A 72,089-nucleotide genomic window follows, 5' to 3' on the forward strand; every position below is an offset into this window, starting at 1 on the left:
ACACAAACTCAAAATGATGATTTTTATGAGCCAAATCCAGATGTTGAATACATATATGAGGAACCCAGTTCTTCTAATACACATGTACACTTATATCTTATGCTCAATCTCACTTCTATAGCTCGAAATTATGAAAATTTTAGGTTTATTCTTCATGGTTCGGCGAACCAGGTTGAGGTTCGGCTTAAATCTATGAGCCGAACCAACCAATTGATGAATGGTTCGGCTCACTGAAACTGTTACAGCATTCGCCGAACATATATGTTCCAATTTCAACCCATTTGCTAGACACTAGTTCGGCTTATATGAAATTTTAATTTCAAGCCGAACCTACTCCTGAAAGTTCTGGAATAAACAATGTTAAAGGTTCGGCTTATATAATGAAAATCGTATGAGCCGAGCTTACAATTGAAAATTATTGGGTAAATATTTGTTACTGGTTCGGCACATACTTAGAATGTCGTATAAGCCGAGCTTACAGTTAAAATTTGTTGGATAAATAAAATTGTTGGATAAATATTTGTTACTGTTCCGACACATATTTAGAATGTCGTATAAGCCGAAACCTGTAGTGCTGGGTTCGGCTCGAAATTAAGTTATGTTTTGAGCCGATCTGTTCTTCACAAAAACTTCCTGTACGTGTATATGAACAGTTCGGCATGAAAGTTCAAGATATTTTAAGTCGAACTAGTCACAATTCGGCTGCGGAGGAGGAAGAAGAAGAAGAGGGGTTGAATAATGAAACTGATTTTGGTGTTATTTGATTTTAGTAATTTAAAAGATTTAAGGATATATAGGTAATTGAACTACTCATAGGGTACACCTTATAAGATCACCCAAGTTAGAACTAATATTTTGTATGCCTAATAAGATTCATGTATGCCCAAAATCATGATTCATCTTGGCAGTCTATGTTACAACTTCACCTGCAGGCATGAGCTAAATTTCCAATGAGTTGCTTTATCTAAATTTGACATATACATCGATTGTATATTTTTATTTTATTAATTTTATGAGCTAAAGCCTCAACGGCTTCTAAGTCTTGTATCGACGGTTGGCAGAAAACAAGCTGGAGATCGGGACCAAAACATAGAGGTAGGTGTGGTTCATCTTTGCCCCAGTGAGCAAGGAATGAACAATAATAACATTATAAGTTCTGAGAACGATGGTGAATTTGCAAACAATAAAAGAGGTTTTAGATTTCAAAATATTCGTTCGTGTCAATTACAACACATGAGAGTTTCAGATATATAACAATAACTATACACAAACAAAAGCCCAATATATATATATATATTCGGCATTTTTTGTTGAATTTTAAACATAAATGGATATTGTATCAGCAAATGTTTAACAAAACCTTGGATATAATATTAAAGTGTAAATTTGTGCACACCTCCAAAACCGGGGTGCACATTCCTCCCTTTTTTTATCGGAAGGAATAATGGAAAGAAACTGGATAGTGGTTTTAGTTTTTTCTTTTTAATCCTTATTTTCCATTTTTAACACAAATTTCCACTGATTTTATTTTTAATGACTCAAATTCTCTTTCTTTTTCTTATTTCGATGGGATCATTACTTTCTTCCCCAAACACTTTACCACCATGTTTGCTAAACAAAGAGAAGAAATAAACATTCTCCGTCATCAATTTTTTTTAATAGTAAATTTCTGTTAACACATGATTTAATTGTTGGTTTCGTTGGATTAATTTTTATCAATCACATTGACACCCATAGATTGGATCTGATGATGGATGTTGATTAATAATCATATATCGAACCTTGATTTAACATTCTGAAATTAGATACATACATATTAAAGTTAGGGGAAAACATTGCAATGGCTACTGATCAAAGATTTAAGCTTTGGGTCTTATTTTTATTCATTTTGAATGTTGATTAATTAACATTCAACCAGAATCTTCCTTACTGGCATGAAAGTTATCAACAACCAGAGAAAACGAAGGGCTCATGCTTTTCTCTTTATAAGCCAAGAGGGCTTGTGATTCAAAAGTGAACACACTGCACTGAAATAGTTGATTCAATGGAGAAAATAAGCAGGGGTCAAATGTTTTTTCAGAGTAAAAACTAGTAGTCTTACAATCCGCGGGAAAATAATATCTTTCAAAAAAAAAACAAATTCAATATCTAGTTTCCCCTAGTTATTCCTTCCAATCAGGAGGGGAGGAATGTGCACCCTGGTTTAAGAGGGGTGCACAAATTTGCACTTATAATATTGTATGCATTTTTTTTGATGCGAAAAATCAAATATTACGAAGATTAACTTACATTCATAGTTAGTTGATCTTCTTTTATAGTTTGACAAATATATCTGGAAAGTTGCTAGTGTAATCAAAAGAAGATCTACCTAACCTAGAGAAGTTTGCGATAACATGAGAAGCATTATTCGCTGATCTTTTACATAACTAACAGAAAACCAAGAAAAAGTATTCAGTAGATGTCTTATTTCATCTACAATCCACTGATTCATCCAGTGAACTGCAGGAATGTCCTGCTTGATAGAGCTAATTACATTAGGACAGTCTCCTTCAAAAGTAACTTATTGCAGTTGACACTGTCTAGCCCACAATATAGCTTCTTTCATGGCTAGACTTTCAACCTGCTCAGCATCTATTCCTCCATCGAAGAATCTCCCTCTAATGGGTTAGCATTGACTGATAGAGCTAGGAAAGTAAACCTAAAACTATTGTTAAATTAAACCTGCAAGTATACAGGGTCTAGAGTAGACAGTAAGCAAGCAAGGTAAGTCCACAGGGACAAGGTGGGTGTAATGCTAAGTTTCTTTAGTTTCCTAGCTGAAATCTACAAGTGACAGTGAATAAAAGCTAACTAAATAAGGATTTGGGGGAATACTAAGGTCTTGAATCCACCTTCAACACTAAGCTAAAGCATAATGGTTCCTATTGTTCTTGTCCCTTTGGTATCAGACAGGGATGACAAGTTCTAGCTTGCATTTGTTCCAGGGTTCATATTGATAGATTAAAGAGAATAACACCTAGAGTTCTCTAATCCTAACATTAGTTGGCTAATTAAAGTTCAACTCAATGTTGGTTTAAAGCCTAGATGCTTCTAATAACCTTAAGCATTAAATCTACAAGATACAATTACAACCATGAATTCAGTGGCTTAAGAATTTAAGGCTTCATCAACACCTAGCAAAAGAACTACAACATGATAGAGATGTTAAATATCATGTATGTTAACATTGATACTCAAACAAGAACATGATAAACAAATTGGGGAAGAACATGCACTGTTACAAAGTTGAAGAAATTGGAATTGAAACAAAATAAAAACTAAACCTAAAAACTACAGTGGGTGCACCGGCTAATCCGGTCATACCCAATTACACACCCAAATACCCAATTTATACTTACAATCCCTAAAAATCCCCAAATATCAGAAATTAGGGTTTCTGAAAAAGTGAAATCAAACTCACATAATACGCTGATATCCATTCAATCTTCTTCGACCCATGCTGCTACTGCTCCAATTGCTCCATATCCTGCTCTGATTGCTTCTCTATTGCAACTTATTTCATCAACTTCTAATCCTAGGGTTTCAGTGAGAGAAAGGATGGAGAAGTTGATGTAATGAGTGCTAGAGAGGTAGGGGAATGATGGGTATTGATTGAGAATAGCCATGATGGCTCGTAGAAGAGGCGTGGTGGTGGTTGAGGCGGAGGCAGTGGAGTTGGTGGCGGAGGAGATGTTGCAGAGAGGAGGGGAAGAAGGTGAGGTCGATGATAGTTTGATTAGGGGTTGTTTGGTTAGATGGGTATAGGGTTAGGTTTTTTAGTGTGAGGCGGATCATCGAGTTTGATGCTTAGAGCGAGGATAATACGTTGGATTCGAAGATGATGGATGAATCCAAAGGTTAAGATTAGAATTAGGTTCTATGGTGTGAGTCAGACGTATCGAAATATGATGAATATCGAAACAACTCCGTAGGATTTCTGAGATGGATCGAATCGGACGGCTACAGAAGAATGGGTTTGGGTTTAGAGCTTGGGTTTAGAATTTTGGGCTTGGAAATGCTAAGCCCAGATTCTTATTTAAGAACAATTCTTTCTTCTTTCAAGCCCACTTCTATTTTGGGTCTTCCATACCACATTCTTCACTTCTTTTCTGCCAGAGTTTCTGTCGTCTTTCTCCCGTGTCTTTGCTCTTTTCGCTCCGCAACTCATCCGGTCTTTATTTAGAACCTAAAAATACAAAATTAAACAGTATTAAGTATTTATCCTTGAGGAGAGTAAAATACAGAATTCATTACAAAAAGCGAATTAATGGTATGCAAAATGGGATAAGTGCCAATAAAATGATAAGAAATAATGCAATATTTGGCACCTATCGTTGACCTGTTGAATCACGAATTATAAGTCCAATTGCAAATTCAGAAGAATAAGGATCAAATGAAGCATCCACATTAACTTTGAACACATGTGAAGGAGGAGGAGACCAGGTTTGAATTCTAAGAATCTTTGATGAAGTAGTATTAAATAAACATCTCTGCACCATATTCTAAATTGAAGAAACAGTTATGAGGATATTTTGATTTTTATTTTGAAAGATCTTTGAGCAGCGATTTTTCCAAATGTACCATGCAGTGATCATTAGAGTCAGTAACCATCTTTGATTATCCTCCAAAGAGAGAGAACCTGAATCATTAAACCAACTAGCTATCCAAACAGCAATATCAATATCTTGAATCTGAACTGAAGCTATATTTATGTTCATAGCCAACCAAACAGACCTGGAATAATCACATTGAACTGGCATGTGATGCAATGACTATTCAACTTGCAAACATCTGGGAAAAGTGGTATCTATATTACTCATATAACTACTAAGTTCGAGTCTTGTTGGAACTATATGTTTTAGACATTTCCATACAAATAACTTAATTTTTTGCGACACTGGGGATTTCCACAGTTTTTTCCAGTTAACTTGTGGGTTGTTTGGAGTTCTCAGGTGAGTTTCATTCGACAGACTCATTAAAGCTTTATAAGTAGACTTAATAGAAAAGATACCATTTCTACTTGGTTCCCAAATTAGTTTACCTTGACCATGTTGAACTAGATTCATTCTAAGAATTAATTGAGTTGTGTCCTCTGGAAAAAGATCAAGGATAAGTGAGAGTTCCATCTTCTAGGATTTTGTAACATCAAGTCAGAAACAAAAACTAATGTAGCCGGTTCTCTAAATGTTTCTTTTGGTATTGGAGGAGAATCAAGACCAATTACCCACTTATCATATCAAATTAATATACTACGTACATCTCTCACATCCCATCTATGAAATTTCCTTACATAAAATAAGCCTTCTTGAATACCCTTCCAAATCCACGAAGAATTATAAGGGGATTCTTGTACATGAAAAAAAACTAAAATAAGGAGAATATTTAGCCTTCATGACATGTACCCATGGTTTGTCTTCCTCCGTACATAATCTCTAGGCCAATTTGATGATAAGAGCTAGATTAAATATTTCCAGATTCCTAAAAGATAAACCTCCTTCATTTACGAGGATACATAAGGCATTCCATTCAACCATATTTAACCCACGATCAGTTTTGTGACCCCAACAAAACTTCCTTTGAGCTGAATCCAGTTTATGAATAACATTCTTGGGTAACCTAAAACTGCTCATATAGTGGGTTCGAATTGAATTAAGGACTGATCTTACAAGTGTTGATCTAGATGCTTGATTGAGAGTTTTAGAGCACCAACCTTGGAACCTGTTACCATAAGAATCTTGAATTGACTTAAAGGAAGTAGATTTAGATTTACCTAAAAGAATAGGTAACCCCAAATATTTATCTGAGGTACTAAGTTGTTTCACTCCAAGTGTATGCCTAATAGACATTTTTTCTTCTTCAGATAATTCACCCGTGACGAAAGCCGATGACTTAGAGAAATTGATTAACTGACCATAAATGTTGCAAAATTCCTGCAAACATTTTTGTACTTGCTCAATACTCGATTGATCAGCATAAAAGAATAGAATACAATCATCTGCAAATAACAGGTGATTAATGGATATCATCTGCAAATATTGTATGCATACGCTACCCATCTTCATTTGATTGAGAGTTGCAACATAAAATTTTGGACATTTTCATATCTGCTAGCAGTACCTTGAAACGAAAGCTGGAGTAGTAACTGTAACGTCTTAGCCTCGATATTATTAGGGATACTAGATTTTATGTCCGTGCTTCGCATCGGGCGAACACGAAAACTATTTACCATCATTTTTTTTTTTACTTTTAACCATATTTTTGAATTGGTGTGATGTGGCATCGCTTCGCCCCATTGTGCATTTTTATTTGGTGTCACGGGGCTTTGCTACGCCCAGTCGCTTAGGATTTCTGATTTGGTGCCGTCAAACCACCGCCGCCGCCTCCGACAGCCACCACGCCGCCACCACCACCATCGCCGCCGACAACCACCACCACAACCACCTATTCCTCCAACCACCACCACCACCGACCACCACCACCCCCGGTGGTTTCATCATTTTTCCACATATTGTCGTTTCACCAACACAACTTCAATGATGAAACCAAACACGACGACTTCCAAGTCAGGGAGAATAAATAAGGAAAAAATCAGGTGAAACCAAATTTGGTTTTATCATAAAATAAAGGAGAAGGAAGAAAGAATAAAAAATGAAACACAATAAGATGAAACATACCACCACCGTCAATTGCACTACCCCCATCGCCGCCACAACCACCAACACCACAACCACCAATACCATTACCTACTCAACTAAAACTAGTTTCAACAAAAAACAATTCACCTGTGTCTCGCCATCAAAAATTGGTTTCATAAAGATCAATATTCAATAAAATGAAAAAGATACGATGAAACCTTATTTCCATTCACCAACACAACTTTAATGACGAAACCAAACACGAAGACTTCCAAGTTAGGGAAAAATAAACTAGGTAAAAATCAGGTGAAACCAAAATTTGGTTTGGTTTTATGATGGAAAATAGGCAAGTTTATGATGAAACCAAGGTTTCATCACTAGTTTACTGTTTTCAACAACCAAAACTGTTAGAATATGATGAAACCAATTTTGGTTTCATCATAAATCTGTAATTTCCCCAGCAAAATATTAATTTCAATGATGAATATGTAGCATTATTTGTTGGTAATGAAACATCAGAAGGTAGTAGTGGTGGTGGTGACTGTAGAGGATTGAATGATGAGGCGGAGGTGTTGTTGGTAGCAGATATGCAAGTACTGGTGTTGATTTTAGATGATAAAATGAGGAGGAGGTGTTGTTGGTGTCCGATTTGAAGGTATTGTTGGTGGTTTTAGATGATAGAAGGAGGAGGCAGAAATAGTGCTGGTGGTGGATCTGACATGTGGTGGTGGGAAAAAACAAAAGTAAGAGGAGCGGTGTTGTTAATGAAAAATCAGGATGTAGAAAGAGAAGAACGTGATGATGATGTTAATGGAGGAGACATAGGTGATGTTGGTGGCGGATCTGGACACAACGACTGTTTTGATGGTGGCGAAGCTACTGTTGGTGATAGATCTGAACATAAAAGTAGAAAAAAAGAAGAAGGAGGTGCTCTTGGAGGAGATCGAGGTGTTGTTGGTGACGGATATGGACATAATAACTGGTTTGGTGGTGGCGGAGTTACTGTTGGTGATAGATTTGAGCATAAAAATAGCAGAAAAAAAGACAGAGGTTTCGTGGAAGAGACGGAGGTGTTGATACTGGTGGTGACGGAGGTGTTGCTGTTGGTGTTCGTCGAGATATATCTTTGTCGCTGCTGGTGGGGGAGTGAAGGAGGCAGAAGAAATAATAAAGGAGAGAAGAAAAAGAAAAGGAAATAAAGATAAAAATGGCATGTTTGGGTTTTTTAAAAATAATAAAACTATATTTACTCATTGAGTCGTGCTGTGACGAGTTTACGAGGACCCTCGTGATAACCAACATAAGGGTGCACTTCCCGACCGTTGCATGATGATAGATATACACGCATCTCAATGCAGAATCTAAAAAGTAAAAAATAATTGTTTATTTGAATTATTTCTAGATAGTTCTTTAATTTTCTTTGTTGAATTAAAATTATATTGTTGTATACAGTCTTGACGAACTGATTATCATTTTATATATGACTTATTGTTAGACCGAATATGAATAGTATTCATGATGCCAAATTGATTAAACGAATATAGGAAAAAAAATCCCTAAATATCAAACCTAGTTTTTTCGATTAATTTCGTTATGTTTGTCTGTGACTTGGAAATTAAAAATTGCCGCACAGTTAAAAACCACTAACCTATCGCTACCAACCTATTAACAAATTAAGCCAAACGATAAAAACAAGTTCCACTGGTTGTTCTTGAAGATTCAGATGATTGTTCAATTATTAGCGTCCGTAACTACACAAATTATTTGACTAATCCCTTCAAAGTTGTTGCCGCGTCTTCTTCCATCTTTGAACGCAAATAAAGGAATGAAATTGTATTAGCTAGGTTTAGGAACTTAGAGCAAATGAAAACTATACATGGATTAAAACTGCTGGGAGCTAATAAAATGAAATACATAGATTTAAATTTAATAAAACATAATACATGTATTTTTATTTTAAAATTATGTCTCGGGATTTGTGTGTATCTATCTTATCATATCCAAGGGCTAGGATGCGCACCCTTATAGTGGTTGTCATGAGGGTAACCTCGTTACAGCACGACTCTTTACTCATTATTATTTGATTTTGGGATTTTGTGCCACTTTTTAATCAAAATTTTTTATTTATTAAAAATAATATGGCTGAATTTTTTGTACCACCAATTTGGTCACCTTGATTTTCTAGAGCTTATTATATAAGTATTATGGACATAAGTATAAATACTTCCACTTTCTTATTTCCAACATAAATATTTTTCCCATGCATTTTTTTTTTGGAAATTTCTTCCCCGAGAAATTTTATTATTCTGAGTTCTGACATAGTTTATGGGAATGGTTTAATAGGGTTTGAACCCCGAAATCCAGCAGTGCAACAACAATGGGACAACTTGACTTGCTATCATTGCTCCCAACCCTATCAAAAGAAAAATTCACTTGGATGCGTTAGCTCTTGAAACTATCAAATGCAAAAAATAAAAGCATCGAGAAAATATCAAGGCTTACTCTGGCACTAACATTCAGTAGCATTTTCCTCTCTTAAAATTCCAAGGGACTTTAGACTTCAGAGTTAGTGTATCACCAATTCTACCAGATGCCACAACCCCACCACCACTCTCTCATCCACTCTTTCTTATTTTTCACCTTCTCAATTCACTCCCCAAGTGTGCAAAAATAGTGTGGCGATACAGTCTAAATAAGGTGCTTTTAATCTAACCATTTAACTTGCTTCCCTGCATAACCCTTCTTAATAAGGGAGTCCATCGTCTTCCACCAGGTTGTTTGGGTTGGCTATAAGCTTTATGTAGGAAGCTTAAAAGTTCAAAAGTACTATTTTCTCCTTGCAATTTGTCACAAGACTCACAACATAATAGTAAGAGATAATGGAAGACTAATAAGATATAGAGAAAGCCATAATAACATATTTTCTCGTTACGGTTCACCACTAAAAGCATATTAGGACACGGAAGCCATCCTAAACTATCTACTGCATGACCATTCTCTAACCTGGTAATTAAGCAAGAATGATAAAAGAAAACAACCAAAGTTTAGAATTCTTAGCTTCAACTCCACAATGTCGGCTATATAAAAAAATGAATGAGTTAACCAAAGAAGTTATATTTAACAACAATGTTCTTGGTTGTTTTAATTGCTACGAAACCTTCTTAATCTACCAAGAACAACCACCATAACTAAACCACACAGCCCATGGCAACAACATTTAAAACTATTGATTACAGCAACAACTTTTGGTGAAAAACTTATGAGTTAGGCATTATTACAAACACTTGATATTCGTTGTCTAAGCTGGTGATGGAGATAACTATGTCACATATTTTTCTTGCTAAAATTCCCTGTAAAGTCGAACTAGACCGAAACCCAATGACTCACATTACTCATTAATCTCATAAAACTCATTACAAACATTCACCAAATATATAACAAAAACTTCATCACAATTATAATCAAAATCCAACTTTATGTTCATAGATGTCAAATAAAAATTGCATACGGGTTTAGAGGAATTTGTGTACCTTTTTCGCTAATCCAAACCAGCAGCTAACTCCAAGGAAAATTTTTGTTTCCGAAAGCTTTGTCTCAATCACGAATTGTTATTACGACTTTAGCAAAGAAGAATAACTCATGTACCTTTAGTAGAACAAAGACCACTTATTTAGTGATTGATTTGATGAACACCACAACCAAACCTCTTTGTGAACTATAAATATCTCTTGTTTATGGACTTGCCATCGTAAGTTTGATCAGAAAAGTCTTGACCTTGATGGTGTAAGTATTGTCTACCTAACTGTCGTTAGTAACGTCCAGTTAAGTATTTGGTGTAAATCAAGTGTAAGTAATTAATTAGTTGTAAATACTCACATAAGTGTAGTATACCCACGTTTTCGCTAACGGTGTTACTAACGTCCAGTTAAATATAGGGTGTAAAAGGAGTGTAATTCAAATTTTAATGCACCTCCCAATAGAGTTCCGCCACTTGTCCTCTCCAGAATTGTTCTAATTCAAAGATTTTATCACTTGATTTGAGGGGGGGTGTCATACTCACCGTGCCAATGTAGTCAATATAGGATTTCGGTGAATATCGGTCGAGTACTGAGACACGATATTTCGGTGAAAACCAGTGAAATATCGACCAATATCGACGAAATATCGGTTAATACCGGCAATATCAGCATCTCGGTGAAACACCGAAACCGATATTATCGGCGGTATCTCGGCATCTCGGCCGAGTACATTGACCGTGCCACGTGGGAGCTCATATTACTTAGTGTTTTATAGGAGGTGAGATAATGTGTTAGCCAAAGTCAAGTCAATTGACTTTGACTACTGAAGTCAATAATATTTGTAATAGTCAATCAGACACATTAAATATGTCTGAATAACCTTGTATTGTTTTTATTAAGTTTTATTACACATTGAATACAATATTTTTCATTTTTCTTCTCTCTGAAACACTTTCTTCATATCACGAGAACACATCAATTCTCATGGTATCAGACTAGATAACAATCCTAATCAAATTGCTCAACAATTTTTACAACAACTTTCGTCAACTGGGTAATAAAAATTCAACAATTTTTCCCAAATCAATTTTAGGTTTTCATTCAAAAATTTTATGGTCTTTACAAGATCTGGAAAATACTCAAATAATCGAAACATACGTAGAAATCGAATCAACAAAAACATCAAGAACAACAACACTACAAAAACTCAAAATCATCATCAAGAAACGCTCTCTAGCAACAACAATTCACAATTTCCAAATCTCCATTAAATAAAATCTTTTTTGTTCTTCAACTCAGAGAGAAATGTCGACTTCAGCTGGAACTGGTAATTCTTGTTCTCTTCTCTTTACAAACATCACTAAGTTTGTTTCATGAAATAAGATGGATCCAATTACTTATTATGGCGTGAACAATTCGAGGGAGTTTTGATTTCTACTGATCTTTTTGGATATGTTAATGGTGAGATAGTAAAACCACCATAGAAGTTAATTGTTAATGGGGTTCAAACTCTTAATCCATAATGGGTTTCTTGGAGAAAGTTAGATAGGTTTGTTTCCACATGTCTTAAAGCAACATTTAATGAAATTGTTAGTGGTGATGTTCTTGGTCTTGGCACTTCAAAAGAGATATGGGATTTCTTGAATACTAGCTTTAGAACTCAGTATCTTGCTAGGAAGAGCATGTTAAGAACTCAATTACATAGAACTAGAAAGGGTAATCAGTTAATTGTAGTATATCTTCAAAAGATCAAGCCAATTGCTGATTATTTGGCTACAATTGAAGAAAAGCTTAATGATGTAGACTTAATGATGTTTGTCATGAATGGTTTGGGTCCTGAATATGACGTGTTTCTTATATCCTCACAGAACATAGAAACATCATACAACTTTGGTGAATTAAAAGCAAAACTTTTATCTCATGAACAATTTTTGAGTGAAAGACAACATCAACATACTAATGTCTATGATGAACAAAATGCTACTGCTATGTATGCAAGAAAAATTCAAATGGTTATAACAGAAGAAATGATAATGGAAATGGTGGAAACCATAAAAATTGTCAGTATCAACATGGCTCTAGTTCAAATGGTTATGCTGGATCAAGTTCAAATTCTAATGGGAGACCTTACATTGAGTACTCAAAGATGTTTTGTCATATATGTAAGAAAAAGGGTCACTTGGCTACTAGATGTTTCTTTAGGTATCATCCACCACCAACTGGAGCTGCAAATACTTCTAACTAAGCACATTATGCACATACTGATACTGGAGCAAGTGGTTCAACTGGGGCAGTTAGTAACTCAACTTCTACTCAGCAAGCTTTTACATGTCTTCATGTTAATGCTGCTACAATTAATGATGAGCCATCTACTTCTAATAATGTGTGGATTACTGACAGTAATGCCTCAATTCATATGACTGGAGATAGAACTTTGCTTCAAAATACTTCTAACTACAAAGGTAAATATCATGTCATGATTGGCAATGGTAATCAACTATCTATTTCTCTTATTGGTAGTACAATTCTCAATACTAGAAAAGACTAGATTTAGACTAGACAATGTTTTACATGTTTCAGATTTGAGACATAATCTACTCTCAGTAGCTAAATTTATAAGAGATAATCATTGTTATATCACTTTTGACCCTTTTGGATATGAGATAAGAAGCTTACAGAATCATGCTTTGTTAGCTCAAGGAAAGATGATCAATAATTTATATCCAATCACCTCTACTATGATGCAGTTTGCTTTTTCATCTCTTGTGGATTCTTTAGACACTTGGCATAGTAGACTTGGTCATCCATCTTTAAAGATTATTCAAAACCTTCATACTCATAAAAAAATTATTCTTAAATCTTCAAATTCTTCTGCTTCAAATTATTTATGTCATCCTTGTCAACTTGCAAAAAGCAGGAGATTGCCTTTTCAATTATCTTTGTCTCATGCTTCTTATGCACTTGCATTAGTTCATTGTGATGAGTTGGGTCCTGCTCCTGTCACCTCATTGGCATGATATAGATATTACATTCTCTTTATTGATGATTTTAGCAAATTCTATTGGATTTATCCAATGCAGCTTAAAACTGAAGCTTTACAGTGTTTTCAGCATTTCAAAAACTTAACTGAGAATCTTTTTAAAACAAAGATAGTATATTTTCAAACTGATGGTGCTAGTGAGCTAGTTAAGGGTTTTGTTTTAAAAACTTTCTTGGGAATCATCTGGAATTCAAATAAGAATCTCTTTTCCCAAAACTCCAGAACATAATGGTCTTGCTGAAAGAAAGCATAGACACATTACTGAAAATGGAAACACTTTGCTTTTTATATCTTCTTGTCCTAAGGATTATTGGTATGATGCCTTTTTAGCTGCTACCTATCTTATAAATAGGACTCATACTCCTATTCTTAGCAATAAATCTCCATTTCAAGTTTTATATAATGAATTTCCAGATTATTCTTTCTTAAGGGTTTTTGGTTGTATTTGTTATCCTTTTTTGGGTCATTCTAGAGTTGATAAATTTGTCTCCTAAATCTATTAAGTGTGTTTTTATTGGTTATAGTACTTTATATAAGGGTTCCAAGTGCTTTAATCCAGTTTCTAAGAAAACCTACATCTCAAGGCATGTAATTTCCTCTGAGAATGAATTTTATTTTCATAATAATTCTGTTTTAACTCCTTCTGCTATTGATGGAGTTTCTACTTCTAATTCTTCTTGTGTTCATTCTTCTACTGTTGTTACAAGGTGTAGAAGTGGTATTTCAAAACCAAGAACTTTTTCTGATCATGTTTTGAATCATTCAGTTACACATCCTTTGCCTAATACTTTTTTTTTCTTTACTTGATACTCCTACTGAAGCAAAGAATTTTAAAGAAGCTATGCAAGATCCTAGATGGAAAGTATCTATGAAAGATGAGCATACTGCATTACACAATAATGGTAAATGGGATTTAGTTTATCCAGAACCTCATATGAACATGTTGGGATGTAAATTGGTATTTAGAGTTAAATCGAATTCAAATGGTACTGTATGTAAAATTAAATCAAGGTTAGTTGCTCAGGGCTATAACCAACAAGATGGGATAGACTATGGATAGACTTTTAGTCTTGTAGTTAAGTCTACAATAGTTAGAGTTGTGTTATGCATTGTTGTTAACATAGGATGGCCTGTTAGACAATTGGATGTGTCAAATGCATTTTTGCATGGAGATTTAGTAGAAAATGTTTACATGAAGCGGTCTCCATGGTTTGTTAGTAAATAATTTCCTCACAAGGTTTGTCATCTTAAGAAGAGTTTATATGGATTAAAACAAGCACCAAGGGCTTGGTTTTAAAAGTTAAGTTCTTCATTACTTTCTTATGAATTTGTTAGAACTGTCTTTGATATTTCAATGTTTTTCTATAATGTTGGCACCAATATGATGATTCTATGTTGATGACATTATTCTAACTGGTACTTCAGATAATTTTCTTGATCATTTGGTTCAATTTCTGAGTTCTGATTTTGCAATAAAATAATTAGGAATTCTTAGGTATAGAGGCTTTAAGAACATCTAATGAAATTATGCTAACTCAGAAGAAGTACACAGTTGAGTTTAAGGGACAAGAGTTTAAGGATTTAAGGATAATATGATAGAATGTAATCCTTGTAGTACTCATGTGGCTAACGGGACAAGAGTTTCTGTAAATGAAGGAGTGTTATTAGCTGATGCATCTAAATATAGAACTATTGTGGGCATTCTTCAATACCTGTGCATTACAAGACCACATATTTGTTTTGGGGTAAATTATGTTAATCAATTCATGCATGCACCTACAGATGTGCATATGATGTTAGTTAAAATAATTTTGAGATATTTGAAAGGTACAGTTGGTTATGGTGTTGCTTTAAGGAAAGGTGATATTACATAGTTATATGCTTACACTGATTCAGATTGGAGCAATTGTCCAGAAACTGCAAAATCAACAAGAGGATATGCTATTTTCTTAGGAAATTCTTTAATATCTTGTTCTATTAAAAAGCAGCAAATTGTTTCTAGATCCACAACTGAAGCAGAATACAAAAGTTTATCACTTGCTAGTGCAGAGTTAGAATGGTTGTCATCCTTATTCAGTTAATTGCATATTTCATTGACATTGCTTATTCCATTATATTGTTACAATAAAAGTGTCATTTACCTGCCAGCTAATCATGTTTCCCATTACATGACAAAACATATAAAAACTCATTATCACGCAATCAGAGAATTGATTACAAGTGGTTTTCTTCAAGTTCAACATATAACTTCTGAACATCAGTTAGCAGATTTATTTACCAAGGGTCTGTGTGCTCCTGTGTTTCTTTTACTTCTGCAACAACTACTGGGTTATTCTTTGACTGAAGACAAGTATGGTACAACATCTACTTCTACTTCGCTTTCTGCTGAGTCTGTTGCTGCATCTACTTCGCTTTCAACTGAGTCTTCTACTACTGCAAATAAAGACTGTCAAATTGCTTTGCTTGGCTAATCTTCTTCAGCAGATTATGTTATTGTTTCTCCAAGACATGTTTTTTTTCTATAAACTTCTCCTTGTTCTGTATTTTCAAACTAATAAGTGTCTGTGATTATCAGTTTGAGGGAGGATATTAGGAATAGAATGTGTTAGTCAAAGTCAAGTCAAATGACTTTGACTACTAAAGTCAATAGTCTTTATAATAGTCTCTCAGACACATTAAATATGTCTGAAAAACCTTGTATTGTTTTTATTAAGTTTTCTTACACATTCAATACAATATTTTTCATTGTTTTTCTCTCTGAAACACTTTCTTCATATCATGAGAACACATCAATTCTCAGGCATACAATAAAACAATACCTCTTCCTGCTTGAATTGCATGTAGAGTACTCTCAGCATTCCTAATACCCACAACAAAAACATCATCAGCTCCTCCAAGACTATCTAGTCTACTGACATACATTTTCTAGTCGAGTCAAGTTCACACCAAGATTAATCTACTGAAATACATTAATTTTGGGGTATTAAAAAAGTGACGGGGGTGGTTCTTAAATAAGAAGTTCAAACTTCCTCAGATCCCCATCACCACCACCAAATTTATCTACTCTACTGAAACACCTTATTTCTAGGTATCGAAGGTGGCATTGGTGGTAGTTTTTAATAAAGTTCAAACTTTATTAGAACAGTTCGCTAAAAATGTCAATTAGTGTGATTTTGGGTCGATACAATGCAAGAAGAAAATGCTTCCTTATTCTTTTTTTTGATCGACAAATTATCTAATTTATTGAAATACGCAGAAACAAAAGTTACATCTTAGAATTTTTCGACCAAAGCATCCACCCTTATAGAAAGGCTGAACAAACTGTCGTGATCATGAAATTTTCTCTTGTAAAATATTGGTCTGACATCATAGCCTTCTTTGATTGCTCAATAGGCTCATCTGTGTTGCTATCCTCTTGCATATTTTCAAAAAGAGCTCGTAGTTTTAAGAAGTAATACACCATACATCTAACATTCAAGACGAAGAGCAAGATAAACAAGTAAAGAGGCACACAAGAATACAAGATATACGTGGTTCGCCACAATTACTTACGTCCACGGGGATGAAAGGGTGATCTTATTATTTCTTTGAAGTTACAAAGATGATATCTCTCAATAATACTTGGTCTTTACTCACTCACTTACAATCACTTGCCTTTCTCTCAACACAAGGGTGTATATTTATAGGATAAGGTGCTCATACAACTAGATTACGGTGTTGGTCTTATTCTATCAAATCTGATGATCTTATCGGGTGAATATTGATACCTTCTCCGGATCCTAGTTAGTAAGTTCGCGATTGATTCGCGAATCATTCGCGAATTTTTCCGCATCACGAATTTTACCGTCTTATTCGCGTACGTTTGCAACTCCGAACCTAAGTCGCGTATTATGTGGCATTCCCGGATTATTCGCGAATCGTTCACGAATTTTACGTATCCCGAATGATACGTCCGCTTAATTCCCCATAAATTCTTTAGCTTTTACTTTTCAAAGACTTCACTTTTTGGGCTTTACTGCCTCCCGAGCATACACGACCGAATATTAGACGTGTTGTAATTTTTATGAAACAAAAACGACTGAAGAGATTTGAAGGTGAAGGTGAGAGAGATCTCAAACTCACTAACCAAGCATCTAAACCACCATACGACGTCCTCTTGGATAACTAATGTTGTATATATTATTAATATCATCATATTAAGTTTATTTTTTCTTTAAATAACTCACACATATGCATAAAAATTGGTCTATGACCTTATAAATACAAATTATTTGTTATATATAGATACCAAATTTTCAGAGCCGAACTCACATTTATAAATCGAATTATACACGTACGTATGTCGTTCCGAATTACTGACGAATCACGTCCCGTTGACCGAATTTTGGACCGAATCTGGATTTTACAAAACCGTATAATACTCGTACGTTTGCCAATCCGTACGTTTGCCGAATCCCGAATTGCTAACTAGGCTCCGGATGCTTGATACCATATTCCATAATCACCCGAAGAGTTTGCTTGCATCCTCGCCTGGTACATAATGTCTGATCCTTCTTCTTATCCGACAAGAATGAATCCGACGTTCCTCGACCTTATACTACTGGTCCGCCCAACACGAACCTTCCACCCTTGGGCCCACCATGATTCGATTCTGCTTCCTACGCGTGCTCCATCAATCATATTTAATGCTTTGTCCCCCGATTATTCTGCTTCTTACGCGTGCTCCATCAATCACATTTAATGATTTGTCCCCCGATTTAAACTCCACTGTTAGATGTAGCCTTCGCTTTACATGTGTTCCCTCCTTAATCATGAGGTAGATATCTCTTTTACCGTGTCAAGACCGAGAGGTGATTCGGTACTCTTTTTTGACCATTTCTTCGGTACGTCAGTGCTTAGAATGGTGCCACACGCATTTGTCAAATAATTGCTACTACAGAGCCATTAGTCATGCACAAAGAAAAATAACAACTCTTGTGATACCTATGATAAGCTAGTAGCAATGCCTGCATTCTAGCTCGGACGACTAACAAAGTTTATTTCCAGTTATGCAGTTACCCCAACATAAAACGTGGAGGAACATTCGTTTGAAAAATCGAGGATTCTATAACAAAATGTTTAGGAAAGTTGCTATTAGAGGTTTGGAATTTACAAAGCAAAACAGACTTGGACTTTACAATAGCATACTAGCAATCCAGGACTTGGACTTCAGAGCACTTGATTTGGAATCCACAGTACGTCAGATCTCCTTTTCATTCCACCATTGCATTGTACGGGCTAAGATACCCAGTACTGGATGAATCATTGTGTTAACACCCAAGTAAATGCCAAAACAAATTGCACAATGGAAGTTCGATGAGGGAACTCCTGAACACGCACCAATAATGGAGGTCACCATAATAATAATAATAATGGAGGGCACTAGGGCCTCATAGAGAATGTACCAAGTCAAAATTACTCGGGGATGACAATTTCATAAACAACTCATTTAAGTAAAGGAAAGGAGCTAATCATGCTGAGAATTTGATTTTTCTCCTAACATAACATAACAGATAAGCCCTTTAATTCTATGGAATATATACACATAAAGATGAGATGAATACGAGCACATCATGCAAACTGGAGGCTTGACAAGGTTGCCACAAAATAACCACCGCAGTTAGCACCACTAGCGGGATCCACCCAGGAAACAGCGCCAAATTCAAAAAACTCACGAATCATTGTCTTATCCCCTGGCTCGCCTAGGTAAATCAAGTTGCTGCCAAAAACATATGATATGAATAAGCATCCCCATAAAAACCAGAAACACAGGCATGTACTTTAACCAACAGTATCCGTTGATATGCAATTTGTTCCAAAAAAGACATATTTTTCAACCCAATACACCATTTCACAAACTAAAAACCAACGAAGGAAAGAGAAGCTCAACTCTGTGTACAAAAATAAACCTCCAAAAAGGTAAAACATATTTTACCTGCAAATTTTTATCTTCCCAGTATTGCCGTCATTGGATATGCAACCATCTCCATCGTTCACTATTTGTATCTGTGGGAGAATATGACACACAAGCATGGCGATACCAATACCAAATTCACATTTCTCATCTCCACTTGACGAAGCAGGCCATGCCTTGCTGTCAGGAAATTCAGACTTTCTTACCAGCTTTAACCCTAACATAAAAGGATTGCATAAACCAAATTGTGATCTCAAATTTCAAAAATACTACATCATCAACCTAGACATACAATAAACTAGATTAAATCAAAGACATTTGCAAACCTTTTGTGTAAAATGAATTACGCTCAATAATGGATACCAGTTCACCCACGCATTGCTTTTCGAAAGCCAAAGGCCTAATTAGGACGAATGTAAGATCTTCCTCGTAGTAAATATCGGCGAAATTCCTGAAATTATATATTGAGAGTATATAAAACAGAGTAAAGACAAAAACAGTGACAAGCTTCTTCTTCTAAGACTTTAGTCCCAAAAAAGTTGGGGTAGGCTAGAAAGGAAACACGAGTACCACCCAGACAGTCGCCCATCTTGGTACTGTGCTCACCCTTTCCAGAGGAAATGGCTGGTTTTCAACAAAACAAAGGTACACGAGGATTTCCCAAGCGGTCAATCATCTTGGTACTGCTTTCACCCTCTTTTGGTCTATCGATGGCTAGCCACGCCTATTACCGACCCTCTTTTAGACAAAACAATGAGAGACAGGAAAAAAGGAATAGATATTGTAATTCATAACTAGAACAGGAAACTTACGGTGGAACGGTAATATAGTGCTCCAATTTCACTATGTTTTCCCTAACATCGTCTGTTGGGCCAGATAAAGTGCCATCAGGGAATGCACATGCCAGGTATTTACTTGCCTCTACTTCTTTTCTCCAGGTGAAAAGAGAGTCACTAGCAAACCACAATTCATAATCTTTTACTGCACTTCTAAATGAATCACTGGTGTAAGCTTGTAGCCTGTTACACAAAATGTTCAATTCATCATTGTGTCAGAGTAAGACTCAACTTCACCAAATTTTTGGATAAAAATTGTGGTGTTGAATAGTTAGAAGTACTATCTACAGGAAAGCAGTAGAATTATACATTCTAATCCAAATAAGAGATATTAAATGTGGTCAAGAACATAACCTGCCAGGCGCCCAAATGTTAAGTGTTTTCGTCACTGATATTTCTGATGTAAGCTGAAGAACCTTTTCGCAGGTAAAATATGATTCATATTCTTCTGATGTAAGCTGACGAGCCTTCTCAATAGCACCTTCACCTACCAATATCATGGCAATAAATGGAAAGCGAGTAAGAATATGTCGCGTAGAATCACCGGGACAAGGGTTTCTACCATCCCTGTCGAAGTGTGTAGTAAGAAATTTTTCTGATGCGCACATTAATCTCATCCCTGAAAACACAAACAGAATCAAATAACTATGAATTGAGAATGCACGGCAAACAGCATGCATGAAAATTAAAAAATTAAAGATAAATAAATATACTTACCCATGATGTCCAAGCCGATCCCCTCAATTGCCGTCAAGATCTTGCCAACAATTCTATCCGAAGCAACCGAACTGGGATAGCACAGCAAAAAGGTCCAATCCTGCTTCCCCTTCGTAATATCTTTTGCCAGTCCGTGTGTTTTTTTCTTCGGTACTGCAAATCTGAATCTATTTTTCTTCTCTACAGACGCCATCCTGTAAATATACATCAGAAATCAGATGATGAGATTCAACAAAACTAAATCAGAAATCAGAAATCTTAAAACCCCCTTTTTGCAGACCTAGTTTAATTTTTAAATCCAATTGAAACCAAATCCAAAACAAAACTAAAATATCTCAAAGACAGAGATTACCTCGTCAGGAATGATTCAAACGATGGGAACTGAAATTTAATTGAAAAATCAAAAGATACAGAAACACAAATGCTTGAGAATAAGAAAGCTATAGGGAGAGACAAAGAGGCATCACTTGGGTTTGACAGTCTTTCATATAGACGGAGCACTAAACCTAACATAGCTTAACCGTCGGATGTCAAAACACCTATTCCAATCCTGTCCACTAGACAAAACCAACGTTTCTTCATTTTCTTTTTTATTTAAAAAAACAAAAAAAAGTTCGCCTAATTGCAGCCACGCTTTTCTTATAACCTGGTAAGATTATGCTAGGGGTGTTAAAAGATCAAATCGTCTCAAAAAAAAACCAAGCCCGTCAAAAATACATCTAAAAAAATTTCAAAATCTTTTTCCAAAACTCTAACTATGAATCCAAATCAAAAGAAGAAGGAATTTTTTTTTTTTGGATTATACAGGTTTTGAGATTGGGTATGATTTTGTACCCAATCTCAAATCGTGTATGATTCAACATTTTTATCAACCGTCGGCATGGTATCCTTTTGTCGAACTTGCCGATTTGTATTAGTCGGCATCTTTCTTGGTTGAATATCGTGCAGACTTATCATCTCTGAAATTAGCATTTACAGTGCCGACTAATCATGCATTTGTAACACCTTTCCCTGTTTGTCAAAAATCTTGTAGTCGGTAAGGTATTTTTTGTGGACCTTGCCGACTATAAGGTAGCCGGCAAGGTAAAAAATCAATAAGCATGCCGACTAGTGTCACATTTACAACAGTATCATGTGTATCAAAAATAATAAAGTCGGCATCTTGTTCATTCACCGACCTTGCCGGCCGGATATAGTCGGCGTGATATACATCCGTAAACCTTGTCGGCCAGATATAGTCGGCATGTTCTTCATTCGTCGACCCTGTCGACTTTTCATAGTTTCATAACTGAAAGTGTTGAGTTTTTCTTTAATTTTGAGTATGATTTCACACATCAGCTTCGCAATACCGTTTTTAAAAGTGTTTGGCTAGTATGTTTTCATTTCTATTGCAAAAAAATAATCTCAAAACAGATTTTTTTCATCAAAAATCTTCCCACAAGAGTTCAATCAAAAACAACATTTGATAACTTAAATTCATAAGTTTTAATATACTTGATTAATTCATCTAAACTCAATTAATTAAACTAATCAGAATTTTTAATGGTAATTAAACAAGAATACATTAGCCATTTAGAATATACAAGGTTAAGGGGTGGCATGTTTTACTTCAAAATAACCTGGTTTTTGTCTTATTAGGCATACCCCAATTATTTTTGGTAGTGGAAGTATTACATCCAGAGAACATTTTGCTTTGTCTAAAGGAGGATATTTAAGTACAGCAGTCGGTGTGATTCATGGATTACCAGCGAATTCATCGATCTCTTCATTTGGTTACCACATGAAAAAAGATAGCTATACATATGGACTGAGGGACCACGTTATTATACATATTGTACCACATCAAATAAATGGATTAATGGATCTTCTTCTAAATTGATTCTCAAAAAGTCCTCGAAATATTGAGTCGTGTTTTATTAGTAACATTATGATATCCGTGTTGGAGGATCAGATATGGTTGTATGATTTGAAAGGTGGAGAGTGGTCTGAAGGTATAAAATTACCTATTCCTCCAAAAACCGGAGAGAAGATACATCTCTTATTTGTGGAGCGAAGTGTTTTATGTGCACTGTATGCATGTAAAATGGGAAACTCAACTGTTTTACGTATTCAGTTCAGCATGGAGTGATCTAGTTACTTAACAGTGCAATTTTTGACGTGTTGGGTAATTCTAGATTAACATTGCCCACCTTAGCGTGGGTTGTGCAAGGAGCGGACAGGTCTGCGTAAAACCTATATCCTAGCTTGAGAGTTAACATTGTCTCCTGCCTTACCCGGTACTCGCTACTGGAAAATGGTTTCGGTTCTCGGTTCTTGGGTAATTCCGGATTATCAACGGTTTCCCCCCTGTAAGTATTCTCTTACCTTACTTATTATATTAATGGACTTGGTCAATTTTTCTAGAAAAGAATCACCTTACAGTTTCTTTCTTTATTTTTTTTTCTTTCTATTCAAGAAATCTGGGGACCCAAAAGGACAACGCTAAGGTAAATTTTCGAAACCCATGTGTTTTATATTATTTTTCCATGTCTGGGTTGCACATGTATGGGTAACCATGGTCTAACTCGTTCGATATATTATAAATGGAATATACACAATGAATATTATGCAAGTGTAACAGTAGTATTAAGGGTGCACACGGTACGGTTCGGCTCGGTTCTTGCCGAGACCGAGTACATGTACCTTACACCCTTCGGTACCAAAAAAATGGACCGGTACCGAGTATCTCGGTTCCAGTTCCATTCGGGACCGGCCGGTTCCGGTCGGTACCGGTTCCGGTTCCATTTCAGGGGGGAAAAAAAATCTACTGCCCTGTTTTTTACCTGTTTTTTTTACCTATTTGTCAATATCTCAAAGCAACAACTAATAAGTAGCAATATTAATAGCAAACCAAACAAACAATGTCTTGAAAATCTTAAAAAAGAAGTAGCAGTAGTCACAGACACACACTAAGTCTTGAAAATGAGAAAATCTGGAAAAAAAACAACTAGCAGTCTAGCAGTGCTTCTGTAATCTTGAATCTTGATCTTCTAATCCATATCAGCAGCACTTGTGGTGTCATCACTGTTGATAGGACCAAGTAACGCTGCAAAAAAATAATAATAGCAGTTAGTAACTATTAGACTATATCTATTACTGCCAAACACAAGTAATGAAATAAGAACTGAAAAATGAAATAAGAACTGAAATGAAATAAGAACTGAAATGAAATGATGACTATGAGCTCATAAAGAAATGATGCTTCATTGATCCCTGGATGAATCTCCACACATTTACATATCCCTTACCTTTTTGCTCATCACAGGAGTATGAGGAAGAAGTAAATAAAGCCGTAACTGAGATGGGTGAGAATTTTATTGTTTACGTTTGTGCCCTGCCAGTCTGTAAACTTGTTAAGCACATATTATCACAACTGGAGCATGTGAAACTTGATGATGACATAGCATATAATGAACTTGAAATGAGAGCTTGTTGACTGAATTATGTTTATGCCCACCACATGTAGACGAGGAATGCACAAATACCAAATGACAAACCTTGAATGTGCAGTATCAGCAACCCTCTAGAATTACTGAATTAGTGAACTCCAAGAACTTAAATCTGCACTTCAGCACCTAATCAAAAGCACAAGAAAAACAAATAAATTAGATTTCAACAACATTTAATAAACCCAATTCAGAAAACCCACTCCACTCATACACTTGATCAAGTCAGATAACTTCTCAGTACCTATTGATTCTTCATTTCAATAAAATCCATTTTATTTAGACAAACATGGAGGTGATGAAACATAAGAAGATTCATGAAACATAAGAATTAACTACTTGTCATTCTTGTCCTGCTCTAACATGTAATTGCAGTTAACTACTTGGTACTTATATAGCATCATCAACAAAGTCTAACAGCAGTATAATGAACCAAATCGTAATCCCAGATTGCTAATTGTAACTAGTAGGAACACCTAACCCATATTAACTTTATAAACAAAAATTACAAAACCACAGAATTGGAGCATCACTGCAAGTAAATGCACTTTGACAACACCAGAAATCAGAACAATTACTAACACCCTAATTTCATTAACAAAAAGAAAAAGAAGTACTCAAATTACTAAAACAGCACCATTACCATTCAAAAATTAGCACTAGACACTAGACAGTGAATTAGGAACAACATAATCCAAAACAAAAACAAATCTCTAACCTTTTCCTTCTCTTTCTCCACTCCCTTAGATAATCTGATTGATACTTAATCTAGTTCAGTTCCTTTCTTTTCCCTTTGTCTTACCCTGTGAAAGTGAAACCCTAATATAATCAGACATAGATTTCAAGATTAAAAGATTCAAAACTTCACAAAAGTAATGTTACCTTCTTGAAGATCAGATAATGTTGTCATTCAAATTATGAAGCTCAATTATTGCCTGTTGAACAGATTAGGAAGAAAAGAAAAAGTTGAACCCCAATTAAAATTCAAAACTAAAACAAACCAACAACTCAAATCAAAATGAATACATAAAAATACAAACCAATGCTCAGATTCATCAAAAATGCCCAAAAATAAATAATTCATGAACAACCTAATCAATCCTCAAAGTTCACTGGATCTAGACCAATCAAAACCAAAATCATAAAATTCTGATAACAACTAAACATGATTTGGCGAATCAACTAAAACAATTAGAAACCACATACAACATGATCTTCGTAATGAATCACCACAAAAAATTACAAACCTAACTTCGTAATAAATCACCACAGAAAATGAAAATCCGCAACATCTGATTACCTCTTAGTAAGAACTGAGACATAAACTCATATCAATCAACGAGACAGAGGAGTAATCCAACAGAGTTCTTCTTCTTCACTTATTCAGTTATTCTCCTTCTCAGAGACAGAGGAGAGAGTCGAGAGACGGAAAGAATAGAAATTAGAAACCCTAGCCTATAATGTTTGCTTATATACCACCACTTAATCCAACGGTTATTATTGATCTATCATCCCCTAAATCTGACGGCTACAATCAATCGGTACAGACGGTACGGTTCGGTACGGGACTAGGCCAGGGCCGTGTACCTGTACCTCCCTAGCCTCGGTTCCTATTTTTAGGACCGGTACCTGTACCCCGTTCCTCGGTTCGGTACAAAACCAGGTACGGTTCCACCGGTTCCGGGACGGTCCGTCGGTCCGGCTCGGTTCCTGTGCACCCTTAAGTAGTATGGGGTATTATTTGCTTACTGTCAACTTATTATCCACTCATTTGTATACTAGTCATGCTAAATTCACTCTCATGTTAACTTCCAATATGCATAAGAGCCTTATAAGGAACTTTATTGAGTAGCTTAAAAGTTAAATACTCCTAGAAAGTATTTAGGGGTGCCTGTTCAATGAGGCAGGGTCTCTGGTGCCACCTTCTGACCTTGCTCTTAAGCTATTAAAAAGAACGCATGGCTGAAAAGCTAAATCCTAGGAATTTTCTGGTGGTACTACCTTACTTAAAGATGCTTCATAACCAATCTCGAATCACGTTACGTCTGTTTTGTAACTTTTTGTTAATGTAAATAAGTTATTCAACAAGTACAAAAAAAGACTTTCTTTGGCAAAGCAGAAATGGCGGTCATAAGATGCATAGTGTTGATTGGAATCTGCCAACTGGGTTTAGGAATTAGATATTTAACTTTGAAAGATTAGCTTTTTTGGGTAAATTGGTTTGGAGGATTCATTCTTACACTGAGTCCACTATATCTCATTTGTTGCTAAGTTTTCGTAAAAGAACCCTCAAAAGTATGTTAAAAAGTATCCCTGAACATGGGACATATTTTTTTAAAAAGTATCCTGTTGCACCATCATTTCCCCCTAGTTTTGGTTTCTTCACTTTGGACATGTGTCACTTTAGATCACTTAAATTTTTGGAGTAAGGTAATTTATAGGTGATGTTATTAATCCTAATATCAATTGTATTTCTCCGTTTGGTTAGGTGAAAGAACTGCTTTATCGCACCAAGAATAGTGTAGACAACCGGATACCTTGGAAGTTGGCGGAAGATGGTGAGTACTACCAAAGTTTAGGCCTGATACTTGGGAATAAGATGCCACACTGTATTAGCTACATCGTTATACTTAAGAATTTGATGCCTAGCAATGGTAAACGATCATGCATGCACGCAGTGGAGTACATCTTTGAAAAGCGTTCTTAGTAGCTTCAACACTGAGCAATAATGGGTGGAAACCTGCTTTACCGACTATGATAGAAAACTATAAATGGGTCAAAGATTATAATTGTACTGTGAGTAATTTAGTTATTTGATTGTGTAAAACTAGTTTGTTTGTTTTTTCATGTAAACTTTTGATTAGAAAATATTAGTTGGTGTTTGTATTTCAAACTTTGATACCAATATTGCAGGAGACTGACGGAGTCATTTGTGTGGTTTAAAGAGAGAGGATTATATATTAAAGGTATAGATGCTGATAAGGTCGTTTTCCAAGAGTACGACAAGAATTATAGGTATTCTGAGCTAAAGGATTGCGCAATTTTGACAGGTACACATTGCAAGGGTTATTTTTTTTTTTTGGAAAAGGAACTTAGATCAAACAACTAGTTAGGAGTTTCAGAGAACCTCACATCTTTCAAGTTTACAAATTTGACAACATAATAAAGAAAGTTATCGCATGTTCCTTCATCCACTGTGGAGCTTGTGTCTAGCATTTTCAGACAGCCTCTCCAGATTCTTTAGTTGTCGATAACATTGAACCCTGATATTTTTATCTCGTAGCTCCACCTTACTGTTGGGGAAAAATGTAAAAACAATCGAAGTAATTGAGAATACTTAGCTCAAACCGATGCTTGACTGATGTTCCTGGAGATGCACAGAAAAAGGTAGAGGCACGTATATGATACGTTGTCCTAAAGGCAATATCGCCTGCTACTCCTATGAGATGCTATAGCAGTTGGCGAGTCATCTCCGGGATACAACTACTGATAGTACCCCTCAATGTAGCATACAAAGAGAGTACCCTTAGAACTTGGCAGTGTTTAACAAAACTTAAAAACAGAGAAAACTTGTTTACTGAAAGCAGAGGGAGAGAGTAGAAGAGATGTTTCTCTGTTCTATCTTTAATGAGCTTAAAACTACTCTCTTATATAGTGTTTATGTCGTTAAAACAAGAGGGAAAAAACCCATGCAAAGAACCCATGCGTATGATAGAAATGCTGGTAATGTTTGGTTAAAAACAGTGCAAGACAAAATGTCAGGCATAGAGCAGAGTGTTGTTATTGCAGAAAACAACTTTAGCTTTTGTCAGGTTCAAAAAACAGCTTTATCTTTTGTCAGGTTTAGAAAACAGCTTTTGATTTTGCTTTTGTCAGTCAATCAAAAGCATGCGAGACACATAAAGAAGCCAAGTCGAAACACGTACAAACAAGGAGTAAGTTCTACATGTGTGGAAAACACGTACCAAAAGTTTCAGCAAAAAGATAGGCACGTACGGGAAAGGCAACCTTGCGCTAGTTTAGGTCTTCTCCCTCACACAAAAGCGTGTTGAACCAAGGGCCATGCCTTTTAGCCAATTTTATGGTATTTAAGTCTAAAACTCTTTAGATTTTAGTCTATGTGGGACTATTGTTTTATCTATTCAAATGAAAAAATAACTAGTGGGCAATAGGTCTAGGGATCAAATCATAGTCCAAAATAAAACCCGTTTTTTTTTTCTAACACTTACATTGTTCGATACTCCTGGTTCTTGCCACGGTGAAAGCTACAAGAATTCGGACCATCACCCCTATATAGTTTGTTGCGTTGAACTTGATCCCCACACTCCTGTAATTTTTTCCTATCTATATCCGAAGTATCTTTATACTAAACATACAATTACATGACAGCACACTTGATGGGAAATGTTAACTGAAGGTCATTTCTCTGTTGTGAAGTTGGTTCGGCTTTATGTGTTGAATGCAATTTTGGCACCTTGCCTTACATGTAATTTAGCATACCACGGCTCCTAGTTCTGGAAATTCCATGTTGTCTACTGGGGATAAGGTATAGAGACCAAACCAGTCAGCAATTCAGCTGTCTATCCTAGCCTGAGCTCATATCAAAGCCGCATGAGCTAATTGCTTACCAAACCAGCCTGCCCGAATAAAACTGTACCCACAGTTTAAGTAAATTCTTAGTTTGTTTTTTTTTTGAAGAAATTTAAGTTAATTCTTAGTTATCTATTTATGATTTCTCTCTTTTGAATAAAAAACATTTTTAAACCCAGAAATCAGCATGATATCTTTATTGTGTTAGAAAATAATAAAAACTGTTACTCACACCTTGTATTGCTGGTGTCAGACAAAGAGTCTGAGGACACAGGATTCGCATCTTTAGCAGAAATTATTGAATCAATCGAGGGGTTTATCCCAGACAAGATGGGTCCAAATATCACCTCATTTTTGAAATGTTTACGCTGAAACAGGTAAGAATTTGACGGTCCATGACGTATAAATTAATAGTTTTTGTTGTGTCTTTCGTTAGGTATATTACTATTAAAAATTGTGTTAACCATCTATTGTTTATGATTGGCGTACGGCTCGTATCACCAATTTACTTTTATTGTTTTCAGTTCTTATGGTAAGATTATAAATGTTGTACGATTCGTATCATTGATTTACTTTTTATGTTTTTAGTTCTTATTGTACGACAATGGTGAAAGAAAATAAATGGAGACACATTCTTGGGCATCCAGCACTTATGGGCTCGCAAGAAAAGGTTGATTACTTGATAGCAATGAGAGACAACGTACATGGACAGATGTCTGTAAACCTTTTAGTTAATATGAATGAACTTGGGTGGAATCGCTCCAATTTATGACTGGGAACATTTGGTTAATGGACTCAGCGCTGCACTCTGCGTCCGTAGACAATTCGATGATGCAGTTCAGCGGAAACTTAAAAATGCAGCTGGACAACCTGTGCTTCCTACCTATTCAACAAATAAACCATTAGATGTCATCAGATTCTTGAGAGATACATACGAGCATATCAACGATCTGGGAAAGGTATATTTGCAATTGATTCATTTAATGATTTTTATCTTAATTTTCTTTTCCTGCCATAACTCTCCAAAAATTTCCAGACTAGAGGTTCATTCTATGACCATAAATACATACATCAGGAACCATACTAGAGGTTATCATGAACCATAAGAGAGGTAATTTCTTAGAGACATCAAACATCAGTTATCGAATTGCATTCTTGAATAGGTAACATTATTGTTCAAAGCGATGTAATTTTGTTAACTCAGGTACGTTTGCATTCCATGATACATTCATGTCTTCCAAAATTTGGCTTTGCATGCACCCAACTGAACCTTTAGGAAAGTGATAGATTAAACTATCTCAACATCCTAGGTTGCATTATGATGGCAATGCTGTGTCATAACGCAATCTCGAGGTAAGTTCCAGATGGTTGAGATGCAGTTGCAAGTTGGGGCTAATGCAACTGCCCTGGTAATTTATTCTTCCAAAGTGATTTACTTGGGATAACCTCAACAGACCACCCACGGTCGATCCAAATAGTAACACCCCAACTCAGCAGGATTTCTGCACAACGAGGTCAACAGATACAATTGTTCACAACCAATACTGCAATTAAGTAAAATCAATCACATTCAAAACGCAACACTTCATTTGGATTTAATGTTTACAAAGTTTAAATTTACTAAAAGTACTAATATTTTTGATACAATAAAATCATACAGGGTATCAAAACTTCTCAAGAGACATTCGGAAGTTGGATAGACACTCTGGCCCCTAGGATGCTTCCTGTTCACTTCGAAAAGCATGTAAGTGGATATTTCGATTTAATATGTAGTAGAAAACCATGTTTTTCCTTTTCACCATGCAATTATTTAGTAGTTTTTTTTGTTTAACATTATTCTTACACTAAAGGGTAGTCTCAAGAAGCGGTATGAGGTACTAGCAAAATAAAACCAACAGAAAGTTTTAAGAAATAAAGAAGGTACTTGGAACCGAATTGAAGATGTTCGGATTTATTGTTGTGCTCGAGGTCAAACATTCTAGAGGAACCCAATGAATAGAGAAGATATGTCCTCTTCTATGTTTGATTAAGGAGTACATTTTCCTCAAAAAGACCAAATACAAGAAACTCGATGAAATGTGTAGGATAAGAACATAAATGAAGAAATTGTTTTATCTTCCTTTGTAAAACATAGTCTCTGCTAAAACTCCCTAGTTTCCATGTTTTAGTTTATTTTAGTTTGTTTTGGTTTATCACGGACCTTTCTTGATTGTTGATAGAGTTCCCAGTCCAAACTATGTTTTGTCTATATTAGTTTGTGGATTTATACAGTAAAGATCTTTATTTGATATTGGATAAGATAAAGATCATTCCTAAGGAATTTCAGTTTATTTGGAGGATGAGTTTGCTTTGCGATTCTTCTCAAAATTTTGGGGTTTGTTTCATTCTTTCTTGGAAATGATTGATTGCGTAAAATTAACCAAGCAGCATGGTGAGATGCTCCGTAGAGTACTGCGCAGTAGTGCAGATTTCAGTTTGACTTTTCCTGGTTTTCTCCGCTTTAATATCCATTCCCCAACTTTGTTTCTTCCATGTTAACATTGCAGGTCCTGCTTTTCCTTTACTTCTTCCATTTCACTGCCTCTATCAGCCCCATGTGCCCTCTATTTTACTTATTCCGGCTTTGAAGGTCCTTGCTCTGGTTTGTCCTGAACTTATACCTGCCATTGTTAGTGCTGAAATAAACTTGCAGTGAACCACTATGGTAGTTTTCGGTACTGCTGTTTTTATCTGCAGATTAGTGACTTAGCTAAAGATGGTTTTCTATTCATGATTTGGTCTTTAGTTTTTTGAGGTGTTTGTTTTCACATGGGTATGGGTAAGCGTAAAAAGATCTAGTTGATAGGGAAAGTGCCTCGTAGTGCGATTTTGGGCGGATACAGTAAGAATAAACTGCTTACTTTTTATTTAATTAATTTATTGAAATACGCAGATTATGATCGGTAAATGAAATACGCAGAAACCTTCGTATATACATAGAAATCAACCAAAAAGGTAATTTGCATTTTACAATTTTTCGAAAAAAGTATAAGACTGAACAAACTCAAGAAGATAAAACACACCGAAAAACTTCGAAATTTGATCTTGAAGGTGGTTCAAAGACCACTGTTCCAGTTGAGCATGAACTCTATAAGAGATACGTCATGAAAAGCACTGCTTAGTGCTTACTTATGTCATGATAAGGGAAGATGCCAATGCTTGATTTTCTCTGATATCTTGGCGGGTAGCTAAAATTGCTTTCAGCGGAAACTGCAACCACAATGTGACGGTGACGGTGAAATTTTCTCGACTATTTGTGTTACATTGGTCTAACGTCCATATCCTTCTTTGGTTGCTCAATAAGCTCATCTGTGTTGCTATCTTCATGCATATTTTTAAGTGGCTAAATAGCTTAAAGATCCAGTCCAACTACGGATCATGCACAGAGGAAAAAAACAAGTCTTATGATACCTATAAGAAGCTAGTAACAACCCCATGCAATCTGGCTTAGGAGGATTAACAAAGTTCATTCCCAGTTATGTAGTTACTAACATAAAACGTGGATGAATGCAAAACCAAAATGAACAAAATGTTTAGGAAAGTCGCTATTTGGGGTTTGTCACCTTTGTTCTTGTTCTCCCACATGCTACTGTATATTACAAAACTACAGTAGCATACTAGCAATCCCAGGTTCAAATTGCCAATGAATATTCCTTCACAGCACTTAAACTTGTAATCTACAGTATGTAGCATCTCATGTTCATTGCATTGTACTGGATGAATTATTGCGTTAACACCCAAGTAAATGACTAAACCAAATTGCACAATGGAAGTTCGATAAAGGAACTCCTGAATCACGCACCAATAATGGAAGTCACCATAAATAAATAATAATAATAGTTTGTTAGGCTTCCAACTGATTTCATGTAATACTCGTTAATGTAATACTTTTAAAATAAATAAATAAAGTAAAAATAATAATAATAATAATTATTATTATTATTATTATTATTATTTCTCTAATTTCATGAAAAAGTCCTTGATTTCATGGCATTTTTGCACAAATCATCAAATAATAATAAAATAAATTATGAAAACTTGTGGGACCGGGCCTTGGCTAGTCGGCTATGCCCTAGCCGGTCCCACACGCCCCTTTGTTTTATTATTTTATTATTAGTTTTCCTTGAATTCATCAAATTCCTTGATTTCATGGTATTTCTCTCAAGTTAGGAAAAATTCCCTCAAATCATCAAAATACCTAAAAATATTAAGAAATTAGGAAAACTCGTGGGACCGGGACCTAGCCGGTCGGCCATGCGTTCCACGGTCCCACACGCCCTTGTTTTATTATTTTAATATTTTTTACTTCCTTGAACTCATGAAAACTCCTTCAATTCATGGAAACTCCCTAAATTCATCAAATTTCTCAAAATTCAGGAATTTTTCATAAAATCATCAAAATATAATAAAATTAAGGAAAAGGCACCACGGGACCGTGGTCACGACCGGCCGACCATACCTTGACCACGAAGGTCCACACCTCCTCATTCCTTATTTTATAATTATTTTTCATCATCTCATGGTGTTTTCCTTAGTTTCGTCGAAACCCTAATTTTGGCATATTTTCTCGAATGGATGCTCAATCGCACGTCAGAAAATATCAAAATTCTCAGGACTGAGATGCGGACGCCTTGAGGACACGAGCACGCTATCTTGACCGACCAAGATTGGCTCTTTGGCTCACGGAAGCCGGTCCAATCAATTTTCACATTTTTGACCTAATTTGCACAATTGCTCGTATTAGGTCCAAAACTCTCCCAAACACTTTGGATTTTCATGAAGTGATCGTCAGGCGGTCACGGGACAATCCATAGCCGGTTTCATGACTCCATGGTCGGTCCCTCGCCTCGTCATAATTAATTAGGTTTTCTCACCTAAGGTTCAGACGAGCATTTTTGAATAAATGATTAAGCCAGCATTTAATCATTCTTCCACCAACAAATCGTCAACTCTTCAGGAGTTCTTCGTATTTGCTCACATGAGCATATGGACACTACATGGTTGATCCACAGTCCATGTAGTTGCTCCTTCCTTCGTCCCATGGTTGAAATACTGACGAACCATGAATTGATCATCAATTGATCAAATTAGGGTTTCTGAATCCAAGGATCATCATTCCAGATTCTAACCTTAATAATTTTACAACGACCTCATGATCATTAATTTTATTAATTATGCTCGGTTCAACGACCAGTATTCTAATTAATATTTTTGGTACGCTTCCAATAATCCATCAGACGAGCAACACATGCTCAGACGATCAAATATTCAACAATTCATCACATGAGCAACACTTGCTCAGATGATAAATATTTGTTCAAACCAAGGAATATTGGTTCAACGATCAATATTCAACAATCCACTGAATGAGTAATACTTTCTCTCTTCATCGTAAGAACTATACCTCTGTCTCATGACATGTTCAATTCATGAGTTTCAGAACATCATGTTCGACACTCAACAACTACATAGACTCATCGTCCCATCAAACCACGAAGTCATCAATTGACTAACAAACCACGAGACGTCAATCGTGTCACTTTGGGGGGATATCACTTAGGATTTTGGTTTGGCGGTCTACGTCACGTGTATTTAAACACACGATGGAATATGAGCAAGTCGTGCAATCAGTTGAAGGAATTCACGAGGTAGTGGGTGGAAAATCGACCAAGTCTCCACACGATGAGCAACTGGTTTCAAACACGATCTCCATTTCCCCACTCCTTGAGTCCATCAAGTGTCACACTTCATGGGATCATGGTGTCTACAATTCCAGAAATATAAATAAGTCTCTGAATCATGATTGAATCATCATCATCAGTATCATCAATCTCATGTCAAACTGACAACACGAGATCATCAACTCATCAATTGAGCAACTACTCTCAATTGAGCAATTTCAATCACTCAGAGCTTATTGTATTCAGAATTCACACACCCACAATCTTTGATTACCATTGATTCCACACATTTCACAGCTTCCCTCCTACAGATCAACCCATCCTCTCTTGTGACCGAATTTACTCTGGAACGTCATTGTCTTGATTTAGGCCGAAGTACTACAGATTGATCTCTCGAATCTAAAGCACCCCCTTTGCAGCGGTGTATCTGTGTGAGGTTTAACATTTCGCTCGGTTCAAGGAGTCTCCTCTGTACGGTCGTCTACTCAATTCCTTAAAAACCAGCAAATCGTTTTCCCCATCTACACATTAATGAGACATGTTCCCTAGCATTTCCAGTTCCATCATATAAGGTGAAAGTTGGAGAAACGTAACCTTTGGGGAGTCTCTGCATAGCGGAAGGATAAGGAGGTTTATGACGATGGTCATGCGATGTCTTGTCTTTTCCACGGTTTTCCAAGAGGTGCTCCAGATCCTCGCGAGTAATGAAGTTCGATGATCCCTTCGCTGATGAGTTGTCTGCAGCAGTTTTGCGGACTTCGTCGTCTTCTACTGTATGGATTGGAATTACTTCAGTAAGAGTTTTGAGATAATTACACAACTCCTTCTGTGTAGCAGCCATGTCAGTCTGATTCTTTGCAAAAGTCTCATGCGCTTTGATAAGATCAGCAATTGTAGGTGGTGGATCTCCTCTGACTTCTTCAGGGTGTCGTCCGGACAGTGGATGACCTTCGACGTGAGGAGGAGTAATGTCACCACCATCAGTGTTGGAGGTCGGAATTGTCTCCGAGATATTTTGATTGTTGTTGTTGCTAGTGCTAGCAAGGGTTGTGTTAGGATTCGTAACGGAACCTGACCTGAGATCAACCATCTTGTGGAATTGTGAGATTGCAACCGAGAGAATGATCTCCCACTGTGGTCGCAAATCTGTGGATGGGGGAAAACGATTTGCTGGTTTTTAAGGAATTGAGGAGACGACCGTACGGAGGAGACTCCTCAAACCAAGCGAAATGTTAAACCTCACACAGATGCACCGCTGCAAAGGGGTGCTTTAGATTCGAGAGATCAATCTGTAGTACTCCGGCCTAAATCAAGACAATGACCGTTCCAGAGTAAATTCGGTCACAAGAGAGGATGGGTTGATCTGTAGGAGGGAAGCTGGGAAATGTGTGGAATCAATGGTAATCAAAGATTTTGGGTGTGTGAATTCTGAATATGATAAGCTCTGAATGATTGAAATTGCTCAATTGATGAGTTGATGATCTCGTGTTGTGGATGAGACGTGAGATTGATGATACTGTTGATGCTGATGATTCAATCATGATTCAGAGACTTATTTATATTGCTGGAATTTTAGAGACCATGATCCCATGAAGTGTGACAGTTGATGGAATCAAGGAGTGGGGAAGTGGAGATCGTGTTTGAAACTAGTTGCTCATCGTGTGGAGACTTGGTCGATTTTCCACCCACTACCTCGTGAATTCCTTCAACTGATTGCACGACTTGCTCACATTCCATCGTGTGTTTTAACACACGTGACGTAGACCGCCAGATCAAAAGCCTAAGTGATATCCCCCCAAAGTGACACGATTGACATCTCGTGGTTTGTTAGTCAATTGATGACTTCGTGTTTTGATGGGACGATGAGTCCATGTAGTTGCTGAGTGTCGAACATGATGTTCTGAAACTCATGAATTGAACATGTTATGAGACAGAGGTATAGTTCTTACGATGAAGTGAGCAAGTATTGCTCATTCAGTGGATCGTTGAATATTGATCGTTGAACCAATATTCCTTGGTTTGAACAAATATTTATCATCTAAGCAAGTGTTGATCATGTGATGAATTGTTGAATATTTGATCGTTTGAGCATGTGTTGCTCATCTGATGGATTATTGGCAGCGTACCAAAAATATTAATTAGAATATTGGTCGTTGAACCGAGCACAATTAATAAAATTAATGACCATGAGGTCGTCCTAAAATTATTAAGGTTGGAATCTGGAATGATGATCCTTGGATTCAGAAACCCTAATTTGATCAATTGATGATCAATTCATGGTTCGTCAGAATTTTAACCATGGGACGAAGGAGGGAGCGACTACATTGGACCGTGGATCAACCATGTAGTGTCCATATGCTCACGTGAGCAAATACAAAGAACTCCTGAAGAGTTGACGATTTGTTGGTGAAAGAATGATTAAATGCTGGTGTAGATAAGGAAAAACGATATGCTGGTTTTTAAGGAATTGAGGAGACGACCGTACGGAGGAGACTCCTCGAACCGAGCGAAATGTTAAACCTCACACAGATGCACCGCTGCAAAAGGGGTGCTTTAGATTCGAGAGATCAATCTATAGTACTCCGGCCTAAATTAAGACGATGACCGTTCCAGAGTAAATTCGGTCACAAGAGAGGGGAGGGAAGCTGGGAAATGTGTGGAATCAATGATAATTAAAGATTGTGGGTGTGTGAATTCTGAATACGATAAGTTCTGAGTGATTGAAATTGCTCAATTGCCATTTGGATCCTACAATGTTTGAAACTTCTTTGAATTCTGCATCTGGGTTCTCTTTTTTAACATCAGCCCATTGATCTTTGCACCATAAAACATAAGCTGATTATGGTTTTTCATCTCTGAAACCAGTGGAAGACTATGCACATAAAAATAAAATAAATCCCCAAATCAAAATCAAATCCATATTCAGAAATATAAGATCAAGAAATTGAAACCCTTAATTCAGAATTTATCAATTATCCAAACCCTAAATCTATAAGAAATCAAATATCAAGATCCAAACTCAAAGCCCCAAATCAAAACTTCTATTTCAACAATTCATGATTAATAAATGAAAACCCTTTATCTAAAAATCAAAACCCCTAATCAGAAACTATGATTCAGCAAATCAAGATCAAGATATGGAAACCCGTTATAACAAAGTTTATGAACCCTAAATTTAAAAACCAGAGATAAAGAAAGCCATAGATCTCTTCAGTTTTCCCCTTAACCGCAAAGATGAAAAGAAGAAGATAGTTCAAGAACAATAGATGGATTTCTTCCTCTTTGCTTAAATCTGTGGTTACATGTTTTACTGGAGAATTCGACGATTTTTTGGAGGAGATGAAGAAGACGGGGAAAGGGGCTAGGTTTACGAGAAACGATTTGATTGATTTCTTCTGAGGTTTTTTTCAGTTTTGGTTTGGTGGTGAGGATGAAGAAGATGGATAAGATCGCATGAGATGGAGACCGAGAGAGCAGCAGAAGAAACAGAAACCGAGATGAGAAATGGGAGAGAGAAAAATGTATTTATATGCTCTATCAAATAATAAAAAATTATCACATCTGAATCGGTTTTCATAGGTCGCAGGATCGGTAGGAGTTTTAGGGCAAAATAGTAATTATTCAGAGACTGCTACTAATCATCTCTAAATTTCTCCGTGTTTTTATCATATCGGAGACCGCTATTTTTGGTCAAAGGTCCAACTACTGTCATTGAGGGTCTCTGATGTGGGTCATAGAAACCCCATTTTCCACTAGTGTGAAGATTTCATCCTAGGAAACAATGGTGAACATTTGTTTAAAGGAAGTACATTCATGAACTTGTTTCGCGAATCAAAAGGGAAATCATTAGGATTATTGGTCCGGCTTTTCATTGCAAATTCTTGGATGACCAATATGTGTGAGATGGTAGAACCGATCTTTACTTAGGTTATGTATCTTAGTATAACTAATCACAATGCTTAACTTATGATTTGGTATGACTGGTTTTTGTTAATTGGTGTAACCGATCCTAAGTAATCACCATGTGATGGTATGATCGATATTTATAATTGGTGTGACCGATCCTAGTAATTGGTGTTATCGATCACAGACTGTTGTGTAATCGATCCTTGTAATTGGTGTAACCGGTCCTGGTAATTGGTGTAACCGATCATGGTAACTGGTAAGACCAATCACAAGCAATACCATGAGAATATGGTAACCGGTACTGGTAATTGATGTAACCGATCTTGGTAACTGGTGTAACCGGTCATGGTAACTTGTTTAACCGATCACAAGTGTTTCCATATTAGGGTATAACCGATCCTAGTGATAGGTAGAACCGATTGAACCCATGTATGTGATTTGATATTTGATGAATCACATAGTAATCGTGGAATACAAGTGAACCTATTCTAAACTTGTTTGGAAGTGTGGTATAACCGATTCCAAGAATGTAAATCCATATAAATATGAATAAGGATTTACGGTGAAGAGATGTCAGCATACTTTGAACACATACATTAACTCTTATCTTTTATTGTTCAAAGACATTAACTCTTATCTATGCAAAAATAAATTGAGAATCTTTTAATTAAGGTTTTCAGTTGTATATGCTTTAATTACCAACAATGAAATGTATATCTCTAGAGAATACAAATTAGTAATGTGCTTTTGTTGGAATTAGGAAAACAGAATTTTGTTATTCATTGTATATCTAGATAATATTTTCGGTTTTGGAAATTCTTAAGTGTCAAAATATCCTTAGTCTATAAATAGAGTCAGGCAAACCTTCATTCTTGTTGTTTCTGGTGGAGCCGTCTAATCGGAGAGGAAAGTATCCTAATTAGGTGAAATCTGTTACGACCGCTCGTTTAAAGACTTGGGAACAAGAAGCTCTACGAATACCGTTGGTGGGAAACTAGATAATTGCAGTGTTATGAGTTTTCGATTGAATTGATTGACTAACGCTTGTTGAAACTTTGATTGCACCTAGTTTGTTTATTCTTAAGAATCTTCTCTTCCGATATAAGATTCACCCAAAATATATCGAAGTATCGACGAGATCTTTAGAATTGTTTGTAGATCTAACGACATCTTGTGATAATCCATTGTAACAGACTTCATTCTGTATGTGATTGATCACAAGAGATTCAAGTGGTGTTGTGCAGGTGTTTATTGAAGATCACAAAAGATTCGAAGATGAAGAAGATTTAGTTTTCATATCTTTGGTGTGCACAAACCTTGATCGGATGGGATCCAACTAGAATCAGATTTATTCGATTGATTAGTTGTGTGAGATCGGCATTCTCAACATATCTCTTTGAGATTTATTTTGATTGAGTGCAAATCTAAACTTGACTACTTTGTAGTTGTTGGATAGATTGATCTAATCAAGCAAAGGAATTTTTTAGATTAAATGGAAGAGCCTTTGTGTATGACTTGAGATATCTTAATCTTGAAAGAATAGAAAGAGTTGTTACCAAACAGTTTGTTGTTCCTTTACTGTTTGGAATATGATCCAAAGGAATTGTTCTAGTGCGTGCACTCATCGAAGTCGGAAGCACATGGATACTGAGGAAACTAAGTGAGCTAGGGGTAGTTGCTTGGTATCAACTATACGAAGTTGGTTTAGATTTTGTATAACGGCTTAACTCCGAGAGTATTCAATTCTAGACTAGGTCCCGGGGTTTTTCTGCATTTGCAGTTTTCCTCGTTAACAAAATTTTGTTGTGTGATTTATTTTTATTTTTCGCAATTATATTTATTTATATAATATAAAGTAAATTACACAAACGTTAACTCCAATATACTTGATAGTGATCCTATAGAGTTCGTTTAAGTCTGAACCATTATCAAATATCATACTTTGGTTGTCGTATTGTCTTGATCTCATATCCATAGACAATCACACAAAGTGTGAATACTGATTTGTTGTATTTTATCGACTTTGTCAATAGACGATCACTTTCGATAAGAGTACTTATAGGTGGATAAATAAAAGATTATGGTGTATTTGGGTACCTTCGTCTTTTCAATTGGTATCAGAGCGGGCAAACATGAAAAAATCTAACAATCTGTGTTTTGTGTGATCTAACCTATAAGAATTGAATCCAATTGGTGATTCGGTTAACGTTTCAAATATTTTAAATACTCTTCAATATGATCTAGAAAACACTGAAGAGTATCACTTGGTACTTGTCAAGACGTTAGAAGAAAATGTTGAACAAAACCGGTCATATACTGAAGACATCAGTAATATCTTGATTGATAGGGGACTGATCAAGTATACCATAGAACTTCATAAAACGAAGTCTCATAAATGCTCAACACTGACATCTAGACATTTAAAACAAAACAAGAAGAAACAATACAAAGGGTTTCTTCAAAAAGGGTAGAAAGTTTTGAATCAGAAGATTTATTGTGCAAAAAAATATGATTAAACGTGTTAAGGGATTATTTAAGAACTTAACAAGTCACCCTGGCCCAGATTCAAAAAAACAAGTTAAAAAATCTGTGGAACATTTTGAAAAATGTCTGGGAGCCTTTGCACTCAAAACCAATTCTCCTTTCCAATGGTTTCTTGACAACGGTTGTAGCATACATATGACATGTGATCTCTCTTGATTAACAAAAATAAAAGACTACAAAGGAGGATCTGTAACTTTCTGAGATGGAATCAGTTGCCTTATTAGCAAAAAGGGAACCATCAAACTTCCAGGTATTCCTGAAATTCATGATGTTATTTATGTCAAAGGAATGAAATCTAATCTTCTTTCTGTAAGCCAAATATGTGATGAGGTTCATAAGGTTATCTTCAATATTAAAGGTTGTGATATCGAAGATAAGTCCGGAAAAATAATTTTTCGAGGACGAAGAAGTATGAATAACTGTTATCTTCTTAATATACAGTTTAATTTATATTGTAACCCGACCAAGGTAGAGTCAACTCATTTGTGGCATTAATGGTTTGGTCATATCAACTAAACATTTTTCATTTGATGAGCTTAAAGCTCATACTTGTGTTAATTAATCACAAGGCTGAAAATCTTACTCAAAAAATCTCGTTGAGTAAGACATATTAATAAACATGTATACTTGTTTGGTAAAGATGTTTTGTGTTATCTTGACGGACTTTTGTCTACAAACATCTTTGTACAAGTACCTTATTTTGTTCTCTCAAAAGTTTGTTGTTTTTATCTTTTGGAAAATTTAGAATAACTTTTGTTCTACTATAGTGTTCTAAATCTTTCTCTTTCGAGAACATAGATTTTTGAGATAAAGTTTGTGAAAAATAAAAATTTCACCTAGCAAAAATTATTGTTTATTTTAGTTCAAATACAAATGGACTTCTGCAATATTTCTAAAGTTTTTTTTGGTTTTTTTTTGGTTTTCGTACGGGTACCCGTGTTACTTGTCACGAACCAATTTATAGAAACCCTGAATTTATTCCTTGAGAAACCGTTTATATACCTATCATATGATGTTGAGTTATCTCACTCTAGGTTATTTTTCTCATATCAAGAATATCATCTCCTTCCCGCACTTGTGATTTTACGAAAGGGTTTCTTGATAAAGGTATAAGTTACGGTTCCAAAGGGAAGAATAAAAGAAACCTAGTGTATGCTGATGATGTCAAAGCTCAAAATCATGATGATTATTCCGATGTCTCATGCTTTTATGCATATACTCATCAAGATGTAGAGCATTATGAAATGGTTTCTGTTGAAGTGGTTCACGATTTTCTTAAATACTTTGAAGAAGCAAAACTGCAACTCGTTGATACTGTAAAGGGTCTCGATGTGTTACAAACTGAGTTGGAAAGGTTAACTCTGACCTTGTTCTCATGAAGACACATGTTAAAAATATTCTCTATGAGGATATCTTCTCTGAAGATGTTGTAGATGTTTTCAATCACAAGCTCAAAGATCTCAAAACCCGTGGAGGGTCGAAAGTGTACTCCGACTTAACTTATTTTTTCTAGGATACTTCTTATGAGAATTTATTCTTATGTTTTAAGAAGAATAACTAGGGTTTGTAATATAAATTATTGTGATTACACATAGCTATTCTCAACGTTTTTTCATCTTGCAATGTTTATAGATTTATTGATTTAAATTCTAAGTTATTTGGAATATGACTTTGCAGTATTAATCTTTTTTGGTTTTATATATTGCAAAAAATAATTTTGTATGGGATATGTGGTTTACGTCCGTGAACTGTGATTATTCCATATATGCTCAAAAGTTAAGTCAATTGTGTCATTATGCAAATACTGATGGAAAATAGAATGAACTTTTGAATTATATGTCAAAGGTTAAGTCTATGGTATCATTATGCAAATTTTGATGAAAAATATAATGAATCTTTGAATATTCCGTAATATTGATCTTTCCCTGATCCACTTTTATGTGAAAGTACTGTAAGTTTTCTTATGTTGAGCATTTCCGATTAAATTAATCTATAAGTTTCTCTTGTGGATTAATTTGTCTGAGTTTTCTGGATACAAATTCATATTTCATGTGATTTGTTAATGTCCAAAGAAATCCTTCCTTTCTTGTGAAAGTAAGGTCACTCTTGTTGTTCCTTTTGGGAATGACATTTTATGGGGGAGAGTTCTTAGTTGAACTTGTGCTTAATTGCCAAATCTTTGTGGGAAGTGCGGCTGTGGAATATTGTAGGAGTTATCTTGTATGTTTATTAACTCCTTTGTGAATACACTAAGTTTCGACTATGTGAAATCATCGAAACAAAGTTGATATGGTATCTTTTAGTCAGGAAGTATCTCAATGAGAATTTCATTATGATCCCATAATTTTTGTACCTTTGTCAATTTATATTGACAAAAAGGGGGAGAATTATTTTGTAGTTCACATTACATGAATATGGTTTACTGATAATTATGTAAGGGGGATTGGTTTTCATTGTGAGATGAAGTATTGACTAAGGGGGAGTGAAACATATCACCATATTATTATTGTCAAAGTTGTGGTACAATCGAACTTCGATGTTGTGTAATAATACTATGACATTGTATAACAATATGAAAACAATATTGCTGATTATTGTTATAGCTACGGATCTTCAACAACAATGATGTTGGGTCGAACACATTCAGAGTCACTGGAATACTTAGAGCGGCAAAGAGTTCAAGTAATATCGAAGAGCCAAGGAAATAAAGCATGATGGATGAGAAGCTACAAAGTCTTATTTATTTTGTAATCCATATGTATTGATAGTTTTGTCACTAAAATTAACAAAGAGGAAGATTTTTAGAGCATTGTACGGTCAAAATCGCAAGCTTGTTTGTCAAATTTAGTTGATCAAAACTATAGTCTTGATTTCCAGTCTACCTATAGGAGTTTCGGACTATGATAGATTGTGTAGTCGATCTTTAGAATTCGCGGCGCTTACAACTGAAGAAGAAGATCTACTGAAGAACTCGGAGGAACTTCATCAATAAAAGGTATTTGGAGACTAAAACTTATCTAACCACATAAGTATATTCTATTCTTACTTATCTCTTATTGAAAAAAGTCGTATGAGATATAGTCTTTCGCATCATACACATTTGATATTTCGAGCTGAGTTTAACTCACTTATCTATATCTCAAAATACGTGTTGGTAGCTTGATGTTTTAGCTACATTCATCATTATTCTTGACTTTGTTTCAAAAGATGATCGTGTGGAAATTGCCTTGAAACATCTTACATGATTTGTGTGAGACACTCATTTGATGTCGACTTGGAAAGTTTCGTATTGATCATTCAATCACTTGAATATTGCTTATTAGCTAATGGTGCGTGTGAGACTTCCATTATCGTCTTCTAAGAATGTTTCAATGATTAAAATGGGATTTAAGAGCTAAAACCCATGTCTGGATACATTACGGTTTGTGTACTAAGTATGCGAACTGTTTTGATATAATTCAGGACCGGAAACTAAGTTTGCATACCCGTACGCAAACTGTTTCAACTGTTAAGTCAGGGTACTTAAGTTTTCATACCCGTTCGCAAACTGATTTAACTGTTGAAGTCCGGGGACAAAGTTTGCATACCCGTTTGCGAACTCATTCACCTGAGTTTGTTCTGTAACTAAAGTTTGCGTACCCGTTTGAAAACTGTTGGTTCATGACCAATGTCCGGAACTTTGCGTACCCGTTTGCATTAGGTGGTTCAAGTTCTAAAATCGATAAAGTATGATTTTATACTCATAAGAAAATACATTTATATAATAAGGAATGCAATCTTTGCAAACCGTAGCTTAAATGTTCATGAATTGATTCTTTCGAATCATTCTGATTTGGCTTCAATTGGATCATATATACTCCAATTGGATTACAAAATAAATAAACTTTGTAGATTCTCATCCATCATGCTTGATTTTCTTGGATCTTCGACATTCCTTGAATTCTTCGCTACTCTAAGTACTCCAGCGATTCTGAACGTGTTCAACTCAACATCATTGTTGCTGAAGATTCGTAGCCATAACAATAAGAAAACATATATTCTCAATCATTGTTATACAGTGTCATAGTATTATTACACAGAATCAAGTCCAATTTCATCACAACTTTGACAATAATACAATGGTGATATGTATCACCCCCCCTTAATCAATACTTCATTTACAATAAAAACCACTCCCCTTACATTATGTTCCGTAAACCATATGTATGTAGTGTGCACTACCAAATGATTCTCCCCCTTTTTGTCAATATAAATTGGCAAAGGTATGAAAACTACGAGATCATAATGAAATTCTCAAAGAGATAATTCATGACTAAAAAAGAATATATCAACTTGGTTTCGATGATTTCACATAGTCGAAACTTAGTGTATTCATCAAGGAGTTTATACAGATACACGATAACTCCTACAATACTCCACAACCGCACTCCCCACAAAGATATGGCAATTAAGCACAAGTTTAATTAAGAACTCTCCCTCATTATATGTCATTCCCGAAAAAAAAACATGAGCGACCTTACTTTTACAAGAAAAGAAAGATTTCTTTGGACATTAACAAACCACATGGATTTGTATCCGGTAAACTCGAATAAATTAACCACAAGAAGATCTTATTGAATAATCTAATTAAAAACGCTCAACATAAGAAAACTTACGGAGCCATACAGTACTTTCACATAAAAGTGGATAAGGGAAAAACTAATACTACGAAATTTTCAAAAGTTCATTCCATCTTTCATCAATATTTGCATAATGACACAATAAACGTAACTTTTGAGCATATATGAGATAATTATAGTTCACGGACGTAAACACAACATATCCGATAAAATATTTTTTGCAATACATAAAATCAATAAAGATTAATACTTCAAAATCATCTTCCAAATAACTTAGAATTTAAATAAATAAATCTAAAAAAATTTGCAAGATGAAAAGTGTTGAAATAACTATGTGTAATTACAATATGTTCTATTTCAAACCCTAGTTATCCTTCTTAAAACATAACAATAAATTCTCATAAGAAGTTTCGTAGACATTATAAGAAGATCAGACTTCTTTGATAACTTCATACCTCTCCATGACTCCATCATAAAAGGTATTATCGCGATATCCTTGATCCGTTTGACCGTAGAAACTCCATGTTCATGTGTTAGAAAATTTATCTTTCGATCAACAGTGCAAGCAAGTTGCATGGCCTTGATGCAATCAGAGATGAGCTCCCTCTGGTTCTATATCAAGACCTATTGATTTTCAAGGATTTTGGTATGACCATATAAGAAGATTTATTTGCAGTTGAAGGTTTGAAAATTCGACCTTTGAGTCATTATGAAAATGAATTAAATCCTTGACCGATTCAACAATCCAGGAGTTGTACTCTTTTCTAGCAATCATCTTTTTCAAAACAAGTTTGTGAACCGAGCTGCATCCTTTGATGTCTTCTTCCATATCAAGATTCACCACTTCCTGAGATCTTGAAGAGTTCTCCATATTTTTTTGATAGGGACGTAAAAAAATATAATATATATGTTCATGAACAAGAGTAGGAAAACCCTTATTATGGAAATCTTATAAAAACTCTTAATAAGAAGAATATACGGACGTTCGCGGACCGGTTACGGGAAGTTAATGGGTCAGCAAGGATCCAAAATAAGGAAATACACTCTGTTTTCAGTTGTCTCGTAGATTTCATAGCTCGATAATTAAAAGATTCACTTTAAATTAGAGCACATGAAAAACTCAACAAGATACATAAGTTACTAGGAGTCAAGATATGACTCAACATTCATATATGACGAGAACAACTTTATTTCAAAGATACAAATACAAATCAGATGGTATCATACAATGAACTTGAGTATCCCACAAATATCATCCTTGTAACTCTCAAGTTAGTTTCAAGGATGAATTTACCTATAAGTAGGTAACAGAGTGACATATAATCACACTACGTAAATTGAGGGAAGAGTTGTAAATACCTTTCGCGGTTTTGTGTTGTGTATTCCTTACCTTCCTTCGGTTATATCTTATTTCATGAGAATTATACATTGACCTTTTGAACCTTGATCAAACGAATTTCTCTGGGAATTAAGTCTAGGACCTCTTGAGATCAGTTTCAGGGAATAAAGAGTACGTGAATCCCATTTCCTAGACTTAGACCAGCCAGAATTATTCTCGTAACTACTGGGAACGTGTATATTAGTGGTGTAAGAAGTTTCACTATTATGAAGAACATGATTCTTGCAGAGATTTCTAGAGAAGTAACCTCGAAAACCCTTTTTTATGATATTTCTGGTTTTCTGCAGGAATGAAATCCATTGTTGATGTCGTCAGACAATTTACTCCGTCGACTGTAAAAAGAAGTAGATTTTGAAGATCAGAAATCTGTTTCTTCCTAGAAAAACAATGTAAAACATTATGATTCCTTTTCTCGCAAAATGAACAAGTTCCTGAACATGAAACATTGGATGAATCCTGTTTAGACTCATAGCCCTTTTAGAAATCCGCAAGTCACGCAAACGTTTCATAGCAGACAATTCCTTAGGAGTAATTTTCTCCATGCTATGTAATACCACATGAGTATCAGAGATGGGCACCGAAGATGACTTACTCACTAAAACAGAGTTTTCCCTTTACAAGGACTTGCACTTTTCCTGGGCTAGTAAAAGAGATGCAACAAGTTTCTCTTTTTCAACACGACAATTGTTCAATTCTGATGAGTGAGCCTTGATTAAACGTTATTCTCTAATCGAGTCTTCTTTAACAGTATCTTCAATCATACTAATCCTTTCGCGTTGTAGAGTAGTTTCTTGAACAAGTTTTTCGATATTGTTAGAAAAAGACTCAACGATACTATAGAGTTCCCGTTCTTTATCATGAGACTTCTCAGGTTCATCAATGAGATGAGAATATATTTCTCTTCAAGAGATATAATTTTAGAGACTTGAATATCAATAATCTCAGCAGATCTTTTTAAAGTTCTGGTGAGCTCCATCTCAGATTCCGACATAGTGTCAACTGTCACATTAGAGGGAATGTTATCTGAACCCGATAACACAAGTTTTCTACCTCGAGATTCAGAAGAATAAGCTAAGGAATTATCCTTTGAGGTAAGCCCAAGAAATTTGGCATAGTTAAAAACTTGTTTGACTATTTTAAGATCTTCAAACTCTGTGCAATCATTTGGAGCATTACAAAAAATGAGCCATATTAATTCTTCAGACAAAGTTGTTTGGCATTTAACTGGCTATCCAGTTGGAGGTTTATCACATAGAACAATAAGGAATCCACAATCAAACCATGGACGTTGAGATTCAACTCTATTGAAATCAGTCTCAACAAGAAATCTTATCAACACATTATTTTTCATTCGCTAAAGGTAATAACTGTAGGTTTTTGGACCAGAGGCCATTGAGAGCAGATATATCCTCTAATTAAAGCACTTTGAACTAGGATTTCACTACATACATACCCAATCATACAACATTTTCAATTGTTGTTGTTCTCTATTAGAACAACTGTTTTATCAATAAAAATTGGCTCAGTGAGAGTTGAAGGTAGGATTATTTGTAAGAAAATCATCTAATTGGGATGAGATGTCTTGAATATCTTTCTCAGAAGAAGCAATGTTGTTTGGTTTTGTTGTTGTTCTGTATACAAAGAAGTGAAGATTAATATATTGATAGAACTGAGATATTTTGGAGAGAAGGGAGTCAAACTTTTGAATTGTGTGGTTGGTGTAGGATGGAGCACATATGTATGAATAAGACAATACCAATTCGCATTGAGGCATGTGTTAAGAAAACGATGATACACTTTGATACTGACATGGAAACAGACAGACTGTAGGGGGTTTCGAGAAGACATCCTTAAACAGGGAAATATGATATGGTTAAATAATTTTCTTAGGCGAGCCGGGGAGATGATTTGATAAAATATTTCCATTTATTTGGCAGTAAATGTGGTCAAATATTCCTTTGTTATGTTTAGGAATGACTTGGTGCTGGGGTTCAGGAAGATATGCCGAAAGAAAATCTGATGGTACTAAAAGATCTGAGAGAATAGATATTGTCAGAAATATTAGATGATGTTGATATTACATTTTGTTAGAGCATGGCTCGGTTGAACCCACCAAGCGTTGGTATGTCAAGTTTGGTTGTCATATTTTAGTGAATCAAAACTCACGTTAAGAGTCGCTTGATTTATGTACTAGAGTTAAAATTCGTATAGGTTAGCTTGAAAGTATTAGGATATGAGACATTACAAGTATTGCGAAGACTTGAAGATGTGAAGAAGAAAGGAGATACAACGACAACAATCATCCTTCCACTTGAGGTTAGTGATATTTGACTTGAACTGTTTCATTCTCTAACGTATCTTTCAAGTCGTGCATATTGAAAACATAACTGCGAAGCATATTTGAAATCTAGATAGACATAGTATTAAGGAATACAATACGAGGTTTATTGCTTAACCATTAAACTTTGTAGATAAGACATCGCCAAAATCATTTGAATGCTATTGTGATTATGTATGGGTATGAGGTGAGAATTTCATCCTAGCGAACAATGTTTACATGTGTTCTAAGGAAGTAAGTTCATAAACTTATTTTGTGAACCGAAAAAAAATTGCCATGTGTTATTGGTTTGGTTATTCATTGCATATCTTATGAACAACCAATATGTGTGATAGAGTATAACCGCTCACGACTTGTTGTGTTTTTGGTAGAACTATTCACAAAGGCATGCCTTTTGTATTGGTATAACTTTTATTAGTAAAACCAATCTTAAGTAATAACCTTGGTATGATCGGATTATGTCTGCATTGGAAAAGGGAACCGATCCTTGTAAGGGAAAGGGAACCGATCCTAGTAAGGGAAAGGGAACCGATCCTTGTAAGGGGTACATTACATCAAGGGGAACCGATCCTTGTATGGGGTGCAACAAGGTTTATAGCAGAAAGGGGAACCGATCCTATGAACATGTGCAACACATATAAGTTAGATACCATATATATGTGCGGAACCGATCCTAGTACCTAGTCAACCGAATCTTTGGGAAGCTAGTGTGACTATGCGTAATACTCACATGGAGGTAGAACCGAAACTTATTTTGGTAGAACCGTAAACCCATGATTGTGATTGAATGTTGGTTTGATCAATCACATAGTTCTTGAAAGTCAGATGAACCAATTCTAAACTTGTTTGGAAGTGTGGAAAATCGGTTTCAAGGTTGCAAGTGTGAAAGAGAACTTACAAAGTAAATATGTCGACAAACTTTGAACACGTGCTGTGAATGTTTATTTCTATAATTGTTCAAAGATATTCCTTAACGGCTAAGGGAAGAGAATCCCAGGACCGAAACACAAATAAGTTAAGAATCTTTTAATTGAGGTTATTAATTTCATTTTGTATGGAAATTACAGAATTAGTAATGTGCATTTACTAATTATATTTTCCAAGAGATTTCGATCGTTATTTTTGGACAGAGCATTTCCAGGAATTATGAAAACCGAATTTGTGCGTTTATGAATATCTTGAGAATATTTTCGGTTTCGGAAATTCCTTGGTGTCCAAATTTCCTTGTCTATAAATACACGAAGTTTGACTTTCTAGCAAACTAATCCTTCGTAACAACAGATTTACTCTTTTTGTTGTTGTTACTGGTGTAGCCGCCTATCGGAGAGGAGAGTAATCCAATTAGGTGAAATCTCTTACGTCCGCTCGTTTTAAAGTCTTTTTTGGGATTGAGAAGCTCTAGCGCGACCCGTTGGTGGGAAACTAGATAATTGCGGTTTATCTTTGTTTTCGATTGATTCGATTGACTAACGGTGGTTGAAATCTGATTGCACCTAGTTTGTTTATTCTTGAGAATCTTCTCTTCTGATATAAGATTCACTCAAACTAGTTCAGAGTTTCGACAGGGATCTTTAGACTGTTGTTAGTTCTAAAGACGATCTTGTGATACTCCATTGTTAACAGACTCCGTTCTGTGCGTGATTGAGCACAAGAGATTCAAGTGATTGTGTGCAGGTTTTTATTGAAGATTTAAGAAGATTTGAAGACAAAGAAGATATTGAAGATCTGACTTGGGTTTTATAATCTTTGGTGTGCACAATACTTTTTTCGGTAAAAGAGGATCCAATTAATAATCGGTGTATCCTTGTGGTAGATTGGATTGATTAATTGAGTAGATCAGCATCAACACGGTTCTTCGGATTAAAGATGTTGTTGGCTTAATCTTAAACGATTTCCTTAGGGTGATTGAACATATGATATATCTAGACCCGACGAAGGAGTTTATGTTGAGATAAACGAAAGAGCATTTGTCTGACTCATATCACTTGGTTGAATAGAGTTGATACCAAACAGATTTCTTGTTCCTTTACTGTCTGGAATACGAACCAAAGGGATTGTTCCAAGTACGTGACTTATTCACAAGTCGGAGGCGTGGGAATACAGATGGAACTAAGTGAATTGTAGGGTTAGTTACTTGGTCTCAACTGTACGAAGTTAGGTGTAATTTTGTGTAGCGGCTTAATCCTGAGATTATTCAATTCTGGACTAGGTCCCGGGGTTTTTCTGCGTTTGCGGTTTCCTCGTTAACAAAATCTTGCTGTGTCATTTACTTTTATTTTCCGCATTATAATTGCTTTATTATAATTAACGTAAATCACACAAACGTTAATTCCTATTTACTTGATAGGCAATCCTATTGTGTTTGGATAAGTCCGAACCTTTGTATCAAGTAAACATACTTCGTTGTTGTATTGTCTCGATCTCGTATCCATAGACGATCACACGAAGTGTGAACCGATTAGTTGTATTTTCTCGACTCTGTCCATGGACAATCACTTTCGGAGAAAGGACTTATAGGTAGGAAAAGTTTTAGCTTGAGGTATATTTGGGTACCCTCGCCTTTTCACATTTAGTTCCACACGACGTAAATCAAGTACTTCTTTGTCCAAAAAAAAAATTATTGTTGAGACAAAAAAAAAATCATAGTCTAGCCCAAAGGGAATTACTAGGAGATAAAAGCCTCCAAATGCCATTCATTTTTCCAAATTGATTCTTAATCCATTACGACATACATCCTGATCAAACAATCAATAACGTAGGTAAGTACAAGGCTAAAACCATAATTAATGGGGAAAGAAAAGACAGAAAGGTTTAGAGAATAAAAATAATAATCTCCGTTGACCGATAATGGCGTTTTAACCAAAAAATCCACCGTAATAACATCTTAACCGTCACGGCTCCTCGTGCATATGAAGTATCATAACTGCTTGTACCAAGCCGCTACTACTTACTTTAGGACGAATATTAGAACTTTTATGAAAAATACCTTACTAAGGCTAATATAACATATACAATAGAATTTCCACAAATTTATTCTAAGAAAATTAATTATCCGTTAAATTGACAAAATTATCTAGTCCCAACTAGGCTTGTATAAGCTATTAATTTATGAAGTTCTATTGTACATACCACGTTCGAAACCCTAAGAAAAATAGAACAAGGGAGAAAGCAAAGGAGTGTTTTTATTACTACTTGAATTATTATTCCAAGAGACGGTTATTTATCACCGCTTAATGTGGGCCATGAAAAATAATTAAGGGCCCCTAGTGATACCGTGCGAAAGCGTTGAATAGTATTAAATCCAAAACTCATACATTTTTGAGATAACACTCAAGAAACACAATACTTTTTATTCATCCAAATCAGTTTATTATTAAAACAAAGAGCTCTTTATATAGATAATTCTTTCCATATATCATAAACTATCAAAATACTTATTACCTAAAATAAGAGATATTTCTAAACTAATAAATTCCTACATAAATAATTATCTTACTTAAATATTCTTAATAAATGAAAATAACTTAATTAATTATAATATTATCTTCTAAATAATAATAATAAATACGAGAATAATACCAATAAACAAATATATTTCCTTTCCCTAAATACTCCACCATTCTCCCCTTCTCAGAAAAAATTCGTCCTTGAATTTTGCTGGTATAATTGCTCGCACATATGGTTCGTTGAGGAAAATTCATATAGTCCTTCGACAAATCCAAACTTTGCAAAGTTATTTTCGGACACAATAACACTTGTACTGAACTAATCGTACAAACTGCTTCGTGAAAATGATCAACATATTTGGGACATACTAAAAATTTGTCGTCAGGGTAAACATCATAGACTGGTGATGAATTCCAATCCACGATAACTTGATATTTTTCAATTCCAAAAAAAAAGAATAAATATCATCAAACTTTTGGATTTCAAGCTTTAAACCGGACTCTAATGAATCTCGCGGATTATGTGCAACTCCTTGAAATCCTTCCTCCTTGTCTCCAACGAGGTTTGTTTGTTCATCACTAGTCTCCTCCTCCAATCGATGTAGGCTAGGACCATGACGGGGCTCTTGCTGAGGTTGCATTTCAGCCAATAAGAGGGTGAGCGCCTTAACCATCTGTTTCAAATTATCTATTACCACTTGCTCTTTCTCATCGTTGAGAGCGGCTCTTCGAACAACACCATAATCTCTTCCTCGAAACATGATGCAGGAGCGTTGCCAGTATCTGAACCAACTGATGCAGTGCGGAAGCGTTCAATAATATTAAATCCAAAACTCATACATTTCTGAGATAACACTCAAGAAACACAATACTTTTTATTCATCCAAAACTGTTTATTATTAAAACAAAGAGCTCTTTATATAGATAACTCTTCCCATATATCATAAACTATCAAAATACTTATTAAGATATTTTTAAACTAATAAATCCCTACATAAATAATTATCTTACTAAAATATTCTTAATTATAATAATAAATCCCTACATTAATTACTGGTATAAACTAAAAAATCCCTACATTAATTATAATATTATCTTACTCCCTCCGTTTCACAAAGATAGTCCGCTTTGACTTTCTCAGAATATTAAGGAGACCATACTATTTTACTTGACTACCCTTAGTTACTTACCTATTTTATTTTAATAAAAATGCTAGTAATAAAGACTATTCAAAATTGTTGTGAGAACTATAAATACGAAATATAAAAGAAAAATTTAAAAGATATCGAATTTATGAAGTATCAACTTTATAAGGAATTTATTTTTTAGAGTTAAATGTATATTTTCTTAAAAGGAATGAATGCTATATTTGTTTCCTCAATTAAACTAATTTCTTTAATATTTTATATTGGGTCACGTTAAAAATTGATTTATGATTATAAAGAATTCAAGGGTATATTAGAGAGTTCATTGAAAAAGTATGACTATAAACAGAAGCTGGACACAATTCTAAAACAGACGAAAAAGGAATAGAGGACGGTCTTTCAGAAACAGAGGGAGTACTAAAATATTCTTAAGAAGAAAAATAAATAAATTATCTTCTAAATAATAATAATAAATAAGAGAACAATACCAATAAACAAATATATTTCCTTTCCCTAAATACTCCACCACCTAGCTACATGACAAAAAGGTCATGAAATAGTAATTGGGGGTTATCCTTTATCTTATTTTTTAAAATGGCTAAACTACCCCCAAATCATTAGCGGTAATTGAGTTGATTAGTTGTTAATTAGTTTAGGTAGATTAAAATCAGATTTAGGGATAAAATTTTGATAAAAGAAAAATTGTGTTTTTATGTTGTGGAGAAGAAGGAGGTGAGTTTTTTGGGGAAAACTTAGGGTTATTTGAAATGAGTGATTCTAGTTGAGGAAGTGATGTTGGTGAAGGTTTAAACAATATACATGATAGTGTTGATGGTGAGATTGTCTCAGCTAATCCTATGGATTGGATGTTTGATGAAGAGATGTTAATAGAGGAAGCTTTGATAAATGATGCAAATGAAGAACCTATTGCTCCAAATGAAGGAACCAATCCTCAAAATGAAGAATCCGGAGCTCAAAACAAACATGTAAACTTCCTATACTCTTCAAATCGCATGAATGGTGCTCCAAGTGGTCGATTTATGGTCACTATGCAACAGCTCCGTGTGAGAGTCGTTAGGTTGAGAGTATAATAAACTAACGACCCTTATGAGTCGTCACTGATTTGGCACAGAAATAAACGACTCCAATATGCAAATTTTGCAGGTTATAAAAAATCGTCAACAAAGTTTGATAAAGTTGACGACTCCAACTTTTAGGTCATCTAGAGTCGTTAACTCAAAATATTTAGAACCCAACGTTATTTATTTCACCATCATTTTGGAAGGGTAAAATAATTATTTCACCATTATTTTGGGAGCCCCATATACTTTTTGGTGTGGATATAAATTGAATGCGGCCGTGATTATTCTCCATGGCCTCCAATTAAGCTGTGCTATTTATAGGTAATAGCGCATGCAAAACACACGACAAAGTCTAACCACGTGCAATGAAATGCATCACAAATCCGTTAATCCAAAAAAATGGGTAATTTACATGTTTATTTCGGTCCGCGAGTTATAACCCCAAAGGTGTCACTATTCATCCACAAAAAACCCATCAAAACAAAAGTAACACAAAAACCCCAACAAAACAAAAGTAACTCGCGGTTGATGAAACCAAAATTTGGTTTCATCATAAAATTTGATGGAACCCCAAAGAATTTGATGAAACCAATTTTGAAATTTGAGGTTTTTGTATCAATTTTTAAAAATTTGGGGTTTTTGTATCAATTTTGTTTAAGATGGAGTTTTAATGGATCCCAACATTTGAGTGGGGTTTTTGTACCACAAGTTTGGTCACCTTGAATTTTTATGACCAGTTTTGTGTTTATTATGTACTCCCTCCGTCCCTAATTAAATGACCTATACCATAAATAAGTGGAGTGATAGATTAGTATTATTATAAGAAATATGTAAAATTTGATAGCCATATTTATATTCATTAGATAAGTGTTTTAAAATGCTTTCCGATGATACAAAATTTACGAAAATCCGTTGTATAATTTGAGAAATAAATCATTTCTAAATTTACTAGTAGATTTTAACTAGGCCATCTAATTAAGGACGGAGATGGTATAATTTAACAGTAGTCAAGCCGTGGGTCATCACTAACACTCGAAGATTCACACCAATTCTCAATAAATGGAGCAAGGGTTCATAAAGGACGGATCGGATTTGTTACGCTTGCTTCGAGAAAACTCTTAGCTGGATAAGCAGAGAGAAAGAGGTTCATACATAGTACACGCTACACTGATGCTACTAGTATTAGGAGTACTAGCTTAGCTAAGCAGTGGTGGTGATAGACTATTACATCATTCTGCATCTTCGTCTTTTTGACCGTTTGAATAAAATTTCCCGTCAAATTTTACAAAGGCTGCTAACGGGGGTACAGTTTTGTTGGGAGGTGTACCAATCTAAAGGCAAATGCTTTTTTGTCCCATATGCATATCGGTACACCCTCGAACAAAAGATTAAAACACCACCACCCGAAAATTGATCATTACCCCGGTGCATTGGGATGGTAAATATGAAAACCATACTTGTGGTTTTTGTACTTTTGGTCTTCACTCTTGTGCAGCGGGAGAATCCGACTCTGTCCAATTTTCGGATTTTCTCTCACTTTCTCTGCCTCTGTCTCAACACATAACAGAGGTGTTTCCAAGAAAATATTCATCAATCTTCTTCTTCATCCTCTTCTGTGCATCTCCAATGGCACTTCGTTACTGTTTCTTACTCATTCTTTCCATCATTTTTATCAATTTCTCATCGTTCTCGGTCTCTGATCAACCTAGTTATATCCAAGAAGGTAAACAGGATCATGTACTTATGGATTTTTACTGTGTATATGTATTATGAATACTGCCTTTGTTCTCTTTTTGGATTTTTACTTCGGTTTGTTTCTTTTGTTAAGTGTACAACTTAATATTATCGAAGACACTCATATTTTTTTAACCAATTTCAGTTGCAGTACTTCAAGATGCATGGACGGGAATCTCATGCTCAGGATCATCCATTACAGCCATGTAACAAAATCTTTTGTGTTTAGTTTCTTGGTGATTCAATTTTTCTTATGTCTAGCATCTTTTACATCATTTTTGAAATTGAAGATGTTCTCATATGTGTCAAGCAGTAATCTCAATGGTCTGCAGCTATCTGGAAGTCTAGGAGGCAATCTGTTCAACCTCTTCAATTTGAAGCAGTTGTAAGTGTTTTTTTTTTCTCTTTCAGAATCTGTGTTCATTTATAGCTCTCTCTTTATGGAAGCTAACACACAGGTACATGTTTTGTTTGGATTTCTGGATACAGGGATGTGAGCAATAATCAGATAGCTGGAGAAGTTCCTGCACTTCTACCTCCCAATGCCACTCATATGTAAGACTTTCTCCCTTTTCTGTATTGATGAAGATGTAAGCTGATATGCTCTAACAAATAGAAAGCAGTACCCTCTGGCGTTTGACCTGATAATACATGTTTTACAAGATATCATATTCTCAACCAATAGTTTACATGGCGGCGCCAGTGGGGTTACTAAATTGCTTGGAGGTATACCAATCCATGGACAGCCTTGATAATTCACCCTGGACAAGTAGTTACTCTTGGAACATAGCGGTAAGCCCATAGCTCAACTGTTAGGCGGTGTTCTAAGTTTTGCTTCTTTTTGGTACGTAATCATAGTTCGACTGTTACTCCAAGGCACAAAGTGTTCCTCAATAATTGACTAGCAATGGATATACTAAAGCTAAGTTTGCCATGTCATGTACTCTTTGTCCATCTTTTTCAGAAAATGTTACTCTATGTGTCGAGTACTTTCTCTCAACAGAATTTTTACAAACTATAAATGCAGAGACTTGTCAGTCAACAATTTCACACCAAATATTTGGTTCTTGGCCACACCAATGCCGTATCTGGAGTATTTGTAAGTTTTGACGTATTATTGCTGCTTACCAGTACTTTTAGCTTTTGGGTTTACTAGTATATTACCAAATTATTATTATATAGTAACTTCTTTTTTACATATACACATGCACTTACGCAGGAATCTAAGTCACAGTTCTATCTCAGGACCGCTGGACAATGTCTTCTCGGGCTTCCCAAATTTAAAGCAGATGTATGGTCTCTTGATAACCTTATTACTTGATTTGGTGCATACTGAATTTATGCTTAAATAAGTTGTGCTTACAAACTAGGTTTTCACCATATGTGACGAATTGCAGGGATTTGTCATATAACCAATTCTCTGGAGATCTCCCAAGCTCATTCGGAGATTTGAAAAATCTTAATGGACTGTAAGTTGCACATAATAAATGACAATTATATTTGTAATCTTTCTTTAGCCAAGGAAGCAATTCACAAAAAATTTCTTTGTATATCAGGTTTCTACAAAGAAATCAATTCACAGGATCAATAGCTGTTCTTACTCAACTTCCCCTCCATGACCTGTAAGTAGCAAAGACACGTTCCACATCAAACCCATCTCAGATAATCTACCACTGTAACCTTAAGTTACACATCACCAACACTACCAAATCAACTCCACTAGTCCTGCACAACCCCATATACAACCACTGCAACAGTTCATTGCACCTGCAACAGCTGCAACTCAGCTCACTGCCCGATACCTGCATCTCAACAGCACCAGTTGACATTCTCAACATCTCAGTCACTGCAATTGCACTGCCATATTTCAGCACCATTCAACAGCAGTTCAGCCAGTTCAACCACCTGTTAAACCAACTCCAACCCAGCTTCTTCACCCATCCAACGTAACCACAACAACCATCTAATCTTTGATTCAGTTCACTTGCAGCTTCAGATTCAAAGTATTGCTTCACATCAGCTGCTCAAAACCCTTCCAGTTCCTTGAAGCTTAATTCTTCATCTTAGTCTCCTCAGCATGCTCAACATCATCTTGTAACTGCAAATTCATCCAGCTATAGTTCAATTTATCTTCCCAGCTACGGCAGCAGCTCAAGCTTCTAACATCACAACCAAATTTCTTTCACTTGCAACACCCACCAGTGCTATCTGAGCTTCTAAGTCCAGCCTGCAATCTCATGAGCAACAACAACACCAGTTTCATCTCAACAAGCCATCTAACCTTACTGCCACTTTCTACAGCTCAAAACCAAATCCCTGTATACAACTCAATTAGACCCATCTCTCCAAAATTTCTCAGATTCATTCTCGCACCAGAACCCTTGCCTGCAGCTCAATCAATCTCTTAACCATTCAAACATCAACGCCACTTTCTCATTTATTGGTTTCACGGTATCATAACAGATCAATTCCATTTCGGACTCTCCTCAGACTCAATTGCCCCACCATTTCTTAACCACAATCTGTGTTCTTCTCACTTCATAACCACCATAAGCCTAAATCGACCACCATCTTCACTGCCAATCACCAGTCCCTAGATTTCTCTGTCAAGCCATGATTACAAGCACAACCCAACTTCCTTGTTCAGCTCGAGCCCTCAATTCTTCAAGAACAAACCTAGAACTCATCAATTCAACAATTCCCAGATCCCCTTTCTTCATATCTGATTTCTTGACTCAAACTTCTCTCTATTCTTCCATTACTTCACAGCAACAATGAGCCGTTCTTCCTTGTTCTTCTCGGTGAACTGGTTGTCCAATACAATCTTCCCCGACCTTAACCAGCGCGACCCATGCCGGCTTGAAAGAATGAGAGAGCTTGGCAGCAGCATCTTGGTCCGTTGAGAAGAATTAGACTGAAAATCTCCACATAGTTCTGCTGGGTTATAGCGTGAGAGGGGTTTAGGCACCCGACTGATGGATATGGGCCACCCAGTAACAACCCCTTAGCTGAATCTCCTCTATCCCACATAGATATTTGTTGTATTTGCTAGCTTCGCAGTCCCCACTGACTCCAAGCAATGGATTGAGCCTTTAATTCTATTCTTTCACTCCAATGACTCCAAAATACCTAATCAACTCAAAACACATGTAATAATACATAATTTACAAGAAAACATAGCGAAGAAAGCATAAACTATAGATAAATATCAAGGTGTTTTAGACACCTATCAATAGTCTAATCTTCAACGTTCCCTGAAATCTTCGTCCTTCCCAGTACTCCAATGATCCTAAAGGTTGTAAAACATCACCATTGTTGAAGATCCGTAGCTATAACAATGAGAGAAATCGAGATTCTCAATCATCATTATACAGTGACATAGTATTATTATGTAACATCAAAGTCCAATTGCATCACGACTTTAACAATAATACTACGGTGATATGTACCACTCCCCCTTAGTCAATACTCTATCTCACATGGAAACCACTCCCCCTTACACAATGATCTGAAAACCATATGTATATGTAGTAAAACTACACATTAATTCTCCCCCTTTTTGTCAATAAAATTGGCAAAGGTACAAGAACGGGATTCTAATGAAATTTCCGAGAAGAGACGTTTCATATACTAAAAGAAAAAACACATACCAACTTAATTAGATGCAATCATAAAGCCGAAGCTAAATGCGTTCATCAAGGAGTTTTAAGATACAAGATAACCCCTATAAAATTCCACAGCCGCACACCCCGCAAGATATTGCCATTAAGCACAAGTTCAAAAGAAGTCTCCCCCGTTTGATGTTATTCCCGAAAGAACAACAAGAGCGACCTTAATTTCGAAAGAAAAGAAGGATTTTGAAGCACAAAAGAGATACTAAAAAAAATAACAACAATCCTACAGAAACTGAACTGGAAAGTACCTACTGGAGTTTCAGACTCAATTGCCCAAAAGATAAGGATATGGGCAAGAGTCATCGAAACGATTTAATGAACCAAAACAACACCAATAGACTGCCGCAAGTGTTGAAAAGCGTCTAAGGGTTTGGTGAGAATATCAACCAATTGTTGTTCGAAAGGCACAAATTCCATATCAATGATACCATTTCATAAAGATCACGAATAAAATGGTACTTTATGTCAATGTGCTTTGTTCTTGAGTGCTCAACAGGATTCTCAGTAATTCGAATCGCACTGGAGTTATCACAAAAGATCTTCATTATTCCAGTATCAACTCCATAATCAGCAAGCATTTGTTTCATCCATAGGAGTTGAGTACAACATGATCCGGAAGCAATATATTCTGCTTCACATGTAGACAGGGATTGAGAGTTTTGCTTCTTGCTATACCATGCTACAAGATTGAGTCCCACATAGTAGAAGCCCCATGAAGTACTTTTTCTGTTTTCTACTCATCCTTCCCAATCAGCATCAGAATAAGCAGAAAGGTCATTATTAGTATCAAAAGTGTACAAGAGACCATACCCAACAGTGTGATTTATATATCGTATGATTCGTTTTGCAGCTGCAAGATGTGATTCTTTTGGATCCACCTGAAACCTGGAACAACAACCAACGCTGAAGGAAATATCAGGTCTAGTAGCTGTAAGATACAAAAGGCTACCTATAATGGATCGATATAGTTTTTGATCCACTTTTGCTCATTTCTCATCCCTGTGCAATTTACCAGTAGTAGGCATGGGAGTCAGCTTAGGAGACGAATTATCCATACCAAATCTTGACACAAGATTACGTGCGTACTTCTCTTGGGATAACTAAATTCCCTCCTTATGTTGTTGAATCTGTAATCCTAAGAAGTATCTTAATCCACCAACATTGCTCATTTCAAATTCTTTAGCAAGAGAGACTTGAAAATCTTTTGCGAATTTTTCAGAAGTTGATCCATAGATGATATCATCTACATAGATTTGAGCAATGACAACATCTTTCCCACTCCATTTGGTAAACAATATTTTATTAGCTCCTCCTCTTGAAAATCCTTTTCTAATAAGAGAGGTAGTGAGTATCTCAAACCAGGCTCTTGGTGCTTGCTTCAATCCATATAATGCCTTTTTGAGCTTCAGCACATGATCTGGGAAATCAGGATTTTCGAATCCCTTAGGTTGAGCGACATAGATTTCCTCTTTTAGAATTCCATTCAGGAACGCTGATTTTATGTCCATCTGAAACAACTTAACCTTGAGAAAGCAGGTATGGGCCAATAAAAATAGAATGAAATCAATACGTGCCACATGTGCAAAGGTTTCGTCAAAATCGATTCCTTCAATCTTTGAATATCCTTGAGCGACAAGTCTGGCTTTATTTCTGACAATTGTGCCAAATTCATCAGACTTGTTCTTGAATATCCATTTGGTACCGAAAATATTGACATTTGGAGGACAAGGTACACGTTCCCAGACATCTTGTCTTTCAAATTGATTTAACTCTTCATGCATTGCGTTTACCCAAAAAGGATCTTTCAGAGCTTCATCAATATTCCTTGGTTCCACCTGCGAAAGATAACAACCAAAATTGCATATATTTTGAAGTTGACCCCTTGTTTTGGATGTAGAATCCCTTCCCCAATGATACTGTAGGGGTCATGATTCCTTTGAACCCATAGATCTCGTGGAGGGACACGTTCTTGTTCATCAGGAATGGCTTGATCAGTGCTCTTCTCCTCGTCACTATATGTTAGAGTATTGCTCGGTCAACCTCACATGCGTTTCTATCTCAAGCATGTTTGTCAATGTTAGTGATCAAAACTATGAGTCTTGATTTCTAGCCTACATAGCTAAGTCTCGGACTAGGATAGAAAAGTGTAGTTGAGCTCAAGAACTTCATGGAGATTCAACGACAGTGACGAAGATCTACACAAGGAACTGTGGAACTTCATCAACAAAAAGGTATGTTGAGACTTGAACTTATCTATCACTCAAAAGTCTATTTATTCTATCACCTACTTCTTATGAGACAAAAGTTGTATGCTATATAGACTAGATCATACACACTTGACATTTCGAGCTGAGCATTCATTGCTTATCTTTTATCTCGAAATCGTGTGTTGGTAAAGAGTTTCGCTTTGATCAAGTTTATCTTCACCTAGTGACGAAAGTCATGAAAATTTTTAATCACTTTGAGAATTGCTCTGACGTGAATCGGCCTGTGAATAACGACTACATAGCGTCCTCTGAGAATGTCTCAATGATTGAAATGAGAGTTTAGATTACATAACCATGTATTCCTTGAACTGAAGTTTTCGAACTTTGTTGATCAAGAGAAATCAGGAGGATTGTGGAATTGGCTTGCCAAGTCCGCAGACTCAGTCCGCGAACTGACGGAAAGTTCTCGACCGAGAATTTCTGCTGGATTTTCCAAAACTCGTTTGTGTGCTAAGTCCGCGAACTCAGTCCGCGAACTGGTGGAAGTTCTCTTTCCGAGAATTTCTGCTGAGTTTGGAAAACTCAACCGATTAACTTAAGTCTGCGAACTTGTTTGTGACCTTAAGAGGTTATGATCTAAAGATGTGCTCTGAACAAGAAACATTAAATTGCTAAGAAGTGCATTGTGCAAACCGTGGCTATAATGTTCATGAGCCGATTCAATCGAATCGAATCATCTTTGTTTCAATTGTGTCTTGTGTAGTTAAATAAGATCTCGTAGCAATCGAACAACTCTCTAACTAGTTCATTTGAGTCAATTGAACTAGTTATGGTGAAGAAGAACAAGGTTAATATGAAATGCTCATATGGTTAATCCTTTGGGTTACTATGTCGAACCAACATATGAATGTACACGTTTGGGCATGGTTTTCACGAACCCAGTAAACGTATACCCGAGTGCGTGTGACAAGCTAAGTTTTCGATCTAACGGTTGATAAATATTAGCTTGAATCTAAATCAGGTTTTCATCTAACGGTGAATAAGGATTGCTTTGTAACTAAGGCAAAACCGTGATTTGAAGGCTATATAAAGGAGATATCTAGCATTGAGCAAACCTAATCCCAACACGTCCGTGTGCTACTAGTGCATTCTCTAGAGTTGATCTCCATTAACCTTTGATTTTCTTCTCTAAAATCAGGATAACGACTTAAAGATTTCATTGGGATTATGAAGCTAGACCGATACTACTTTATCGTAGTTGTGTGATCTGATCTTGCATCTTCTATCGTACGAGTACAATCGATTGATTGGCTTGAGATCGTGAGAGTTTTCCGATAGGCAAGATAAAGAAGTCACAAACATCTTCGTCTCACTGTTTGTGATTCCTCGACAATCCTCTTGTGTAGTCAGGAAAGATTGTAGAGAGGTGATTGATTAATCTAGGCTGTTCTTCGGGAATATAAGACCGGATTATCAATTGGTTCATGTTCACCTTGATTTTATATCTTAAGACGGAACAAAACCTAGGGTTTATCCGTGGGAGACAGATTTATCCTTTGATAGACTTTTTTGTGTGAGACAGATCTATTTATTATCAATTCTGTGATTTTGGGTTGCAGCAACTCTTGGTTGTGGGTGAGATCAGCTAAGGGAATCAAGTGCGTAGTATCCTATTGGGATCAGACGCGTAGGAGTACAATTGTACCTTGTATCAATGGGAGATTTATAGGTGTTCAACTATAGTCCAGTCCGAAGTTAGTTTGCAGTAGGCTAGTGTCTGTAGCGGCTTAATACAGTGTGTATTCAATCTGGACTAGGTCCCGGGATTTTTCTGCATTTGCGGTTTCCTCGTTAACAAAATTTCTGGTGTCGGTGTTATTTCTTTTCCGCATTATATTTTATATAATTGAAATAATACAGGTTGCGCGTTCCTGATTATCAATTGGAAATCTAACCTTTGGTTGTTGATTGATATTGATTGATCCTTGGACATTGGTCTTTGGTAATTCCTTGTGTTTGATTAAAAAGACTCACTATTGTTTTATCTTAAGTAAATCAAAACAAGTGAAGAGATATTAAATCCTTGAGATACTTTTTATCTAGATTGAGTCTGACTGTCTAGATGATTCTTTGGAAAAGTATTTCGGAGTTAGTCCATACAGATTGCTAAGCGAAATATTGGGTGTTGTTGTTAGACCCCCGCTTTTTCAATTGGTATCAGAGCAGGCAAACACGTTAAAAACCTCATAAGTCTGTGTTTGTGGCAATCTGAGTCTGTGGACAGAATCTCATACGCATACCAAAATGCCTCATAAAGCTGTCAGCTTTGTCAAGTGTCTCGGAAATACCTCAAAGAGTCACTCCTTAGATGATTCTTCCGAATCCCGAGGTAGGAAGACTGTTCCATCCCGTGTTAGTCATTCTTCATCCAATGAGACTTTGGACATAATGGCAAAAGCTGAAATGGAGCTCACCATAATTTCAAAAAATTCTACAGAGTTTGTTGATATCAAGGATCATGTACAGCTCATGGATGAATTCGAAAAACCTATTGATCGTGAACAAGTACTCTACAACATTATAGGGTCATTCTCTAAGGAAATTGAGAAACTTCTTCAAGAAAACAATATACAGCGTGAAAAGATTTGTGACCTTGAAAAGCTGGTCAAAGAAGGCTCAATTAGAGAAAATTGTTTGATCAAGACGCATTCATCCGATCTAGACAGACTTCGTGTTGAGAAGGAGAAACTTGAAGCATCGCTTGTCTTAACCCATGGACAGTGTAAATCCTTGGAAAAGGAAAACTCTGTTTTAAAGAAAAAGTATTTTGCACAAACTAATTCTCATGATTTACCGTACAGAATGAAATTTTCTCCAGATAAATATTGTGTCAAGAAAAGTTTTCATAACTTACAATCTTCTCCGGTGGCTATGAAGTTTAAACAAGTACCAGTTGTTGCTTATCCTCCACGAACCTATACCTTCTGTGGAAAAGGAAATCACTATGCTATCCATTGTTTTGAAAGAATGGAACAAATTTCTAAACTCCGTAATTTGCTTCTATCAACTATCAATGGAACAAATAGTCAATCGACTACCACGGTGAACCAAATACCCACAGAAAACCGAAAGTCTTATAAACATGGATCTCTTCCTAGTAGTCGTCACAGATCACAGGTACATTCTAACCGTTTAAACTCTTATGTTTTTAATGAATGTATTCCCTATGTTTCTACTTTTGGTAAATCTAAATCTAGAAAAAGGATTCCCATCTATTCTGATCCTCTTGAACCATTTTTAAGAGGTCCTAGATTTAGTCCTCAGAAAAAGCCTTCAGAAGGATATGCAGAACAATTTATGCCGTATTCTTCGAAACTGAGGGATAATCAAAGAAGGAAGGCTAAACAAAAGCAATGGTCATTTAATGAGCTAGATGCTCATACTTGTGCGAATTAATCACAAGGTTTTGATATCTCACTCACCAAAAATCATAGCTGTGTGAGAATTGTATAGGTATACTCTGTGCAAAGTAACTGTGATTATCTAGCTATTTTCTTATCGTTCTTAGATGGATAATCAGTCACATACTTTTACATGAGTATTTTATCATCTTTTTGTATTGCTTCCGTTAGTTTTGTCTTGTCTTTCAAAAGCTTCATGCCTTGTGTTGGGTCCTCATAAGGGTACATATACGATTTTAGATTTAGTCTCTTATACCTACCGTTAAACCCTAATTCACTCAAATACGTTGATATACCCTTCATATTGTGTTAAAACTTTCACTCTAGGCTTCTCATCAATGGTTTCTTCTTCATGGGACTTTCCCGAAGACTTTGTTGATAATGGTATATACTTTGAGTTTGATAAAGAGAAGGGAACTCTTGTTGAAATTGAAGGATCTTTTTCTCAATCTCCTGTTTCTTACTCAGATATTGGGGAGAAGATTCAATCTAAGGTGATCATTGATTCTCAGCAACTTGTTGGAATTATTAAGTGTCTTGATGATGTAAGAGCTGAGTTGAAAAAGGTTAACTGTAACCTTGCTTTGTTGAAGAACCACATGAAAGAACCTCTTAAAAAGGATGTTTCCTCAAGGGTTGATGAGGTTGTTGTCTCTCATAAGCTCGATGATCACAAGACTCATGGGTTTCCAGAACAGTCCTTTTGATCCTTAGTGTCTGGGTTTTGGTCTAAGAGTCTGTTTTTTGAGTTTAGATACCTAGTAAGTCTTCTTATTGGATTAGCTGGAAGAATAACTAGTGTTTTGAATAGCGATGATTGTGACTACACATAGCTATTTTTGTTTTCATCTTCTTATGTTATTTTTTTAGGTTTATTGGTTTTAAATTCTAAAAATATTTGGAGGATGATGTTAGTGCAGTATTTTAATGGTTTGATATATTGCAATATTTTTATGGGATATGTATTGTTTGCGTCCGTGAACTTGAAGGTCCCACATTGCGGTCAAAAGTAAAGTCGTTCATGAATTGATATTCATATTGATGAAAGGACGAATGGACTTTTGACAATTACAAAAGTTATGCCTATGAAGTCATGTATTTGATGGAAAATAGGATAAAATCTTTTGTTTGACAAGGATAAAGTCTATTATGTCGTTATGATGGAAAATAGAATAGATCCTTGTATGTTATCCACGGTATTGATCTTCATTGATCCATTTCTTATGTTTTACCGTGAAGGCTCCATTCTGTGTCTTATGTTGAGCACGATACGACTAAGTCGATTTCTTATTGATTTGGTTGGTTGTTCCATGAGATTCCATATGTCGAGCATTATGAACTAAATTAATCAACTAGTTTGGTTATTTAGTTTGTAATCCATAAGTTTTCTTTCTTATGTTGAGTACATGTACGGTTAAGGTTGTCATACTCTATGATGAACTTAGTCGGGGTTCCATAAGTTCTCTTATGTTGAGCCAAAAATAATTAAATTGATTACTTCGGTGATTAGTTTGGTTGTTTGTATTCCAATTGGATTAATTATAGGTTCTCTTGTAATTAATCTAGTTGAGTTTTCATATATTCCACAAGTTCTTGTGTTGAGTATATTAACGGCTACACTATCATGTTTTATTAGTTAATATAGTTGTATATTCCGTAAGGTTCTCCTTATGTTGATTATGTGAACGATTAAGTTAGTCATCTCCGTATGATTACCTTAGTCGTAGCTCCGTAAGTTTACTTATGTTGAGCACTTTCAATTAAATTGATCACTTTTGTGGTTTGATTTAGTTGCGTATTCCAATTGAATTAATCATGGGTTTACTTGTGATTAATTTGGTTGAGTTTTGGATATAGAAAATCATTCCTATGGTTTTTGGTGTCAAAGTAAAAATCCTTCTTTTCTTTCGAAATTAAGGTCGCTCTTGTTGTTCTCTCGAGAATGACATCAAATGGGGGAGAGTTCATTTGAACTTGTGCTTAATGGTAATATCTTGCAGGGAGTGCGGCTGTGGAATTTTATACGAGTTATCTTGTATCTTAAAACTCCTTGATGAATGCATTTAGCTTCGGCTTTATGATTGCATCTAAATTAAGTTGGTATGTGTTTTTCTTTTAGTCTTGAAATGTCTCTTGTGGAGATTTCATTATGATACCGTTCTTGTACCTTTGCCAATTTTATTGACAAAAAGGGGGAGATATATTGTAGTTCACACTACAAATACATATGGTTTTTGGATCATTGTGTAAGGGGGAGTGGTTTCTATGATCGAGATGGAGTATAAACTAAGGGGAAGTGATACATATCACCGTAGTATTATTGTTAAAGTCGTGATACAATTGGACTTTGATGTTTCATAATAATACTATGACACTGTATAATGATGATCGAGAATCTCGATTTCTCTCATTGTTATTGCTACGGATCTTCAACAACGGTGATGCTAAACTTACAACCTTTGGGATCATTAGAGTACTTGGAAGGACGAAGATTTCAGGGAACGTTGAAGATTAGACTATGGAATAGGAGCCCCTAAAGTTTATCTTTTTTGTATTCCATATGTATTAATATTTTTTCCACTAAAATTGACAAATGGGGAGATTGTTAGAGCATTGCTTGGTCAACCTCGCATGCGCTGCTATATCAAGCATGTTTGTCGATGTTAGTGATCAAAACTATGAGTCTTGATTTCTAGTCTACATAGCTAAGTCTCGGACTAGGATAGAAAAGTGTAGTTGAGCTCAAGAACTTTATGGCGATTCAAAAACAACGATGAAGATCTACCCAAGGAACCGTGGAACTTCATCAACAAAAAGGTATGTGGAGAATTGAACTTATCTATCACTCAAAAGTCTATCATTCTATCTCCTACTTCTTATGAGACAAAAGTCGTATGCTATATAGACTAGATCGTACACACTTGATATTTCGAGCTGAGCATTCATTGCTTATATTTTATCTCGAAATCATGTGTTTGTAAAGCGTTTCGCTTTGATCAAGTTTATCTTCACCTAGTGATGAAAGTCATGAAAAGTTTCAATCACTTTGAGAATTGCTCTGATGTGAATCAGTCTGTGAATAACGGCTACATAGAGTCCTCTGAGAATGTCTAAATGATTGAAATGAGAGTTTAGATTACATAACCATGTATTCCTTGAACCGAAGTTTTCGAACTTTGTTGATCAAGAGAAATCGGTAGGATTGTGGAATTGGCTTGCCAAGTCCGCGAACTGATGGAAATTCTCGACCTAGAATTTCTGCTGGATTTTCCAAAACTCGTTTGTGTGCTAAGTCCGCGAACTGGCGGAAGTTCTCTTTCCGAGAATTTCTGCTGAGTTTGGAAAACTCAACCGATTAACTTAAGTCCGCGAACTTGTTTGTGAACTTAATAGGTTATGAACTAAAGATGTGCTCTGAAAAAGAAACATTAAATTACTAAGGAATGCTTTATGAAAACCGTGGATATAATGTTCATGAGCCGATTCAATCGAATCGAATCATCTTTGTTTCAATTGTGTCTTGTGTAGTTACATAAGATCTCATAGCAATTGAGCAACTCTCTAACTAGCTCATTTGAGTCAATTGAACTAGTTATGGTGAAGAAGAACAAGGTTAATATGAAATGCTCATATGGTTAATCCTTTGGGTTACTATGTTTAACCAACATGAACGTACACGTTTGGGCATGGTTTTCACGAACCCAGTAAACGTATACCCGAGTGTGTGTGACAAGCTAAGTTTTCGATCTAACGGTTGAGAAATATTAGCTTGAATCTAAACCAGGTTTTCATCTAACGGTGAATATAGATTGCTTTGTAACTAAGGTAATCTAGCATTGAGCAAACCTAATCCCCACACGTCAGTGTGCTACTAGTGCGCTCGCTAGAGTCGATATCCATTAACCTTTGATGTTCTTCTCTAAAATCAGGTTAACGACTTAAAGACTTCACTGGGATTGTGAAGCCAGACCGATACTACTTTTATCATAATTGTGTGATCTAATCTTGCATCTTCTATCGTACGAGTACAATCGATTGAGTGGCTTGAGATCGTGAGAGTTCTCCGATAGGCAAGATAAAGAAGTCAGAAACATCTTCGTCTCAATGTTTGTGATTCCTCGACAATCCGCCTGTGTAGTCAGGAAGGATTGTAGAGAGGTGATTGATTAATATAGGTTGTTCTTCGGGAATATAAGAATGAATTATCAATTGGTTCCCGTTCACCTTGATTTCATATCTTAAGACGGAACAAAACCTAGGGTTTATCTGTGGGAGACAGATTTATCCTTTGATAGACTTTTCTGTGTGAGACAGATTTGTTTATTATTAAGTCTGCGATTTTGGGTTGCAACAACTCTTGGTTGTGGGTGAGATCAGCTAAGGGAATCAAGTGCGCAGTATCCTGCTGGGATCAGAGGCGTTGATGTAGTTTTTAAGTTGTAGTAAAGTTCGTTCAACTCGGATTGTGTAGACTCGATTTTAGACTCAAATTAAAATAGAAAACTTAAAAAGAAATTGTATTCAAGATTATAAAAAGCACCGAGACTCAGGATTCCACCAATCTCCAATTTTTATGTGATTTAATCTAGTCAATATTTATGCAACTCTTTACGTTTAAAGTGATTCTAATATTTTCACCTAGACAAATAGATTCTCAAAACAATAGTTGTAAATCGAAAGCATGGACCATCAAAAGACTTAACCTAAGCATGACCCATCAATTGAGAACACAACCACTTAATCAGAACCATATATTCAATTTCAGTTCAGTGCAAATAGTCATAAAAGAATTGCAAAAATTAAATTAAATAGAATTTACCACATAATAATTGGAAAAATGGCTTCCTCCGTCGCCTCATCAATGGGGTTTAGCTCCTCATATTATTCACGTGCTCGAAATAGGTGTTCATAGCTCAAAAGTGTGAAAAATAAGAGAAAACTAATAAAGCAGCGGGTTTGTAACAGATTTAATTGTTACAGAACTCGCTGTTACAGAGGCTGCTGTTGCAAAGAAAACCCTTACTGAAATAATTGTTACAAAACTGTTACAATATAGAAAAGATTAGCCGATGGTTTTCCTATCTTCTTCTTCTTCCTCGTTCTGCTGGTGATGTAGAACTTCTCTGCAACTTTTGTTTCTCTTCTGCAACTACTCCAAACGACCCCCAAAGTGTTCGATACCCTTTTTCAGACTCCCACCGCTTCTTTTTATACACCACAACCTAATAAATCCCGAGAATCTTTCCCTGCCTTTCAACCAAAGTTTCGGCTTTTGTTTCTCTCCTACACGTCTCTGCCTTGTTCAATTCTTTCCTAAACTCCGTCCAAACTTGATAGAAATAATTCTTGGGGAATATCTTCTCCATACCTTCACGTAACTTCCATATATATCCAAAAGCCGAGAATATTTGTTCTTTCCCTGTTTTGAGAATAATTGAGATAAACTTATCCTTTTTACGTATCCAACTCATTACCAACCATGTTTTGTCATCACAGGGCCAAACCAAGTCATTCCCACTGAAACTGCGACAAAAATTCCGATAGAATCTCATCCAACTCTTTCCATGTTCAAACCGAAAACTAACCTTCCCTGTTTAACGAAATCCGGATTATCCAACCCAAGTTATTCGATCAGAAACATCATACCAGGCATGTTTAGTTAATTCAAGTCCATCCCATTAAAATCTGGTGATTGAATCTCGTTAATACTCGTTCAATAATCCAACCCTAATTTTGTGTTCTCGCTGCAAATTTTCCCGCCAATTTCAGTTTTTCAAAAGCTAGGGGATGACCTCCCCCTATCCAGTTCGGGTGTCCCTTTAGCAGCTGCCTGGAAATGGATGCCCCTTATTAATTAGGTTACCCCTTAGTAATTGATTACCCCTTATCCAAAGTGAGAGTCCGTATAGTAATTTTCTCCCACGAGCGCAAAAACCACGTTTTTAGCCAATTTCGCTGCAAAAGCTTATTTCTCCAAAAATACCTACAGGGTCATAAAAAG

General features: G+C 35.8%; 1 protein-coding gene across 1 annotated transcript; it reads right to left on the bottom strand.

The window, feature by feature from the left end:
• Window positions 1–18,600: 18,600 nt before the first annotated feature.
• On the bottom strand, window positions 18,601–21,282 carry LOC113311014. The gene is made up of 7 exons (XM_026559847.1): window positions 21,091–21,282; window positions 20,739–20,932; window positions 20,376–20,640; window positions 19,998–20,204; window positions 19,512–19,636; window positions 19,207–19,402; window positions 18,601–18,990 (listed from the first exon to the last, which is right to left on the bottom strand). Exons 1-7 carry the CDS (start codon window positions 21,249–21,251, stop codon window positions 18,843–18,845), a joined length of 1,296 nt encoding a protein of 431 aa, XP_026415632.1. The 5' UTR covers window positions 21,252–21,282; the 3' UTR covers window positions 18,601–18,842.
• Between the last annotated feature and the right edge of the window lie 50,807 nt (window positions 21,283–72,089).

This window comes from Papaver somniferum, chromosome 9 (assembly GCF_003573695.1).
Source record: "Papaver somniferum cultivar HN1 chromosome 9, ASM357369v1, whole genome shotgun sequence".
In the NCBI taxonomy this organism is placed as follows: domain Eukaryota; kingdom Viridiplantae; phylum Streptophyta; class Magnoliopsida; order Ranunculales; family Papaveraceae; genus Papaver; species Papaver somniferum.

Bases quoted from the DNA above. Each gene is read 5' to 3' on its own strand.
- LOC113311014 (XM_026559847.1), bottom strand. From the start codon at position 21,251: ATGTTAGGTTTAGTGCTCCGTCTATATGAAAGACTGTCAAACCCAAGT. The intron at 20,641-20,738 runs GTAAGTATATTT...TTGTGTTTTCAG, and splicing joins GATCGGCTTGGACATCATGG to GGATGAGATTAATGTGCGCA. The intron at 19,637-19,997 runs GTAAGTTTCCTG...ATATAATTTCAG, and splicing joins CACTATATTACCGTTCCACC to GAATTTCGCCGATATTTACT.